This window comes from Schistocerca gregaria, unplaced genomic scaffold (assembly GCF_023897955.1).
Source record: "Schistocerca gregaria isolate iqSchGreg1 unplaced genomic scaffold, iqSchGreg1.2 ptg000178l, whole genome shotgun sequence".
In the NCBI taxonomy this organism is placed as follows: Eukaryota; Metazoa; Arthropoda; class Insecta; order Orthoptera; family Acrididae; genus Schistocerca; species Schistocerca gregaria.
In genome coordinates, this window is record NW_026061728.1 from 13,109,781 (window position 1) to 13,181,869 (window position 72,089).

A 72,089-nucleotide genomic window follows, 5' to 3' on the forward strand; every position below is an offset into this window, starting at 1 on the left:
TGTGGACTATCAGAGTGCTGATGAAACACAGAAATTGCATCGGGATTGAATACAACAGTCACCATGAGAACGTTCCTCCATGGGAGTAATGTCTCAAACAGTCTATGCTTTGATCGTTCCCTGGAAGATCAGTAGTAGTTTCCGATGCTCATCTTGAGGCATTCTGTAATCTGTGGACTATCAGAGTGTTAATGAAACACAGAAATTGCATCGGGATTGAATACAACAGTCACCATGCGCACTTTCCTCCATGGGAGTAATGTCTCCAACAGTCTACGCTTTGATCATTCCCTGGAAGACCAGTAGTAGTTTCCGATGCACATCTGGAGGCAGTTTGTTATCTGTGGACTATCAGAGTGTTGATGAAACACAGAAATTGCATCGGGATTGAATACAACAGTCACCATGCGCACTTTCCTCCATGGTGATAATTCTCAAACAGTCTACGCTTAGATCGTTCCCTTGAAGACCAGTAGTAGTTTCCGATGCACATCTGGAAGCATTCTGTAATCCGTGCTCAATCTGAGTGTTGATGAACCACAGAAATTGCATCGGAATTGAATATAACAGTCACCATGCGCACTTTCCTCCAAATTAGCAGTGTCTTAAACAGTCTACGCTTTGATCGTTCCCTGGAAGACCAGTAGTAGTTTCCGATGCACATATGGAGGCATTCTGTAATCTGTGGACCTTCAAAAGTGTTGATGAAACACAATAATTGCATCTGGATTGAATACCCAGTTACCATGAGCACTTTCCTCCACGGGAGTAATGTCTCAAACAGTCTACGCTTTGATCGTTCCCTGGAAGACCAGTAGTAGTTTCCGATGCACATCTGGTGGCATTCTGTAATCTGTAGACTATCAGAGTGTTGATGAAACACAGAAATTGCAACGGGATTGAATACAACAGTCACCAAGTGAACTTTCATCCGTGGGAGTAATGTCTCAAACAGTCTACGCTTTGATCGTTCCCTGGAAGACCAGTAGTAGTTTCCGAAGCACATCTGGAGGAATTCTGTAATCTGTGGTGAATCAGACTGTTGTTGAAACACAGAAATTGCATCGGGATTGAATACAACAGTCACCATGCGCACCTTTCACAATGGGAGTAATGTCTCAAAGTCTTTACGCTTTGATCGTCCCCTGGAAGACCAGTAGTAGTTTCCGATGCACATCTGATGGCATTCTGTAATCTGTCGACTATTTGAGTGTTGATGAAACACAGAAATTGCATCGGGATTGAATACAACGGTCACCATGCGCACTTTCATCCATGGGAGTAATGTCTCAAACAGTCTACGCTTTGATCGTTCCCTGGAAGACCTGCAGTAGTTTCCGATGCACATCTGGAGGCATTCTGTAATCTGTGGTCTATCAGACTGTTGATAAAACACAGAAATTGCATCGGGATTGACTACAGTCCCTAAGTGCACTTTCCTCCGTCTGAGTAATGTCTCAAACAGTCTACGCTTTGATCGTTCCCTGGAAGACCAGTAGTAGATCCGATGCACATCTGGAGGCATTCTGTAATCAGTGGACTGTCAGAGTGTTGATGAAACACAGAAATTGCATCGGGATTTTATACAACAGTCACCATGCGCACTTTCCTCCACGGGAGGTATGTCTCAAACTGACTACGCTTTGATCGTTCCCTGGAAGACCAGTAGTAGTTTCCGATGCACATCTGGAGGCATTCTGTAATCTGTGGACTATCTCAGTGTTGATGAAACACAAAAATTGCGTCGGGATTTAATACAACAGTCACCATGCGCACTTTCCTCCATGGAAGTAATGTCTCAAACAGACTACGCTTTGATCGTTCCCTCGAAGACCAGTAGTAGTTTCCGATGCACATCTGGTGGCATTCTGTAATCTGTGGACCATCAGAGTGTTGATGAAACACAAAAATTGCATCGGAATTGAATACAACAGGCACCATGCGCACTTTCCTCCATGGTAGTAATGTCTCTAACAGTCAACGATTTGATCTTTCCCTGGAAGACCAGTAGTAGTTTCCTATGCACATCTGCAGGCGTTCTGCAATCTGTGGACTATCAGAGTGCTGATGAAACACAGAAATTGCATCGGGATTGAATACAACAGTCACCATGAGAACGTTCCTCCATGGGAGTAATGTCTCAAACAGTCTATGCTTTGATCGTTCCCTGGAAGACCAGCAGTGGTTTCCGATGCTCATCTTGAGGCATTCTGTAATCTGTGGACTATCAGAGTGTTAATGAAACACAGAAATTGCATCGGGATTGAATACAACAGTCACCATTCGCACTTTCCTTTATGGGAGTAATGACTCAAACAGTCTACGTTTTGATCGTTCCCTGGAAGACCAGTAGTAGTTTCCGATGCACATCTGAAGACAATCTGTAATCTGTGGACTATCAGAGTGTTGATGAAACACAGAAATTGCATCGGGATTGAATACAACAGTCACCATGCGCACTTTCCTCCATGGGAGTAATGTCTCCAACAGTCTACGTTTTGATCGTTCCCTGGAAGACCAGAAGTAGTTTTCGATGCACATCTGGAGGCATTCTGTAATCTCTGGACCTTCAAAGTGTGGATTGAAACACAGAAATTGCCTCGGGATTGAATACAACAGTCACCATGCGCACTTTCCTCCATGGGAGTAATGTCTCCAACAGTCTACGCTTTGATCGTTCCTTGGAAGACCAGTAGTAGTTTCCGATGCACATCTGGAAGCATTCTGTAATCCGTGGTCTATCTGAGTGTTGATGAACCACAGAAATTGCATCGGAATTGAATATAACAGTCACCATGCGCACTTTCCTCCAAATTAGCAGTGTCTTAAACAGTCTACGCTTTGATCGTTCCCTGGAAGACCAGTAGTAGTTTCCGATGCACATATGGAGGCATTCTGTAATCTGTGGACCTTCAAAAGTGTTGATGAAACACAAAAATTGCATCTGGATTGAATACCCAGTCACCATGAGCACTTTCCTCCACGGGAGTAATGTCTCAAACAGTCTACGCTTTGTTCGTTCCCTGGAAGACCAGTAGTAGTTTCCGATGCACATCTGGTGGCAATCTGTAATCTGTAGACTATCAGAGTGTTGATGAAACACAGAAATTGCATCGGACTTGAATACAACAGTCACCAAGTGAACTTTCATCCGTGGGAGTAATGTCTCAAACAGTCTACGCTTTGATCGTTCCCTCGAAGACCAGTAGTAGTTTCCGAAGCATATCTGGAGGCAATCTGTAATCTGTGGACTATCAGAGTGTTGATGAAACACAGATATTGCAGCGGGATTGAATACAACAGACACCATGCCCTCATTCCTCCATGGGGTAACTCTCAAACAGTCTACGCTTTGATCGTCCCCTGGAAGACCAGTAGTAGTTTCCGATGCACATCTGGTGGCATTCTGTAATCTGTCGACTATTTGAGTGTTGATGAAACACAGAAATTGCATCGGGATTGAATACAACAGTCACCATGCGCACTTTCTTCCATGGGAGTAATGTCTCTAACTGTCTACGCTTTGATCGTTTCCTGGAAGACCAGTAGTAGTTTCCGATGCACATCTCTAGGCTTTCTGTAATCTGTGGACTATCAGAGTGTTGATGAAACACAGAAATTGCATCGAGATTGAGTACAACATTCACCATGCGCACTTTCCTCCATGGGAATAATGTCTCAAGAAGTCTACGCTTTGATCGTTAGCTGGAAGCCAGTAGTAGTTTCTGATGCATATCTGGAGGCATTCTGTAATCTGTGGACTATCATAGTGTTGATGAAACACAGAAATTGCATCGGGATTGAGTACAACATTCACCATGCGCACTTTCCTCCATGGGAATAATGTCTCAAACAGTCTACGCTTTGATCGTTAGCTGGAAGCCAGTAGTAGTTTCTGATGCATATCTGGAGGCAATCTGTAATCTGTGGACTATCATAGTGTTGATGAAACACAGATATTGCAGCGGGATTGAATACAACAGACACCATGCCCTCTTTCCTCCATGGGGTAATTCTCAAACAGTCTACGCTTTGATCGTTCCCTGGAAGACCAGTAGTAGTTTCCGATGCACATCTGGTGGCATTCTGTAATCTGTAGACTATCAGAGTGTTGATGAAACACAGAAATTGCATCGGGATTGAATACAACAGTCACCAATTGAACTTTCCACCGTGGGAGTAATGTCTCAAACAGTCTACGCTTTGATCGTTCCCTGGAAGACCAGTAGTAGCTTCCGAAGCACATCTGGAGGAATTCTGTAATCTGTGGAGAATCAGACTGTTGTTGAAACACAGAAATTGCATCGGGATTGAATACAACAGTCACCATGCGCACCTTTCACAATGGGAGAAATGTCTCAAAGTCTTTACGCTTTGATCGTCCCCTGGAAGACCAGTAGTAGTTTCCGATGCACATCTGGTGGCATTCTGTAATCTGTCGACTATTTGAGTGTTGATGAAACACAGAAATTGCATCGGGATTGAATACAACAGTCACCATGCGCACTTTCCTCCATGGGAGTAATGTCTCTAACAGTCTACGCTTTGATCGTTCCCTGGAAGACCAGTAGTAGTTTCCGATGCACATATGGAGGCATTCTGTAATCTGTGGACCTTCAAAAGTGTTGATGAAACACAATAATTGCATCTGGATTGAATACCCAGTCACCATGAGCACTTTCCTCCACGGGAGTAATGTCTCAAACAGTCTACGCTTTGATCGTTCCCTGGAAGACCAGTAGTAGTTTCCGATGCACATCTGGTGGCATTCTGTAATCTGTAGACTATCAGAGTGTTGATGAAACACAGAAATTGCAACGGGATTGAATACAACAGTCACCAAGTGAACTTTCATCCGTGGGAGTAATGTCTCAAACAGTCTACGCTTTGATCGTTCCCTGGAAGACCAGTAGTAGTTTCCGAAGCACATCTGGAGGAATTCTGTAATCTGTGGAGAATCAGACTGTTGTTGAAACACAGAAATTGCATCGGGATTGAATACAACAGTCACCATGCGCACCTTTCACAATGGGAGTAATGTCTCAAAGTCTTTACGCTTTGATCGTCCCCTGGAAGACCAGTAGTAGTTTCCGATGCACATCTGATGGCATTCTGTAATCTGTCGACTATTTGAGTGTTGATGAAACACAGAAATTGCATCGGGATTGAATACAACGGTCACCATGCGCACTTTCCTCCATGGGAGTAATGTCTCAAACAGTCTACGCTTTGATCGTTCCCTGGAAGACCAGCAGTAGTTTCCGATGCACATCTGGAGGCATTCTGTAATCTGTGGTCTATCAGACTGTTGATAAAACACAGAAATTGCATCGGGATTGACTACAGTCCCGAAGTGCACTTTCCTCCGTCTGAGTAATGTCTCAAACAGTCTACGCTTTGATCGTTCCCTGGAAGACCAGTAGTAGATCCGATGCACATCTGGAGGCATTCTGTAATCAGTGGACTGTCAGAGTGTTGATGAAACACAGAAATTGCATCGGGATTGTATACAACAGTCACCATGCGCACTTTCCTCCACGGGAGGTATGTCTCAAACTGACTACGCTTTGATCGTTCCCTGGAAGACCAGTAGTAGTTTCCGATGCACATCTGGAGGCATTCTGTAATCTGTGGACTATCTGAGTGTTGATGAAACACAAAAATTGCGTCGGGATTTAATACAACAGTCACCATGCGCACATTCCTCCATGGAAGTTATGTCTCAAACAGTCTACGCTTTGATCGTTCCCTCGAAGACCAGTAGTAGTTTCCGATGCCCATCTGGTGGCATTCTGCAATCTGTGGACTATCAGAGTGATGATGAAACACAGAAATTGCATCGGGATTGAATACAACGGTCACCGTACGCACTTTCCTCCATGGGAGTAATGTCTCAAACAGTCTACGCTTTGATCGTTCCCTGGAAGACCAGCAGTAGTTTCCGATGCACATCTGGAGGCATTCTGTAATCTGTGGTCTATCAGACTGTTGATAAAACACAGAAATTGCATCGGGATTGACTACAGTCCCGAAGTGCACTTTCCTCCGTCTGAGTAATGTCTCCAACAGTCTACGCTTTGATCGTTCCCTGGAAGACCAGTAGTAGTTCCGATGCACATCTGGAGGCATTCTGTAACCAGTGGACTGTCAGAGTGTTGATGAAACACAGAAATTGCATCGGGATTGTATACAACAGTCACCATGCGCACTTTCCTCCACGGGAGGTATGTCTCAAACTGACTACGCTTTGATCGTTCCCTGGAAGACCAGTAGTAGTTTCCGATGCACATCTGGTGGCATTCTGTAATCTGTGGACCATCAGAGTGTTGAAGAAACACAAAAATTGCATCGGAATTGAATACAACAGGCACCATGCGCACTTTCCTCCATGGTAGTAATGTCTCTAACAGTCAACGATTTGATCTTTCCCTGGAAGACCAGTAGTAGTTTCCTATGCTCATCTGAAGGCGTTCTGCAATCTGTGGACTATCAGAGTGCTGATGAAACACAGAAATTGCATCGGGATTGAATACAACAGTCACCATGAGAACGTTCCTCCATGGGAGTAATGTCTCAAACAGTCAATGCTTTGATCGTTCCCTGGAAGACCAGTAGTGGTTTCCGATGCTCATCTTGAGGCATTCTGTAATCTGTGGACTATCAGAGTGTTAATGAAACACAGAAATTGCATCGGGATTGAATACAACAGTCACCATTCGCACTTTCCTTTATGGGAGTAATGACTCAAACAGTCTACGTTTTGATCGTTCCCTGGAAGACCAGTAGTAGTTTCCGATGCACATCTGAAGACAATCTGTAATCTGTGGACTATCAGAGTGTTGATGAAACACAGAAATTGCATCGGGATTGAATACAACAGTCACCATGCGCACTTTCCTCCATGGGAGTAATGTCTCCAACAGTCTACGTTTTGATCGTTCCCTGGAAGACCAGAAGTAGTTTTCGATGCACATCTGGAGGCATTCTGTAATCTCTGGACCTTCAAAGTGTGGATTGAAACACAGAAATTGCCTCGGGATTGAATACAACAGTCACCATGCGCACTTTCCTCCATGGGAGTAATGTCTCCAACAGTCTACGCTTTGATCGTTCCTTGGAAGACCAGTAGTAGTTTCCGATGCACATCTGGAAGCATTCTGTAATCCGTGGTCTATCTGAGTGTTGATGAACCACAGAAATTGCATCGGAATTGAATATAACAGTCACCATGCGCACTTTCCTCCAAATTAGCAGTGTCTTAAACAGTCTACGCTTTGATCGTTCCCTGGAAGACCAGTAGTAGTTTCCGATGCACATATGGAGGCATTCTGTAATCTGTGGACCTTCAAAAGTGTTGATGAAACACAATAATTGCACCTGGATTGAATACCCAGTCACCATGAGCACTTTCCTCCACGGGAGTAATGTCTCAAACAGTCTACGCTTTGTTCGTTCCCTGGAAGACCAGTAGTAGTTTCCGATGCACATCTGGTGGCAATCTGTAATCTGTAGACTATCAGAGTGTTGATGAAACACAGAAATTGCATCGGACTTGAATACAACAGTCACCAAGTGAACTTTCATCCGTGGGAGTAATGTCTCAAACAGTCTACGGTTTGATCGTTCCCTGGAAGACCAGTAGTAGTTTCCGAAGCATATCTGGAGGCAATCTGTAATCTGTGGACTATCAGAGTGTTGATGAAACACAGATATTGCAGCGGGATTGAATACAACAGGCACCATGCCCTCTTTCATCCATGGGGTAACTCTCAAAGAGTCTACGCTTTGATCGTCCCCTGGAAGACCAGTAGTAGTTTCCGATGCACATCTGGTGGCATTCTGTAATCTGTCGACTATTTGAGTGTTGATGAAACACAGAAATTGCATCGGGATTGAATACAACAGTCACCATGCGCACTTTCTTCCATGGGAGTAATGTCTCTAACTGTCTACGCTTTGATCGTTCCCTGGAAGACCAGTAGTAGTTTCCGATGCACATCTCGAGGCTTTCTGTAATCTGTGGACTATCAGAGTGTTGATGAAACACAGAAATTGCATCGAGATTGAGTACAACATTCACCATGCGCACTTTCCTCCATGGGAATAATGTCTCAAGAAGTCTACGCTTTGATCGTTAGCTGGAAGCCAGTAGTAGTTTCTGATGCATATCTGGAGGCATTCTGTAATCTGTGGACTATCATAGTGTTGATGAATTACAGAAATTGCATCGGGATTGAAAACAACAGTCACCATGCGCACTTTCCTCCATAAAAGTAATGTCTCAAACAGTCTACGCTTTGATCGTTCCCTGGAAGACCAGTAGTAGTTTCCGAAGCACATCTGGAGGCAATCTGTAATCTGTGGACTATCAGAGTGTTGATGAAACACAGATATTGCAGCGGGATTGAATACAACAGACACCATGCCCTCTTTCCTCCATGGGGTAACTCTCAAACAGTCTACGCTTTGATCGTTCCCTGGAAGACCAGTAGTAGTTTCCGATGCACATCTGGTGGCATTCTGTAATCTGTAGACTATCAGAGTGTTGATGAAACACAGAAATTGCATCGGGATTGAATACAACAGTCACCAATTGATCTTTCATCCGTGGGAGTAATGTCTCAAACAGTCTACGCTTTGATCGTTCCCTGGAAGACCAGTAGTTGTTTCCGATGCACATCTCGAATCTTTCTGTAATCTGTGGACTATCAGTGTGTTGGTGAAACACAGAAATTGCATCGGGATTGAGTACAACATTCACCATGCGCACTTTCCTCCATGGGAATAATGTCTCAAACAGTCTACGCTTTGATCGTTAGCTGGAAGCCAGTAGTAGTTTCTGATGCATATCTGGAGGCATTCTGTAATCTGTGGACTATCATAGTGTTGATCAAACACAGAAATTGAATCGGGATTGAATACAACAGTCACCATGCGCACTTTCCTCCATAAAAGTAATGTCTCAAACAGTCTACGCTTTGATCGTTCCCTGGAAGACCAGTAGTAGTTTCCGAAGCACATCTGGAGGCAATCTGTAATCTGTGGACTATCAGAGTGTTGATGAAACACAGATATTGCAGCGGGATTGAATACAACAGACACCATGCCCTCTTTCCTCCATGGGGTAATTCTCAAACAGTCTACGCTTTCATCGTTCCCTGGAAGACCAGTAGTAGTTTCCGATGCACATCTGGTGGCATTCTGTAATCTGTAGACTATCAGAGTGTTGATGAAACACAGAAATTGCATCGGGATTGAATACAACAGTCACCAATTGAACTTTCCACCGTGGGAGTAATGTCTCAAACAGTCTACGCTTTGATCGTTCCCTGGAAGACCAGTAGTAGTTTCCGAAGCACATCTGGAGGAATTCTGTAATCTGTGGAGAATCAGACTGTTGTTGAAACACAGAAATTGCATCGGGATTGAATACAACAGTCACCATGCGCACCTTTCACAATGGGAGAAATGTCTCAAAGTCTTTACGCTTTGATCGTCCCCTGGAAGACCAGTAGTAGTTTCCGATGCACATCTGGTGGCATTCTGTAATCTGTCGACTATTTGAGTGTTGATGAAACACAGATATTGCATCGGGATTGAATACAACAGTCACCATGCGCACTTTCCTCCATGGGAGTAATGTCTCTAACAGTCTACGCTTTGATCGTTCCCTGGAAGACCAGTAGTAGTTTCCGATGCACATCTCGAGGCTTTCTGTAATCTGTGGACTATCAGAGTGTTGATGAAACACAGAAATTGCATCGGGATTGAATACAACAGTCACCATGCGCACTTTCCTCCATGGGAGTAATGTCTCTAACAGTCTACGCTTTGATCGTTCCCTGGAAGACCAGTAGTAGTTTCCGATGCACATCTCGAGGCTTTCTGTAATCTGTGGACTATCAGAGTGTTGATGAAACACAGAAATTGCATCGGGATTGAGGACAACATTCACCATGCGCACTTTCCTCCATGGGAATAATGTCTCAAGAAGTCTACGCTTTGATCGTTCGCTGGAAAACCAGTAGTAGTTTCCGAAGCACATCTGGAGGCAATCTGTTGTCTGTGGACTATCATAGTGTTGATGAAACACAGAAATTGCATCGGGATTGAAAACAACAGTCACCATGCGCACTTTCCTCCATAAAAGTAATGTCTCAAACAGTCTACGCTTTGATCGTTCCCTGGAAGACCAGTAGTAGTTTCCGAAGCACATCTGGAGGCAATCTGTAATCTGTGGACTATCAGAGTGTTGATGAAACACAGATATTGCAGCGGGATTGAATACAACAGACACCATGCCCTCTTTCCTCCATGGGGTAACTCTCAAACTGTCTACGCTTTGATCGTTCCCTGGAAGACCAGTAGTAGTTTCCGATGCACATCTGGTGGCATTCTGTAATCTGTAGACTATCAGAGTGTTGATGAAACACAGAAATTGCATCGGGATTGAATACAACAGTCACCAATTGAACTTTCCTCCGTGGGAGTAATGTCTCAAACAGTCTACGCTTTGATCGTTCCCTGGAAGACCAGTAGTAGTTTCCGAAGCACATCTGGAGGAATTCTGTAATCTGTGGAGAATCAGACTGTTGTTGAAACACAGAAATTGCATCGGGATTGAATACAACAGTCACCATGCGCACCTTTCACAATGGGAGTAATGTCTCAAAGTCTTTACGCTTTGATCGTCCCCTGGAAGACCAGTAAAAGTATCCGATGCACATCTGGTGGCATTCTGTAATCTGTCGACTATTTGAGTGTTGATGAAACACAGAAATTGCATCGGGATTGAATACAACAGTCACCATGCGCACTTTCCTATATGGGAGTAATGTCTCTAACAGTCTACGCTTTGATCGTTCCCTGGAAGACCAGTAGTTGTTTCCGATGCACATCTCGAGGCTTTCTGTAATCTGTGGACTATCAGAGTGTTGACGAAACACAGATATTGCATCGGGTTTCAATACAACAGTCACCATGCGCACTTTCCTCCAAGGGAGCAGTGTCTCAAACAGTCTATGCTTTGATCGTTCCCTGGAAGACCAGTAGTAGTTTCCGATGCACATATGGAGGCATTCTGTAATCTGTGGACCTTCAAAGTGTTGCTGAAACACAATAATTGCATCTGGAATGAATACCCAGTCACCATGCGCACTTTCCTCCACGGGAGTAATGTCTCAAACAGTATACGCTTTGATCGTTCACTGGAGGACCAGTAGTAGTTTACGATGCACATCTGGTGGCATTCTGTAATCTGTAGACTATCAGAGTGTTGACGAAACACAGAAATTGCATCGGGATTGAATACAACAGTCACCATGCGCACCTTTCACAATGGGAGTAATGTCTCAAACAGTCTTCGCTTTGATCGTTCCCTGGAAGACCAGTAGTAGTTTCCGAAGCACATCTGGAGGAATTCTGTAATCTGTGGACAATCAGAGTGTTGATGAAACACAGAAATTGCATCGGGATTGAATACAACAGTCACCATGCGCACTTTCCTCCATGGGAGTAATGTCTCAAACTGTCTACGATTTGATCGTTCCCTGGAAGACCAGTAGTAGTTTCCGCAGCCCTTTTGGAGGCATTCTGTAATCTGTCGACTATCAGAGTGTTGATGAAATACAGAAATTGAATCGGTATTGATTACAACAGCCACCATGCGCACTTTCCTCCATGGGGGTAATTCTCAAACAGTCTATGCTTTGATCGTTCCCTGGAAGGCCAGTAGCAGTTTCCGATGCACATCTGGAGGCATTCTGTAATCTGTGTACCTTCATAGTGTGTATTGAAACACAGAAATTGCCTCGGGATTGAATACAAAAGTCATCATGCACACTTTCCACCATTGGAGTAATGTCTCAAACAGTCTACGCTTTGATCGTTCCCTGGAAGACCAGTAGTAGTTACCGATGCTCATCTCGAGGCATTCTGTAATCTGTGGACTATCAGAGTGTTGATGAAACACATAAATTGCATCGGGATTATATAGAACAGTCATCATGCGCAGTTTCCTCCATGGCAGTAATGTCTGTAACAGTCTACGCTTTGTTCAATCCCTGGAAGACCAGTAGTAGTTTCCGATGCACATATGGAGGCATTCTGTAATCTGTGAACTATCTGAGTGTTGATGAAACACAGAAATTGCGTTGGGATTGAATACAACAGTCACCATGCGCCCTTTTCTCCATGGAAGTAATGTCTCAAACAGTCTACGCTTTGATCGTTCCCTTGAGGACCAGTAGTAGTTTTCGATGCTCATCTAGAGGCAATCTGTAATCTGTGGACTATCAGAGTGTTGATGAAACACAGAAATGGCATCGGGATTCAATACAACAGTCACCATGCGCACTTTCCTCCATGCGAACAGTGTCTCAAACAGTCTACGCTTTGATCGTTCCCTGGAAGACCAGTAGTAGTTTCCGATGCACATCTGGTGGCATTCTGTAATCTGTGGACTATCAGAGTGTTGATGAAACACAGAAATTGCATCGGGATTGAATACAACAGTCACCATGCGCACTTTCCTCCATGGGGGTAATTCTCAAACAGTCTACGCTTTGATCGTTCCCTGGAAGGCCAGTAGTAGTTTCCGATGCACATCTGGAGGCATTCTGTAAACTTTGGACCTTCAAACTGTGTATTGAAACACAGAAATTGCTTCGGGATTGAATACAAAAGTCACCATGCGCACTTTCCTCCATGGGAGTAATGTCTGTAACAGTCTACGCTTTTATCGTTCTCTGGAAGACCAGTAGTAGTTTCCGATGCACATCTCGAGGCTTTCTGTAAACTGTGGACTATCAGAGTGTTGATGAATCACATAAATTGCATCGGGATTAAATACAACAGTCACCATGCGCACTTTCCCCAATGGGAGTAATGTCTCAAACAGTCTACGATTTGATCGTTCCCTGGAAGACCAGCAGTAGTTTCCGATGCACATCTGGAGGCATTCTGTAATCTGTGGTCTATCAGACTGTTGATAAAACACAGAAATTGCATCGGGATTGACTACAGTCCCCAAGTGCACTTTCCTCCGTCTGAGTAATGTCTCAAACAGTCTACGCTTTGTTCGTTCCCTGGAAGACCAGTAGTAGTTCCGATGCACATGTGGAGGCATTCTGTAATCAGTGGACTGTCAGAGTGTTGATGAAACACAGAAATTGCATCGGGATTGAATACAACAGTCACCATGCGCACTTTCCTCCACGGGAGGTGTGTCTCTAACTGACTACGCTTTGATCGTTCCCTGGAAGACCAGTAGTAGTTTCCGATGCACATCTGGTGGCATTCTGTAATCTGTGGACTATCAGAGTGTTGATGAAACACAAAAATTGCATCGGAATTGAATACAACAGGCACCATGCGCACTTTCCTCCATGGAAGTAATGTCTCTAACAGTCTACGATTTGATCGTTCCCTGGAAGACCAGTAGTAGTTTCCTATGCACATCTGCAGGCGTTCTGTAATCTGTGGACTATCGGAGTGCTGATGAAACACAAAAATTGCATCGGGATTGAATACAACAGTCACCATGAGAACGTTCCTCCATGGGAGTAATGTCTCAAACAGTCTATGCTTTGATCGTTCCCTGGAAGACCAGTAGTAGTTTCCGATGCTCATCTTGAGGTATTCTGTAATCTGTGGACTATCAGAGTGTTAATGAAACACAGAAATTGCATCGGGACTGAATACAACAGTCACTATTCGCACTTCCCTTTATGGGAGTAATGACTCAAACAGTCTACGTTTTGATCGTTCCCTGGAAGACCAGTAGTAGTTTCCGATGCACATCTGAAGACAATCTGTAATCTGTGGACTATCAGAGTGTTGATGTAACACAGAAATTGCATCGGGATTGAATACAACAGTCACCATGCGCACTTTCCTCCATGGGAGTAATGTCTCATACAGTCTACGATTTGATCGTTCCCTGGAAGAGCAGTAGTAGTTTACGATGCACATCTGGAGACATTCTGCAATCTGTGGACTATCAGAGTGTTGATGAAACACAGAAATTGCATCGGGATTGAATACAACGGTCACCATGCGCACTTTCCTCCATGGGAGTAATGTCTCAAACAGTCTACGCTTTGATCGTTCCCTGGAAGACCAGCAGTAGTTTCCGATGCACATCTGGAGGCATTCTGTAATCTGTGGTCTATCAGACTGTTGATAAAACACAGAAATTGCATCGGGATTGACTACTGTCCCCAAGTGCACTTTCCTCTGTCTGAGTAATGTCTCAAACAGTCTACGATTTGATCGTTCCCTGGAAGAGCAGTAGTAGTTTACGATGCACATCTGGAGACATTCTGCAATCTGTGGACTATCAGAGTGTTGATGAAACACAGAAATTGCATCGGGATTGAATACAACAGTCACCATGCGCACTTTCCTCCATGGGGATAATTCTCAAACAGTCTACGATTTGATCGTTCCCTGGATGGCCAGTAGTAGTTTCCAATGCACATCTGGAGGCATTCTGTAATCTGTGGACTATCTGAGTGTTGATGAAACACAGAAATTGCGTCGGGATTTAATAGAACAGTCACCATGCGCACTTTCCTCCATGGAAGTAATGTCTCAAACAGTCTACGCTATGATCGTTCCCTCGAAGACCAGTAGTAGTTTCCGATGCCCATCTGGTGGCATTCTGCAATCTGTGGACTATCAGAGTGTTGATGAAACACAGAAATTGCATCGGGATTGAATACAACAGTCACCATGCGCACTTTCCTCCATGGGGATAATTCTCAAACAGTCTACGCTTTGATCGTTCCCTGGAAGGCCAGTAGTAGTTTCCGATGCACATCTGGAGGCATTCTGTAATCTGTGGACTATCTGAGTGTTAATGAAACACAGAAATTGCGTCGGGATTTAATAGAACAGTCACCATGCGCACTTTCCTCCATGGAAGTAATGTCTCAAACAGTCTACGCTTTGATCATTCCCTCGAAGACCAGTAGTAGTTTCCGATGCCCATCTGGTGGCATTCTGCAATCTGTGGACTATCAGAGTGTTGATGAAACACAGAAATTGCATCGGGATTGAATACAACGGTCACCATGCGCACTTTCCTCAATGGGATTAATGTCTCAAACAGTCTACGCTTTGATCGTTCCCTGGAAGACCAGCAGTAGTTTCCGATGCACATCTGGAGGCATCCTGTAATCTGTGGTCTATCAGACTTTTGATAAAACACAGAAATTGCATCGGGATTGACTACAGTCCCCAAGTGCACTTTCCTCCGTCTGAGTAATGTCTCAAACAGTCTACGCTTTGTTCGTTCCCTGGAAGACCAGTAGTAGTTCCGATGCACATGTGGAGGCATTCTGTAATCAGTGGACTGTCAGAGTGTTGATGAAACACAGAAATTGCATCGGGATTGAATACAACAGTCACCATGCGCACTTTCCTCCACGGGAGGTGTGTCTCAAACTGACTACGCTTTGATCGTTCCCTGGAAGACCAGTAGTAGTTTCCGATGCACATCTGGTGGCATTCTGTAATCTGTGGACTATCAGAGTGTTGATGAAACACAAAAATTGCATCGGAATTGAATACAACAGGCACCATGCGCACTTTCCTCCATGGAACTAATGTCTCTAACAGTCTACGATTTGATCGTTCCCTGGAAGACCAGTAGTAGTTTCCTATGCACATCTGCAGGCGTTCTGTAATCTGTGGACTATCGCAGTGCTGATGAAACACAGAAATTGCATCGGGATTGAATACAACAGTCACCATGAGAACGTTCCTCCATGGGAGTAATATCTCAAACCGTCTATGCCTTGATCGTTCCCTGGAAGACCAGTAGTAGTCTCCGATGCTCATCTTGAGGTATTCTGTAATCTGTGGACTATCAGAGTGTTAATGAAACACAGAAATTGCATCGGGACTGAATACAACAGTCACTAATCGCACTTCCCTTTATGGGAGTAATGACTCAAACAGTCTACGTTTTGATCGTTCCCTGGAAGACCAGTAGTAGTTTCCGATGCACATCTGAAGACAATCTGTAATCTGTGGACTATCAGAGTGTTGATGTAACACAGAAATTGCATCGGGATTGAATACAACAGTCACCATGCGCATTTCCTCCATGGGAGTAATGTCTCATACAGTCTACGATTTGATCGTTCCCTGGAAGAGCAGTAGTAGTTTACGATGCACATCTGGAGACATTCTGCAATCTGTGGACTATCAGAGTGTTGATGAAACACAGAAATTGCATCGGGATTGAATACAACGGTCACCATGCGCACTTTCCTCCATGGGAGTAATGTCTCAAACAGTCTACGCTTTGATCGTACCCTGGAAGACCAGCAGTAGTTTCCGATGCACATCTGGAGGCATTCTGTAATCTGTGGTCTATCAGACTGTTGATAAAACACAGAAATTGCATCGGGATTGACTACTGTCCCCAAGTGCACTTTCCTCTGTCTGAGTAATGTCTCAAACAGTCTACGCTTTGATCGCTCCCTGGAAGACCAGTAGTAGTTCCGATGCACATCTGGAGGCATTCTGTAATCAGTGGACTGTCAGAGTGTTGATGAAACACAGAAATTGCATCGGGATTGAATACAACAGTCACCATGCGCACTTTCCTCCATGGGAGTAATGTCTCATACAGTCTACGTTTTGATCGTTCCCTGGAAGAGCAGTATTAGTTTACGATGCACATCTGGAGTCATTCTGTAATCTGTGGACTATCAGACTGTTGATGAAACACAGAAATTGCATCGGGATTGAGTACAACAGTCACCATGCCCACTTTCCTCCATTTGAATAATGTCTCAATCAGTCTACGCTTTGATCGTTAGCTGGAAGCCAGTAGTAGTTTCTGATGCATATCTGGAGGCATTCTGTAATCTGTGGACTATCATAGTGTTGATGAAACACAGAAGTTGCATCAGGATTGAATACAACAGTCACCATGCGCACTTTCCTCCATAAAAGTAATGTCTCAAACAGTCTACGCATTGATCGTTCCCTGGAAGACCAGTAGTAGTTTCCGAAGCACATCTGGAGGCAATCTGAAATCTGTGGACTATCAGAGTGATGATGAAACACAGATATTGCAGCGGGATTGAATACAACAGACACCATTCCCTCTTTCCTCCATGGGGTAATTCTCAAACAGTCTACGCTTTGATCGTTCCCTGGAAGACCTGTAGTAGTTTCCGATGCACATCTGGAGGCATTCTGTAATCTCTGGACCTTCAAAGTGTGGATTGAAACAGAGAAATTGCCTCGGGATTGAATACAACAGTCACCATGCGCACTTTCCTCCATGGGAGTAATGTCTCCAACAGTCTACGCTTTGATCGTTCCCTGGAAGACCAGTAGTAGTTTCCGATGCACATCTGGAGGCAATCTGTTATCTGTGGACTATCAGAGTGTTGATGAAACACAGAAATTGCATCGGGATTGAATACAACAGTCACCATGCACACTTTCCTCCATGGGGATAATTCTCAAACAGTCTACGCTTTGATCGTTCCCTGGAAGGCCAGTAGTAGTTTCCGATGCACATCTGGAGGCATTCTGTAATCTGTGGACTATCTGAGTGTTGATGAAACACAGAAATTGCGTCGGGATTTAATAGAACAGTCACCATGCGCACTTTCCTCCATGGAAGTAATGCCTCAAACAGTCTACGCTTTGATCGTTCCCTCGAAGACCAGTAGTAGCTTCCGATGACCATCTGGTGGCATTCTGCAATGTGTGGACTATCAGAGTGTTGATGAAACACAGAAATTGCATCGGGATTGAATACAACGGTCACCATGCGCACTTTCCTCCTTGGGAGTAATGTCTCAAACAGTCTACGCTTTGATCGTTCCCTGGAAGACCAGCAGTAGTTTCCGATGCACATCTGGAGGCATTCTGTAATCTGTGGTCTATCAGACTGTTGATGAAACACAGAAATTGCATCGGGATTGATTATAACGGTTAGCATTCGCACTTTCCTCCATTGTAGTAATGTCTCTAACAGTCTACGATTTGATTATTCCCTGGAAGACCAGTAGTAGTTTCCGATGCACATCTGGAAGCATTCTGTAATCTGTGGACTATCTGAGTGTTGATGAACCACAGAAATTGCATCGGAATTGAATATAACAGTCACCATGCGCACTTTCCTCCATGGAAGTAATGTCTCTAACAGTCTACGATTTGATCGTTCCCTGGAAGACCAGTAGTAGTTTCCTATGCACATCTGCAGGCGTTCTGTAATCTGTGGACTATCGGAGTGCTGATGAAACACAGAAATTGCATCGGGATTGAATACAACAGTCACCATGAGAACGTTCCTCCATGGGAGTAATGTCTCAAACAGTCTATGCTTTGATCGTTCCCTGGAAGACCAGTAGTAGTCTCCGATGCTCATCTTGAGGTATTCTGTAATCTGTGGACTATCAGAGTGTTAATGAAACACAGAAATTGCATCGGGACTGAATACAACAGTCACTAATCGCACTTCCCTTTATGGGAGTAATGACTCAAACAGTCTACGTTTTGATCGTTCCCTGGAAGACCAGTAGTAGTTTCCGATGCACATCTGAAGACAATCTGTAATCTGTGGACTATCAGAGTGTTGATGTAACACAGGAATTGCATCGGGATTGAATACAACAGTCACCATGCGCACTTTCCTCCATGGGAGTAATGTCTCATACAGTCTACGATTTGATCGTTCCCTGGAAGAGCAGTAGTAGTTTACGATGCACATCTGGAGACATTCTGCAATCTGTGGACTATCAGAGTGTTGATGAAACACAGAAATTGCATCGGGATTGAATACAACGGTCACCATGCGCACTTTCCTCCATGGGAGTAATGTCTCAAACAGTCTACGCTTTGATCGTACCCTGGAAGACCAGCAGTAGTTTCCGATGCACATCTGGAGGCATTCTGTAATCTGTGGTCTATCAGACTGTTGATAAAACACAGAAATTGCATCGGGATTGACTACTGTCCCCAAGTGCACTTTCCTCTGTCTGAGTAATGTCTCAAACAGTCTACGCTTTGATCGTTCCCTGGAAGACCAGTAGTAGTTCCGATGCACATCTGGAGGCATTCTGTAATCAGTGGACTGTCAGAGTGTTGATGAAACACAGAAATTGCATCGGGATTGAATACAACAGTCACCATGCGCACTTTCCTCCATGGGAGTAATGTCTCATACAGTCTACGTTTTGATCGTTCCCTGGAAGAGCAGTATTAGTTTACGATGCACATCTGGAGTCATTCTGTAATCTGTGGACTATCAGACTGTTGATGAAACACAGAAATTGCATCGGGATTGAGTACAACAGTCACCATGCCCACTTTCCTCCATTTGAATAATGTCTCAATCAGTCTACGCTTTGATCGTTAGCTGGAAGCCAGTAGTAGTTTCTGATGCATATCTGGAGGCATTCTGTAATCTGTGGACTATCATAGTGTTGATGAAACACAGAAGTTGCATCAGGATTGAATACAACAGTCACCATGTGCACTTTCCTCCATAAAAGTAATGTCTCAAACAGTCTACGCATTGATCGTTCCCTGGAAGACCAGTAGTAGTTTTCGCAGCACATCTGGAGGCAATCTGAAATCTGTGGACTATCAGAGTGATGATGAAACACAGATATTGCAGCGGGATTGAATACAACAGACACCATTCCCTCTTTCCTCCATGGGGTAATTCTCAAACAGTCTACGCTTTGATCGTTCCCTGGAAGACCTGTAGTAGTTTCCGATGCACATCTGGAGGCATTCTGTAATCTCTGGACCTTCAAAGTGTGGATTGAAACAGAGAAATTGCCTCGGGATTGAATACAACAGTCACCATGCGCACTTTCCTCCATGGGAGTAATGTCTCCAACAGTCTACGCTTTGATCGTTCCCTGGAAGACCAGTAGTAGTTTCCGATGCACATCTGGAGGCAATCTGTTATCTGTGGACTATCAGAGTGTTGATGAAACACAGAAATTGCATCGGGATTGAATACAACAGTCACCATGCGCACTTTCCTCCATGGGGATAATTCTCAAACAGTCTACGTTTTGATCGTTCCCTGGAAGGCCAGTAGTAGTTTCCGATGCACATCTGGAGGCATTCTGTAATCTGTGGACTATCTGAGTGTTGATGAAACACAGAAATTGCGTCGGGATTTAATACAACAGTCACCATGCGCACTTTCCTCCATGGAAGTAATGCCTCAAACAGTCTACGCGTTGATCGTTCCCTCGAAGACCAGTAGTAGCTTCCGATGACCATCTGGTGGCATTCTGCAATGTGTGGACTATCAGAGTGTTGATGAAACACAGAAATTGCATCGGGATTGAATACAACGGTCACCATGCGCACTTTCCTCCTTGGGAGTAATGTCTCAAACAGTCTACGCTTTGAACGCTCCCTGGAAGACCAGCAGTAGTTTCCGATGCACATCTGGAGGCATTCTGTAATCTGTGGTCTATCAGACTGTTGATGAAACACAGAAATTGCATCGGGATTGATTATAACGGTTAGCATTCGCACTTTCCTCCATTGTAGTAATGTCTCTAACAGTCTACGATTTGATTATTCCCTGGAAGACCAGTAGTAGTTTCCGATGCACATCTGGAAGCATTCTGTAATCTGTGGACTATCTGAGTGTTGATGAACCACAGAAATTGCATCGGAATTGAATATAACAGTCACCATGCGCACTTTCCTCCAAGGGAGCAGTGTCTCAAACAGTCTACGCTTTGATCGTTCCCTGGAAGACCAGTAGTAGTTTCCGATGCACATATGGAGACATTCTGTAATCTGTGGACCTTCAAAGTGTTGATGAATCACAATAATTGCATCTGGATTGAATACCCAGTCACCATGCGCACTTTCCTCCACGGGAGTAATGTCGCAAACAGTCTACGCTTTGATCGTTCCCTGGAAGACCAGTAGTAGTTGCCGATGCACATACGGAGGAATTCTGTAATCTGTGAACTATCTGAGTGTTGATGAAACACAGAAATTGCGTCGGGATTGAATACAACAGTCACCATGCGCCCTTTTCTCCATGGAAGTAATGTCTCAAACAGTCTACGCTTTCATCGTTCCCTTGAAGACCAGTAGTAGTTTCCGATGCTCATCTGGAGGCAATCTGTAATCTGTGGACTATCAGAGTGTTGATGGAACACAGAAATGGCATCGGGATTCAATACAACAGTCACCATGCACACTTTCCTCCATGCGAACAGTGTCTCAAACAGTCTACGCTTTGATCGTTCCCTGGAAGACCAGTAGTAGTTTCCGATGCACATCTGGTGGCATTCTGTAATCTGTGGACTATCAGAGTGTTGATGAAACACAGAAATTGCATCGGGATTAAATACAACAGTCACCATGCGCACTTTCGTCCATGGTGGTAATTCTCAAACAGTCTACGCTTTCATCGTTCCCTGGAAGGCCAGTAGTAGTTTCCGATGCACATCTGGAGGCATTCTGTAATCTGTGCACCTTCAAAGTGTGTATTGAAACACAGAAATTGCTTCGGGATAGAATACAAAAGTCACCATGCACACTTTCCACCATGGGAGTAATGTCTCAAACAGCCTATGCTTTGATCATTCCCTGGAAGACCAGTAGTAGTTTCCGATGCACATCTGGAGGCATTCTGTAATCTGTGAACTATCAGAGTGTTGATGAAACACAGAAATTGCGTCGGGATTTAATACAACAGTCACCATGCGCACTTTCCTCCATGGAAGTAATGTCTCAAACAGTCTACGTTTTGATCGTTCCCTGGAAGACCAGCAGTAGTTTCCGATGCACATCTGGAGGCATTCTGTAATCTGTGGTCTATCAGACTGTTGCGAAACACAGAAATTGCATCGGGATTGAATATAGCAGTCAGCATTCGCACTTTCCTCCATTGTAGTAATGTCTCTAACAGTCTACGATTTGATTATTCCCTGGAAGACCAGTAGTAGTTTCCGATGCACGTCTGGAAGCATTCTGTAATCTGTGGACTATCTGAGTGTTGATGAACCACAGAAATTGCATCGGAATTGAATATAACAGTCACCATGCGCAGTTCCCTCCATGGGAGCAGTGTCTCAAACAGTCTACGCTTTGATCGTTCCCTGGAAGACCAGTAGTAGTTTCCGATGCACATATGGAGGCATTCTGTATCTGTGGTCCTTCAAAGTGTTGATGAAACACAATAATTGCATCTGGATTGAATACCCAGTCACCATGCGCACTTTCCTCCACGGGAGTAATGTCTCAAACAGTCTACGCTTTGATCGTTCCCTGGGAGACCAGTAGTAGTTCCGATGCACGTCTCGTGGCATTCTGTAATCTGTGGACTATCAGAGTGTTGATGAAACACAGACATAGCAACGGGATTGAATACAACAGTCACCATGCGCACTTTCCTCTCATGGGAGTAATGTCTCAAACTTTCTACGCTTTGATCGTTCCCTGGAAGACCAGTAGTAGTTTCCGCAGCACATCTGGAGGCATTCTGTAATCTGTGGACTATCAGGGTGTTGATGAAACACAGACATTGCATCGGGATTGAATACAACAGCCACCATGCGCACTTTCCTCCATGGGGGTAATTCTCAAACAGTCTATACTTTGATCGTTCCCTGGAAGGCCAGTAGCAGTTTCCGATGCACATCTGGAGGCATTCTGTAATCTGTGTACCTTCAAAGTATGTATTGAAACACAGAAATTGCCTCGGGATTGAATACAAAAGTCACCATGCGCACTTTCCACCATGGGAGTAATGTCTCAAACAGTCTACGCTTTGATCGTTCCCTGGAAGACCAGTAGTAGTTACCGATGCACATCTGGAGGCATTCTGTAATCTGTGAACTATCTGAGTGTTGATGAAACACAGAAATTGCGTCGGGATTGAATACAATAGTCACCATGCGCCCTTTTCTCCATGGAAGTAATGTCTCAAACAGTCTACGCTTTGATCGTTCCCTTGAAGACCAGTAGTAGTTTCCGGTCCTCATCTGGAGGCAATCTGTAATCTGTGGACTATCAGAGTGTTGATGGAACACAGAAATGGCATCGGGATTCAATACAACAGTCACCATGCACACTTTCCTCCATGCGAACAGTGTCTCAAACAGTCTACGCTTTGATCGTTCCCTGGAAGACCAGTAGTAGTTTCCTATGCACATCTGGAGGCATTCTGTAATCTGTGGACTATCAGAGTGTTGATGAATCGCATAAATTGCATCGGGATTAAATACAACAGTCATCATGCGCACTCTCCTCCATGGGAGTAATGTCTCTAACAGCCTACGCTTTGATCATTCCCTGGAAGACCAGTAGTAGTTTCCGATGCACATCTGGAGGCATTCTGTAATCTGTGAACTATCTGAGTGTTGATGAAACACAGAAATAGCGTCGGGATTTAATACAACAGTCACCATGCGCACTTTCCTCCATGGAAGTAATGTCTCAAACAGTCTACGCTTTGATCGTTCCCTGGAAGACCAGCAGTAGTTTCCGATGCACATCTGGAGGCATTCTGTAATCTGTGGTCTATCAGACTGTTGATGAAACACAGAAATTGCATCGGGATTGAATATAACGGTTAGCATTCGCACTTTCCTCCATTGTAGTAATGTCTCTAACAGTCTACGATTTGATTATTCCCTGGAAGACCAGTAGTAGTTTCCGATGCACATCTGGAAGCATTCTGTAATCTGTGGACTATCTGAGTGTTGATGAACCACAGAAATTGCATCGGAAATGAATATAACAGTCACCATGCGCACTTTGCTCCAAGGGAGCAGTGTCTCAAACAGTCTACGCTTTGATCGTTCCCTGGAAGACCAGTAGTAGTTTCCGATGCACATATGGAGACATTCTGTAATCTGTGGACCTTCAAAGTGTTGATGAATCACAATAATTGCATCTGGATTGAATACCCAGTCACCATGCGCACTTTCCTCCACGGGAGTAATGTCGCAAACAGTCTACGCTTTGATCGTTCCCTGGAAGACCAGTAGTAGTTGCCGATGCACATACGGAGGAATTCTGTAATCTGTGAACTATCTGAGTGTTGATGAAACACAGAAATTGCGTCGGGATTGAATACAACAGTCACCATGCGCCCTTTCCTCCATGGAAGTAATGTCTCAAACAGTCTACGCTTTGATCGTTCCCTTGAAGACCAGTAGTAGTTTCCGGTCCTCATCTGGAGGCAATCTGTAATCTGTGGACTATCAGAGTGTTGATGGAACACAGAAATGGCACCGGGATTCAATACAACAGTCACCATGCACACTTTCCTCCATGCGAACAGTGTCTCAAACAGTCTACGCTTTGATCGTTCCCTGGAAGACCAGTAGTAGTTTCCGATGCACATCTGGAGGCATTCTGTAATCTGTGGACTATCAGAGTGTTGATGAATCACATAAATTGCATCGGGATTAAATACAACAGTCATCATGCGCACTCTCCTCCATGGGAGTAATGTCTCTAACAGCCTACGCTTTGATCATTCCCTGGAAGACCAGTAGTAGTTTCCGATGCACATCTGGAGGCATTCTGTAATCTGTGAACTATCTGAGTGTTGATGAAACACAGAAATTGCGTCGGGATTTAATACAACAGTCACCATGCGCACTTTCCTCCATGGAAGTAATGTCTCAAACAGTCTACGCTTTGATCGTTCCCTCGAAGACCAGTAGTAGTTTCCCATGCCCATCTGGTGGCATTCTGCAATCTGTGGACTATCAGAGTGTTGATGAAACACAGAAATTGCATCGGGATTGAATACAACGTTCACCATGCGCACTTTCCTCCATGGGAGTAATGTCTCAAACAGTCTACGCTTTGATCGTTCCCTGGAAGACTAGCAGTAGTTTCCGATGCTCATCTGGAGGCATTCTGTAATCTGTGGTCTATCAGACCGTTGATGAAACACAGAAATTGCATCGGGATTGAATACAACAGTCACCATGCGCACTTTCCTCCATGGAAGTAATGTCTCTAACAGTCTATGATTTGATCGTTCCCTGGAAGACCAGTAGTAGTTTCCTGCGCACATTTGCAGGCATTCTGTAATCTGTGGACTATCAGAGTGCTGATGAAACACAGAAATTGCATCGGGACTGAATACAACAGTCACCATTCGCACTTTCCTTTATGGGGGTAATGACTCAAAGAGTCTATGTTTTGATCGTTCCCTGGAAGACGAGTAGTAGTTTCCGATCCACATCTGGAGACAGTCTGTAATCTGTGGACTATCAGAGTGTCGATGAAACACAGAAAATTCGTCGGGATTGAATACAACAGTCACCATGCGCACTTTCCTCCATGGGAGAAATGTCTCATACAGTCTACGTTTTGATCGTTCCCTGGAAGAGCAGTAGTAGTTTACGATGCACATCTGGCGGCATTCTGTAATCTGCGGACTATCAGACTGTTGATGAAACACAGAAATTACATCGGGATTGAATACAACAGGCACCATGCTCATTTTCTTCCATGGGAGTAATGTCTCAAGCAGTCTATTCTTTGATCGTACCCTGGAAGACGAGAGGTAGTTTCCGATGCACATCTGGAGGCATTCCGTAATCTGTGGACTATCAGAGTGTTGATGAAACACAGAAATTGCATCGGGATTGAATACAACAGTCACCATGCGCACTTTCTTCCTAGGGAGTATTGTCTCAGACAGTACGCTTTGATCGTTCCCAGGAAGACCTGTAGTAGTTTCCGATGCACATCTGGTGGTATTCTGTAATCTGTGGACCTTTAAAGTGTTGATGAATCACAGAAATTGCATCGGGATTGAATACAAGAGTTACCATGCGCACTTTCCTCCATGGGAGTAATGTCTGAAACAGTCTACGCTTTGATCGCTCCCAGGAAGACCAGTAGTAGTTTCCGATGCACATCTGGAGACAATCTGTAATCTGTGGACTATCAGAGTGTTGATGAAACACAGAAATTGTATCGGGATTGAATACAACAATCCCCACGCGCACTTTCCACCATGGGAAAAATGTCTCTAACAGTCTACGCTTTGATCGTTCCCTGGAAGACCAGTAGTAGTTTCAGATGCACATCTGGAGGCATTCTGTAATCTGCGGACTATCATAGAGCTGATGAAACACAGAAATTGCAACGGGATTGAATACAACAGTCACCACACGCACTTTCCACCATGGGAGAAATGTCTCTAATAGTCTACGCTTTGATCGTTCCCTGGAAGACCAGTAGTATTTTCCGATGCACATCTGGAGGCATTCTGTAATCTGTGGACTATCAGAGTATCGATGAAACACAGAAATTGCATCGGGATTAAATTCAACAGTCATCATGCGCACATTCCTCCATGGCAGTAATGTCTGTAACAGTCTACGCTTTGATCGTTCCCTGGAAGACCAGTAGTAGTTACCGATGCACATCTCGAGGCATTCTGTAATCTGTGTACTATCAGAGTGTTGATGAATCATATAAATTGCATCGGGATTAAATACAACAGTCATCATGCGCACTTTCCTCCATGGGAGTATTGTCTCTAACAGTCTACGCTTTGATCATTCCCTGGAAGACCAGTAGTAGTTTCCGATACCCATCTGGTGGAATTCTGCAATCTGTGGACTATCAGAGTGTTGATGAAACACAGAAATTGCATCGGGATTGACTACAGTCACCAAGTGCACTTTCCTCCATGGGAGTAATGTCTCAAACAGTCTACGCTTTGATCGTTCCCTGGAAGACCAGTAGTAGTTCCGATGCACATCTGGAGGCATTCTGTAATCTGTGGAGTATCAGAGTGTTGATAAAACACAGAAATTGCATCGGGATTGAATACAACTGTCACCATGCGCACCTTCCTCCGTGGGAGTAATGTCTCAAACAGTCTACGCTTTGATCGTTCCCTGGAAGACCAGTAGTAGTTTCCTATGCACATCTCTAGGCATTCTGTAATCTGTGGACTATCAGAGTGCTGATGAAACACAGAAATTGCATCGGGATTGAATACAAGAGTCACCATGAGAACGTTCCTCCATGGGAGTAATGTCTCAAACAGACTATGCTTTGATCGTTCCCTGGAATATCAGTAGTAGTTTCCGATGCTCATCTTGAGGCATTCTGTAATCTGTGGACTATCAGCGTGTAAATGAAACACAGATATTGCATCGGCACCGAATACAACAGTCACCATGCGCACTTTCCTTTATGAGAGTAATGTCTCTAACAGCCTACGCTTTGATCATTCCCTGGAAGACCAGTAGTAGTTTCCGATGCACATCTGGAGGCATTCTGTAATCTGTGAACTATCTGAGTGTTGATGAAACACAGAAATAGCGTCGGGATTTAATACAACAGTCACCATGCGCACTTTCCTCCATGGAAGTAATGTCTCAAACAGTCTACGCTTTGATCGTTCCCTGGAAGACCAGCAGTAGTTTCCGATGCACATCTGGAGGCATTCTGTAATCTGTGGTCTATCAGACTGTTGATGAAACACAGAAATTGCATCGGGATTGAATATAACGGTTAGCATTCGCACTTTCCTCCATTGTAGTAATGTCTCTAACAGTCTACGATTTGATTATTCCCTGGAAGACCAGTAGTAGTTTCCGATGCACATCTGGAAGCATTCTGTAATCTGTGGACTATCTGAGTGTTGATGAACCACAGAAATTGCATCGGAAATGAATATAACAGTCACCATGCGCACTTTGCTCCAAGGGAGCAGTGTCTCAAACAGTCTACGCTTTGATCGTTCCCTGGAAGACCAGTAGTAGTTTCCGATGCACATATGGAGACATTCTGTAATCTGTGGACCTTCAAAGTGTTGATGAATCACAATAATTGCATCTGGATTGAATACCCAGTCACCATGCGCACTTTCCTCCACGGGAGTAATGTCGCAAACAGTCTACGCTTTGATCGTTCCCTGGAAGACCAGTAGTAGTTGCCGATGCACATACGGAGGAATTCTGTAATCTGTGAACTATCTGAGTGTTGATGAAACACAGAAATTGCGTCGGGATTGAATACAACAGTCACCATGCGCCCTTTCCTCCATGGAAGTAATGTCTCAAACAGTCTACGCTTTGATCGTTCCCTTGAAGACCAGTAGTAGTTTCCGGTCCTCATCTGGAGGCAATCTGTAATCTGTGGACTATCAGAGTGTTGATGGAACACAGAAATGGCACCGGGATTCAATACAACAGTCACCATGCACACTTTCCTCCATGCGAACAGTGTCTCAAACAGTCTACGCTTTGATCGTTCCCTGGAAGACCAGTAGTAGTTTCCGATGCACATCTGGAGGCATTCTGTAATCTGTGGACTATCAGAGTGTTGATGAATCACATAAATTGCATCGGGATTAAATACAACAGTCATCATGCGCACTCTCCTCCATGGGAGTAATGTCTCTAACAGCCTACGCTTTGATCATTCCCTGGAAGACCAGTAGTAGTTTCCGATGCACATCTGGAGGCATTCTGTAATCTGTGAACTATCTGAGTGTTGATGAAACACAGAAATTGCGTCGGGATTTAATACAACAGTCACCATGCGCACTTTCCTCCATGGAAGTAATGTCTCAAACAGTCTACGCTTTGATCGTTCCCTCGAAGACCAGTAGTAGTTTCCCATGCCCATCTGGTGGCATTCTGCAATCTGTGGACTATCAGAGTGTTGATGAAACACAGAAATTGCATCGGGATTGAATACAACGTTCACCATGCGCACTTTCCTCCATGGGAGTAATGTCTCAAACAGTCTACGCTTTGATCGTTCCCTGGAAGACTAGCAGTAGTTTCCGATGCTCATCTGGAGGCATTCTGTAATCTGTGGTCTATCAGACCGTTGATGAAACACAGAAATTGCATCGGGATTGAATACAACAGTCACCATGCGCACTTTCCTCCATGGAAGTAATGTCTCTAACAGTCTATGATTTGATCGTTCCCTGGAAGACCAGTAGTAGTTTCCTGCGCACATTTGCAGGCATTCTGTAATCTGTGGACTATCAGAGTGCTGATGAAACACAGAAATTGCATCGGGACTGAATACAACAGTCACCATTCGCACTTTCCTTTATGGGGGTAATGACTCAAAGAGTCTATGTTTTGATCGTTCCCTGGAAGACGAGTAGTAGTTTCCGATCCACATCTGGAGACAGTCTGTAATCTGTGGACTATCAGAGTGTCGATGAAACACAGAAAATTCGTCGGGATTGAATACAACAGTCACCATGCGCACTTTCCTCCATGGGAGAAATGTCTCATACAGTCTACGTTTTGATCGTTCCCTGGAAGAGCAGTAGTAGTTTACGATGCACATCTGGCGGCATTCTGTAATCTGCGGACTATCAGACTGTTGATGAAACACAGAAATTACATCGGGATTGAATACAACAGGCACCATGCTCATTTTCTTCCATGGGAGTAATGTCTCAAGCAGTCTATTCTTTGATCGTACCCTGGAAGACGAGAGGTAGTTTCCGATGCACATCTGGAGGCATTCCGTAATCTGTGGACTATCAGAGTGTTGATGAAACACAGAAATTGCATCGGGATTGAATACAACAGTCACCATGCGCACTTTCTTCCTAGGGAGTATTGTCTCAGACAGTACGCTTTGATCGTTCCCAGGAAGACCTGTAGTAGTTTCCGATGCACATCTGGTGGTATTCTGTAATCTGTGGACCTTTAAAGTGTTGATGAATCACAGAAATTGCATCGGGATTGAATACAAGAGTTACCATGCGCACTTTCCTCCATGGGAGTAATGTCTGAAACAGTCTACGCTTTGATCGCTCCCAGGAAGACCAGTAGTAGTTTCCGATGCACATCTGGAGACAATCTGTAATCTGTGGACTATCAGAGTGTTGATGAAACACAGAAATTGTATCGGGATTGAATACAACAATCCCCACGCGCACTTTCCACCATGGGAAAAATGTCTCTAACAGTCTACGCTTTGATCGTTCCCTGGAAGACCAGTAGTAGTTTCAGATGCACATCTGGAGGCATTCTGTAATCTGCGGACTATCATAGAGCTGATGAAACACAGAAATTGCAACGGGATTGAATACAACAGTCACCACACGCACTTTCCACCATGGGAGAAATGTCTCTAATAGTCTACGCTTTGATCGTTCCCTGGAAGACCAGTAGTATTTTCCGATGCACATCTGGAGGCATTCTGTAATCTGTGGACTATCAGAGTATCGATGAAACACAGAAATTGCATCGGGATTAAATTCAACAGTCATCATGCGCACATTCCTCCATGGCAGTAATGTCTGTAACAGTCTACGCTTTGATCGTTCCCTGGAAGACCAGTAGTAGTTACCGATGCACATCTCGAGGCATTCTGTAATCTGTGTACTATCAGAGTGTTGATGAATCATATAAATTGCATCGGGATTAAATACAACAGTCATCATGCGCACTTTCCTCCATGGGAGTATTGTCTCTAACAGTCTACGCTTTGATCATTCCCTGGAAGACCAGTAGTAGTTTCCGATACCCATCTGGTGGAATTCTGCAATCTGTGGACTATCAGAGTGTTGATGAAACACAGAAATTGCATCGGGATTGACTACAGTCACCAAGTGCACTTTCCTCCATGGGAGTAATGTCTCAAACAGTCTACGCTTTGATCGTTCCCTGGAAGACCAGTAGTAGTTCCGATGCACATCTGGAGGCATTCTGTAATCTGTGGAGTATCAGAGTGTTGATAAAACACAGAAATTGCATCGGGATTGAATACAACTGTCACCATGCGCACCTTCCTCCGTGGGAGTAATGTCTCAAACAGTCTACGCTTTGATCGTTCCCTGGAAGACCAGTAGTAGTTTCCTATGCACATCTCTAGGCATTCTGTAATCTGTGGACTATCAGAGTGCTGATGAAACACAGAAATTGCATCGGGATTGAATACAAGAGTCACCATGAGAACGTTCCTCCATGGGAGTAATGTCTCAAACAGACTATGCTTTGATCGTTCCCTGGAATATCAGTAGTAGTTTCCGATGCTCATCTTGAGGCATTCTGTAATCTGTGGACTATCAGCGTGTAAATGAAACACAGATATTGCATCGGCACCGAATACAACAGTCACCATGCGCACTTTCCTTTATGAGAGTAATGTCTCAAACAGTCTATGCTTTGATCGTTCCCTGGAAGACCAGTAGTAGTCTCCGATGCACATCTGGAGACATTCTGTAATCTGTGGACTATCAGAGTGTTGATGAAACACAGAAATTGCATCGGGATTGAATACAACAATCACCATGCGAACTTTCCTCCTAGGGGGTATTGTCTCAGACAGTCTACGCTTTGATCGTTCCCAGGAAGACCAGTAGTAGTTTCAGATGCTCATCTGGAGGCATTCTGTAATCTGTGGACTATCAGAGTGTTGATGAAACTCAGAAAATGTATCAGGATTGAGTAAAACAGTAACCATGTGCACTTTCCTCCATGTGAGTAATTCTAATACAGGCTACGCTTTGATCGTTCCCTGGAAGACCAGTAGTAGTTTCCGATGCACATCTGGAGGCATTCTGCAATCTGTGGACTCTCAGACTGTTGATGAAACACAGAAATTGCATCAGGATTGAATACAAAACTCACCATTCGCACTTTCCTCCAAGGGAGTAATGTGTCAAACAGTCTATTTTTTGATCGTTCCCTGGAAGACCAGTAGTAGTTTCCGATGCACATCTGGAGGCATTCTGTAATCTGTGGACTATCAGAGTTCTGATGAAACACAGAAATTGCATCGGGATTGAATACAACAGTCCCCACGCTCACTTTCCACCATGGGAGAAATGTCTCTAACAGTCTACGCTTTGATCGTTCCCTGGAAGACCAGTAGTAGTTTCAGATGCACATCTGGAGGCATTCTGTAATCTGTGGACTATCATAGTGCTGATGAAATACAGAAATTGCATCGGGATTGAATACAACAGTCACCACGCGCACTTTCCACCATGGGAGAAATGTCTCTAACAGTCTACGCTTTGATCGTTTTCTGGAAGACCAGTAGTAGTTTCCGATGCACATCTGGAGGCATTCTGTAATCTGTGGCCTATCAGAGTGTTGATGAAACACAGAAATTGTATCTTGATTCAATACAACAGTCACCATGCGCACTTTCCTCCATGGGAGTAATGTCTCAAACAGTCTACGGTTTGATTGTTCCCTGGAAGACCGGTAGTAGTTTCCGATGCACATCTGGAGGCATTCAGTAATCTGTGGACTATCAGAGTGTTGATGAAACACAGAAATTGCATCGGGATTGAATACAACAGTCACCATGCGCACTTTCCTCCATGGGAGTAATGTCTCAAACAGTCTACTCTTTGATCGTTCTCTGGAAGACCAGTAGTAGTTTCCGAAGCAAGTCTGGAGGCATTCTGCAATCTGTGGACTATCAGAGTGTTGATGAAACACAGAAATTGCATCGGGATTGAATACAACAGTCACCATGCGCGCTTTCCTCCATGGGGGTAATTCTCAAACAGTCTACGCTTTTATCGTTCCGTGGAAGACCAGTAGTGGTTTCCGATGCACGTCTGGAGGCATTCTGTAATTTGTGGACCTTCAAAGTGTGTATCAAAACACAGAAATTGCATCGGGATTGAATACAACAGTCACCATGTGCACTTTCCTCCATGGGAGTAATGTCTCAAACAGTCTATGCTTTGATCGTTCCCTGGAAGACCAGTAGTAGTTTACGATGCACATCTCGAGGCATTCTGTAGTCTGTGGACTATCACACTGTTGATGAAACACAGATATTGCATCGGGATTGAATACAACAGGCACCATGCGCACTTTCCTCCATGGGAGTAATGTTTCAAACAGGCTATTCTTTGATCGTTCCCTGGAAGACCAGTAGTAGTTCCCGATGCAAATCTGGAGGCAGTCTGTAATCTGTGGACTATCAGAGTATTGATGAAACACAGAAATTGCATCGGGACTGAATACAACAGTCACCATGCGCACTTTCCTCCATGGGAGTAATGTCTCAAACAGTCTACTCTTTGATCGTTCTCTGGAAGACCAGTAGTAGTTTCCGAAGCAAGTCTGGAGGCATTCTGTTATCTGTGGACTATCAGAGTGTTGATGAAACACAGAAATTGCATCGGGATTGAATACAACAGTCACCATGCGCACTTTCCTCCATGGGGGTAATTCTCAAACAGTCTACGCTTTTATCGTTCCGTGGAAGACCAGTAGTAGTTTCCGATGCACGTCTGGAGGCATTCTGTAATCTGTGGACCTTCAAAGTGTGTATCAAAACACAGAAATTGCATCGGGATTGAATACAACAGTCACCATGCGCACTTTCCTCCATGGGAGTAATGTCTCAAACAGTCTACGTTTTGATCGTTCCCTGGAAGACCAGTAGTAGTTAACGATGCACATCTGGAGACAATCTGTAATCTGTGGACTATCAGAGTGTTGATGAAACACAGAAATTGCATCGGGATTGAATACAACAGTCACCACGCGCACTTTCCACCATGGGAGAAATGTCTCTAACAGTCTACGCTTTGATCGTTCCCTGGAAGACCAGTAGTAGTTTCCGATGCACATCTGGAGGCATTCTGTAATCTGTGGACTATCAGAGAGTTGATGAAACACAGAAATTGCTTCGGGATTGAATACAAAAGTCACCATGCGCACTTTCCTCAATGGGAGTTATGTCTATAACAGTCTACGCTTTGATAATTCCCTGGAAGACCAGTACAAGTTTCCAATGCACATCTGGAGGCATTCTGTAATCTGTGGACTAACTTAGTGTTGATCAAACAAAAAAATTAAATCGGGATTTAATACAACAGTCACCATGCGCACTTTCCTTCTGGGAAAATTGTCTCAAACATTCTACGCTTTGATCGTTCCCTTGAAGGCCAGTACTAGTTTCCGATGCACATCTGGAGGTATTCTGTAATCTGTGGCCTATCAGAGTGTTGATGAAACACAGAAATTGCATCGGGATTGAATACAACAGTCACCATGCGCACTTTCCTCCATGGGAGTAATGTCTCAAACAGTCTACTCTTTGATCGTTCTCTGGAAGACCAGTAGTAGTTTCCGAAGCAAGTGTGGAGGCATTCTGCAATCTGTGGACTATCAGAGTGTTGATGAAACACAGAAATTGCATCGGGATTGAATACAACAGTCACCACGCGCACTTTCCACCATGGGAGAAATGTCTCTAACAGTCTACGCTTTGATCGTTCCCTGGAAGACCAGTAGTAGTTTCCGATGCACATCTGGAGGCATTCTGTAATCTGTGGACCATCAGAGAGTTGATGAAACACAGAAATTGCTTCGGGATTGAATACAAAAGTCACCATGCGCACTTTCCTCAATGGGAGTTATGTCTATAACAGTCTACGCTTTGATAATTCCCTGGAAGACCAGTACAAGTTTCCAATGCACATCTGGAAGCATTCTGTAATCTGTGGACTAACTTAGTGTTGATCAAACAAAAAAATTAAATCGGGATTTAATACAACAGTCACCATGCGCACTTTCCTTCTGGGAAAATTGTCTCAAACATTCTACGCTTTGATCGTTCCCTTGAAGGCCAGTACTAGTTTCCGATGCACATCTGGAGGTATTCTGTAATCTGTGGCCTATCAGAGTGTTGATGAAACACAGAAATTGCATCGGGATTGAATACAACAGTCACCATGCGCACTTTCCTCCATGGGAGTAATGTCTCAAACAGTCTACTCTTTGATCGTTCTCTGGAAGACCAGTAGTAGTTTCCGAAGCAAGTCTGGAGGCATTCTGCAATCTGTGGACTATCAGAGTGTTGATGAAACACAGAAATTGCATCGGGATTGAATACAACAGTCACCATGCGCACTTTCCTCCATGGGGGTAATTCTCAAACAGTCTACGCTTTTATCGTTCCGTGGAAGACCAGTAGTGGTTTCCGATGCACGTCTGGAGGCATTCTGTAATTTGTGGACCTTCAAAGTGTGTATCCAAACACAGAAATTGCATCGGGATTGAATACAACAGTCACCATGTGCACTTTCCTCCATGGGAGTAATGTCTCAAACAGTCTATGCTTTGATCGTTCCCTGGAAGACCAGTAGTAGTTTCCGATTCACATCTGAAGGCATTCTGTAATCTCTGGACTTTCAAAGTGTGGATTGTAACACAGAAATTGCATCGGGATTAAATATAACAGTCATCATGCGCACTTTCCTCCGTGGGAGTAATGTCTCTAACAGTCTACGCTTTGATCATTCCCTGGAAGACCAGTAGTAGTTTCCGATGCACATCTGGAGGCATTCTGTAATCTGTGGACTATCTGAGTGTTGATGAAACACAGAAAATGCATCGGGATTGAGTAAAACAGTCACCATGTGCACTTTCCTCCATGTGAGTAATTTTCACACAGGCTAAGCTTTGATCGTTCCCTGGAAGACCAGTAGTAGTTTCCGATGCACATCTGGAGGCATTCTGTAATCTGTGGACTATCAGACTGTTGATGACACACAGAAATTGCCTCGGGTTTGAATACAACAGTCACCATGCGCACTTTCCTCCATGGAAGTAATGTCTCAAAAAGTCTACGCTTTGATCGTTCCCTTGAGCACTAGTAGTAGTTTCCGATGCACATCTGGAGGCATTCTGTAACCTGTGGACTATCAGAGTGTTGATGAACCACAGAAATGGCATCGGGATTCAATTCAACAGTCCCCATGCGCACTTTCCTCCATGGGAGTATTGTCTCAGACAGTCTACACTTTGGTCGTTCCCAGGAAGACCAGTAGTAGTTTCCGATGCACATCTGGATTCATTCTGTAATCTGTGGACTATCAGTGTGGTGATGAAACACAGAAAATGCATCGGGATTGAGTAAAACAGTCACCATGTGCACTTTCCTCCATGTGAGTAATTTTTATACAGGCTAAGCTTTGATCGTTCCCTGGAAGACCAGTAGTAGTTTCCGATGCACATCTGGAGGCATTCTGTAATCTGTGGCCTATCAGAGTGTTGATGAAACACAGAAATTGCATCGGGATTGAATACAACAGTCACAATGCGCACTTTCCTCCTTGGAAGTAATGTCTCTGACAGTCTATGCATTGATCGTTCCCTGGAAGACCAGATGTAGTTTCCGATGCACATCTGGAGGCATTCTGTAATCTGTGGACTATCAGAGTGTTGATGAAACTCAGAAAATGCATCGGGATTGAGTAAAACAGTAACCATGTGCACTTTCCTCCATGTGAGTAATTCTAATACAGGCTACGCTTTGATCGTTCCCTGGAAGACCAGTAGTAGTTTCCGATGCACATCTGGAGGCATTCTGTAATCCGTGGACTATCAGAGTTTTGATGAAAGACAGAAATTGCATCGGGATTGAATACAACAGTCTTCATGCGCACTTTCCTCCATGGGAGTAATGTCTCAAACGGTCTACGTTTCGATCGTTCCCTGGAAGACCAGTAGTAGTTTACGATGCACATCTGGAGACAATCTGTAATCTGTGGACTATCAGAGTGTTGATGAAACACAGAAATTGCATCGGGATTGAATACAACAGTCACCACGCGCACTTTCCACCATGGGAAAAATGTCTCTAACAGTCTACGCTTTGATCGTTCCCTGGAAGACCAGTAGTAGTTTCCGATGCACATCTGGAGGCATTCTGTAATCTGTGGACTATCAGAGTGTTGATGAAACACAGAAATTGCATCGGGATTGAATAAAGCCGTCACCATGCGCACTTTCCTCCATGGAAGTAATGTCTCTAACAGTCTACGCTTTGATCGTTCCCTGGAAGACCAGTAGTAGTTTCCGATGCACATCTGGAGGCATTCTGTAATCTGTGGACTATCAGACTGTTGATGAAACACAGATATTGCATCGGGATTGAATAAAGCCGTCACCATGCGCACTTTCCTCCATGGAAGTAATGTCTCTAACAGTCTACGCTTTGATAATTCCCTGGAAGACCAGTAGCAGTTTCTAATGCACATCTGGAGGCACTCTGTAATCTGTGGACTATCTGAGTGTTGATCAAACAAAAAAATTACATCGGGATTGAATACAACAGTCACCATGCGCACTTTCCTTCATGGGAAAAATGTCTCAAACATTCTACGCTTTGATCGTTCCCTTGAAGGCCAGTAGTAGTTTCCGATGCACATCTTGAGGTATTTCGTAATCTGTATCCTTTCAGAGTGTTGGTGAAACACAGAAATTGCATCGGGATTGTATACAACAGTCACCATGCGCACTTTCCTCCATGGGAGTAATAACGCAAACAGTCTACGTTTTGATCGTTCCCTGGAAGACCAGTAGTAGTTTACGATGCACATCTGGAGACAATCTGTAATCTGTAAACTATCAGAGTGTTGATGAAACACAGAAATTGCATCGGGATTGAATACAACAGTCACCACGCGCACTTTCAACCATGGGAGAAATGTCTCTAACAGTCTACGATTTGATCGTTCCCTGGAAGACCAGTAGTAGTTTCCGATGCACATCTGAAGGCATTCTGTAATCTGAGGACTATCAGAGTGTTGATGAAACACAGAAATTGCAACGGGATTGAATAAAGACGTCACCATGCGCACTTTCCTCCATGTAAGTAATGTCTCTAACAGTCTACGCTTTGATAATTCCGTGGAAGACCAGTAGCAGTTTCTAATGCACATCTGGAGGCATTCTGTAATCTGTGGACTATCTGAGTGTTGATCAAACAAAATAATTACATCGGGATTGAATACAACAGTCACCATGCGCACTTTCCTTCATGGGAGTATTGTCCCAAACAGTCCACGCTTTGATCGTCCCCTGGAGGACCAGTAGTAGTTTCCGATTAACATCTGGAGGCATTTTGTAATCTATGGACTATCAGAGTGTTGATGAAACATAGAAATTGGATCGGGATTGAATACAACAATCACCATGAGCACATTCCTCCATAAAAGTAATGTCTCAAACAGTCTACGCTTTGATCGTTCCCTTGAAGGCCAGTAGTAGTTTCCGATGCACATCTGGAGGCATTCTGTAATCTGTGGACTATACGAGTGTTGATGAAACACAGAAATTGCATCGGGACAGAATACAACAGTCACCATGCGCACTTTCCTCCATGGGAGTAATGTCTCAAACAGTCTACTCTTTGATCGTTCTCTGGAAGACCAGTAGTAGTTTCCGAAGCAAGTCTGGAGGCATTCTGTTATCTGTGGACTATCAGAGTGTTGATGAAACACAGAAATTGCATCGGGATTGAATACAACAGTCACCATGCGCACTTTCCTCCATGGGGGTAATTCTCAAACAGTCTACGCTTTTATCGTTCCGTGGAAGACCAGTAGTACTTTCCGATGCACGTCTGGAGGCATTCTGTAATCTGTGGACCTTCAAAGTGTGTATCAAAACACAGAAATTGCATTGGGATTGAATACAACTGTCACCATGCGCACTTTCCTCCATGGGAGTAACGTCTCAAACAGTCTAGGTTTTGATCGTTCCCTGGAAGACCAGTAGTAGTTAACGATGCACATCTGGAGACAATCTGTAATCTGTGGACTATCAGAGTGTTGATGAAACACAGAAATTGCATCGGGATTGAATACAACAGTCACCACGCGCACTTTCCACCATGGGAGAAATGTCTCTAACAGTCTACGCTTTGATCGTTCCCTGGAAGACCAGTAGTACTTTCCGATGCACATCTGGAGGCATTCTGTAATCTGTGGACTATCAGAGTGTTGATGAAACACAGAAATTGCATCGGGATTGAATAAAGCCGTCACCATGCGCACTTTCCTCCATGGGAGTAATGTTTCTAACAGTCTAGGCTTTGATAATTCCCTGGAAGACCAGTAGCAGTTTCTAATGCACATCTGGAGGCATTCTGTAATCTGTGGACTATCTGAGTGTTGATCAAACAAAAAAATTACATCGGGATTGAATACAACAGTCACCATGCGCACTTTCCTTCATGGGAAAAATGTCTCAAACATTCTACGCTTTCATCGTTCCCTTGAAGGCCAGTAGTAGTTTCCGATGCACATCTGGAGGCATTCAGTAATCTGTGGACTATCAGAGTGTAGATGAAACACAGAAATTGCATCGGGACTGAATACAACAGTCACCATGCGCACTTTCCTCCATGGGAGTAATGTCTCAAACAGTCTACTCTTTGATCGTTCTCTGGAAGACCAGTAGTAGTTTCCGAAGCAAGTCTGGAAGCATTCTGTAATCTGTGTACAATCAGAGTGTTGATGAAACACAGAAATTGCATCGGGATTGAATACAAAAGTCACCATGCGCACTTTCCTCCATGGGGGTAATGTCTCAAACAGTCTGCGTTTTGGTCGTTCCCTGGAAGACCAGTAGTAGTTTCCGATGCACATCTGGAGGCATTCTGTAATCTGTGGGCTATCAGAGTGCTGATGAAACACAGAAATTGCATCGGGATTGAATACAGCCGTCACCATGCGCACTTTCCTCTATGGAAGTAATGTCTCTAACAGTCTATGCTTTGATCGTTCCCTGGAAGACCAGTAGTAGTTTCCGATGCACATCTGGAGGCATTCTGTAATCTGTGGGCTATCAGAGTGTTGATGAAGCACAGAAATTGCATCGGGATTGAATACAACAGTCACCATGCGCACCTTCCTCCATGGGAGTACTGTCTCATACAGTCTACACTTTGGTCGTTCCCAGGAAGACCAGTAGTAGTTTCCGATGCATATCTGGAGGCATTCTGTAATCTGTGGACTATCATAGTGCTGATCAAATACAGAAATTGCATCGGGATTGAATACAACAGTCACCACGCGCACTTTCCACCATGGGAGAAATGTCTCTAACAGTCTACGCTTTGATCGTTCCCTGGAAGACCAGTAGTAGTTTCCGATGCACATGTGGAGGCATTCTGTAATCTGAGGACTATCAGAGTGTTGATGAAACACAGAAATTGCAACGGGATTGAATAAAGACGTCACCATGCGCACTTTCCTCCATGGAAGTAATGTCTCTAACAGTCTACGCTTTGATAATTCCCTGGAAGACCAGTAGCAGTTCCTAATGCACATCTGGAGGCATTCTGTAATTTGTGGACTATCTGAGTGTTGATCAAACAAAAAAATTACATCGGGATTGAATACAACAGTCACCATGCGCACTTTCCTTCATGGGAGTATTGTCCCAAACAGTCCACGCTTTGATCGTCCCCTGGAGGACCAGTAGTAGTTTCCGATTAACATCTGGAGGCATTTTGTAATCTATGGACTATCAGAGTGTTGATGAAACATAGAAATTGCATCGGGATTGAATACAACAATCACCATGAGCACATTCCTCCATAAAAGTAATGTCTCAAACAGTCTACGCTTTGATCGTTCCCTTGAAGGCCAGTAGTAGTTTCCGATGCACATCTGGAGGCATTCTGTAATCTGTGGACTATCAGAGTGTTGATGAAACACAGAAATTGCATCGGGATTGAATACAACAGTCACCATGCGCACTTTCCTCCATGGGGGTAATTCTCAAACAGTCTACGCTTTTATCGTTCCGTGGAAGACCAGTAGTAGTTTCCGATGCACGTCTGGAGGCATTCTGTAATCTGTGGACCTTCAAAGTGTGTATCAAAACACAGAAATTGCATCGGGATTGAATACAACAGTCACCATGCGCACTTTCCTCCATGGGAGTAATGTCTCAAACAGTCTACGTTTTGATCGTTCCCTGGAAGACCAGTAGTAGTTAACGATGCACATCTGGAGACAATCTGTAATCTGTGGACTATCAGAGTGTTGATGAAACACAGAAATTGCATCGGGATTGAATACAACAGTCACCACGCGCACTTTCCACCATGGGAGAAATGTCTCTAACAGTCTACGCTTTGATCGTTCCCTGGAAGACCAGTAGTAGTTTCCGATGCACATCTGGAGGCATTCTGTAATCTGTGGACTATCAGAGTGTTGATGAAACACAGAAATTGCATCGGGATTGAATAAAGCCGTCACCATGCGCACTTTCCTCCATGGGAGTAATGTTTCTAACAGTCTAGGCTTTGATAATTCCCTGGAAGACCAGTAGCAGTTTCTAATGCACATCTGGAGGCATTCTGTAATCTGTGGACTATCTGAGTGTTGATCAAACAAAAAAATTACATCGGGATTGAATACAACAGTCACCATGCGCACTTTCCTCTATGGAAGTAATGTCTCTAACAGTCTATGCTTTGATCGTTCCCTGGAAGACCAGTAGTAGTTTCCGATGCACATCTGGAGGCATTCTGTAATCTGTGGGCTATCAGAGTGTTGATGAAGCACAGAAATTGCATCGGGATTGAATACAACAGTCACCATGCGCACCTTCCTCCATGGGAGTACTGTCTCATACAGTCTACACTTTGGTCGTTCCCAGGAAGACCAGTAGTAGTTTCCGATGCACATCTGGAGGCATTCTGTAATCTGTGGACTATCATAGTTCTGATCAAATACAGAAATTGCATCGGGATTGAATACAACAGTCACCACGCGCACTTTCCACCATGGGAGAAATGTCTCTAACAGTCTACGCTTTGATCGTTCCCTGGAAGACCAGTAGTAATTTCCGATGCACATCTGGAGGCATTCTGTAATCTGAGGACTATCAGAGTGTTGATGAAACACAGAAATTGCAACGGGATTGAATAAAGACGTCACCATGCGCACTTTCCTCCATGGAAGTAATGTCTCTAACAGTCTACGCTTTGATAATTCCCTGGAAGACCAGTAGCAGTTCCTAATGCACATCTGGAGGCATTCTGTAATCTGTGGACTATCTGAGTGTTGATCAAACAAAAAAATTACATCGGGATTGAATACAACAGTCACCATGCGCACTTTCCTTCATGGGAGTATTGTCCCAAACAGTCCACGCTTTGATCGTCCCCTGGAGGACCAGTAGTAGTTTCCGATTAACATCTGGAGGCATTTTGTAATCTATGGACTATCAGAGTGTTGATGAAACATAGAAATTGCATCGGGATTGAATACAACAATCACCATGAGCACATTCCTCCATAAAAGCAATGTCTCAAACAGTCTACGCTTTGATCGTTCCCTTGAAGGCCAGTAGTAGTTTCCGATGCACATCTGGAGGCATTCTGTAATCTGTGGACTATCAGAGTGTTGATGAAACACAGAAATTGCATCGGGATTGAATACAACAGTCACCATGCGCACTTTCCTCCATGGGGGTAATTCTCAAACAGTCTACGCTTTTATCGTTCCGTGGAAGACCAGTAGTAGTTTCCGATGCACGTCTGGAGGCATTCTGTAATCTGTGGACCTTCAAAGTGTGTATCAAAACACAGAAATTGCATCGGGATTGAATACAACAGTCACCATGCGCACTTTCCTCCATGGGAGTAATGTCTCAAACAGTCTACGTTTTGATCGTTCCCTGGAAGACCAGTAGTAGTTAACGATGCACATCTGGAGACAATCTGTAATCTGTGGACTATCAGAGTGTTGATGAAACACAGAAATTGCATCGGGATTGAATACAACAGTCACCACGCGCACTTTCCACCATGGGAGAAATGTCTCTAACAGTCTACGCTTTGATCGTTCCCTGGAAGACCAGTAGTAGTTTCCGATGCACATCTGGAGGCATTCTGTAATCTGTGGACTATCAGAGTGTTGATGAAACACAGAAATTGCATCGGGATTGAATAAAGCCGTCACCATGCGCACTTTCCTCCATGGGAGTAATGTTTCTAACAGTCTAGGCTTTGATAATTCCCTGGAAGACCAGTAGCAGTTTCTAATGCACATCTGGAGGCATTCTGTAATCTGTGGACTATCTGAGTGTTGATCAAACAAAAAAATTACATCGGGATTGAATACAACAGTCACCATGCGCACTTTCCTCTATGGAAGTAATGTCTCTAACAGTCTATGCTTTGATCGTTCCCTGGAAGACCAGTAGTAGTTTCCGATGCACATCTGGAGGCATTCTGTAATCTGTGGGCTATCAGAGTGTTGATGAAGCACAGAAATTGCATCGGGATTGAATACAACAGTCACCATGCGCACCTTCCTCCATGGGAGTACTGTCTCATACAGTCTACACTTTGGTCGTTCCCAGGAAGACCAGTAGTAGTTTCCGATGCACATCTGGAGGCATTCTGTAATCTGTGGACTATCATAGTTCTGATCAAATACAGAAATTGCATCGGGATTGAATACAACAGTCACCACGCGCACTTTCCACCATGGGAGAAATGTCTCTAACAGTCTACGCTTTGATCGTTCCCTGGAAGACCAGTAGTAATTTCCGATGCACATCTGGAGGCATTCTGTAATCTGAGGACTATCAGAGTGTTGATGAAACACAGAAATTGCAACGGGATTGAATAAAGACGTCACCATGCGCACTTTCCTCCATGGAAGTAATGTCTCTAACAGTCTACGCTTTGATAATTCCCTGGAAGACCAGTAGCAGTTCCTAATGCACATCTGGAGGCATTCTGTAATCTGTGGACTATCTGAGTGTTGATCAAACAAAAAAATTACATCGGGATTGAATACAACAGTCACCATGCGCACTTTCCTTCATGGGAGTATTGTCCCAAACAGTCCACGCTTTGATCGTCCCCTGGAGGACCAGTAGTAGTTTCCGATTAACATCTGGAGGCATTTTGTAATCTATGGACTATCAGAGTGTTGATGAAACATAGAAATTGCATCGGGATTGAATACAACAATCACCATGAGCACATTCCTCCATAAAAGCAATGTCTCAAACAGTCTACGCTTTGATCGTTCCCTTGAAGGCCAGTAGTAGTTTCCGATGCACATCTGGAGGCATTCTGTAATCTGTGGACTATCAGAGTGTTGATGAAACACAGAAATTGCATCGGGATTGAATACAACAGTCACCATGCGCCCTTTCCTCCATGGGGGTAATTCTCAAACAGTCTACGCTTTTATCGTTCCGTGGAAGACCAGTAGTAGTTTCCGATGCACGTCTGGAGGCATTCTGTAATCTGTGGACCTTCAAAGTGTGTATCAAAACACAGAAATTGCATCGGGATTGAATACAACAGTCACCATGCGCACTTTCCTCCATGGGAGTAATGTCTCAAACAGTCTACGTTTTGATCGTTCCCTGGAAGACCAGTAGTAGTTAACGATGCACATCTGGAGACAATCTGTAATCTGTGGACTATCATAGTGCTGATGAAACACAGAAATTGCATCGGGATTGAATACAACAGTCACCACGCGCACTTTCCACCATCGGAGAAATGTCTCTAACAGTCTGCGTTTTGGTCGTTCCCTGGAAGACCAGTAGTAGTTTCCGATGCACATCTGGAGGCATTCTGTAATCTGTGGGCTATCAGAGTGTTGATGAAACACAGAAATTGCATCGGGATTGAATACAACAGTCACCATGCGCACCTTCATCCATGGGAGTATTGTCTCATACAGTCTACACTTTGGTCGTTCCCAGGAAGACCAGTAGTAGTTTCCGATGCACATCTGGAGGCATTCTGTAATCTGTGGACTATCATAGTGCTGATGAAACACAGAAATTGCATCGGGATTGAATACAACAGTCACCACGCGCACTTTCCACCATGGGAGAAATGTCTCTAACAGTCTACGCTTTGATCGTTCCCTGGAAGACCAGTAGTAGTTTCCGTTGCACATCTGGAGGCATTCTGTAATCTGTGGACTATCAGAGTGTTGATGAAACACAGAAATTGCATCGGGATTGAATAAAGCCGTCACCATGCGCACTTTCCTCCATGGGAGTAATGTTTCTAACAGTCTAGGCTTTGATAATTCCCTGGAAGACCAGTAGCAGTTTCAAATGCACATCTGGAGGCATTCTGTAATCTGTGGACTATCTGAGTGTTGATCAAACAAAAAAATTACATCGGGATTGAATACAACAGTCACCATGCGCACTTTCCTTCATGGGAAAAATGTCTCAAACATTCTACGCTTTGATCGTTCCCTTGAAGGCCAGTAGTAGTTTCCGATGCACATCTGGAGGCATTCAGTAATCTGTGGACTATCAGAGTGTAGATGAAACACAGAAATTGCATCGGGACTGAATACAACAGTCACCATGCGCACTTTCCTCCATGGGAGTAATGTCTCAAACAGTCTACTCTTTGATCGTTCTCTGGAAGACCAGTAGTAGTTTCCGAAGCAAGTCTGGAGGCATTCTGTAATCTGTGGACAATCAGAGTGTTGATGAAACACAGAAACTGCATCGGGATTGAATACAAAAGTCACCATGCGCACTTTCCTCCATGGGGGTAATGTCTCAAACAGTCTGCGTTTTGGTCGTTCCCTGGAAGACCAGTAGTAGTTTCCGATGCACATCTGGAGGCATTCTGTAATCTGTGGGCTATCAGAGTGTTGATGAAACACAGAAATTGCATCGGGATTGAATACAGCCGTCACCATGCGCACTTTCCTCTATGGAAGTAATGTCTCTAACAGTCTATGCTTTGATCGTTCCCTGGAAGACCAGTAGTAGTTTCCGATGCACATCTGGAGGCATTCTGTAATCTGTGGGCTATCAGAGTGTTGATGAAACACAGAAATTGCATCGGGATTGAATACAACAGTCACCATGCACACCTTCCTCCATGGGAGTACTGTCTCATACAGTCTACACTTTGGTCGTTCCCAGGAAGACCAGTAGTAGTTTCCGATGCACATCTGGAGGCATTCTGTAATCTGTGGACTATCATAGTGCTGATGAAACACAGAAATTGCATCGGGATTGAATACAACAGTCACCACGCGCACTTTCCACCATGGGAGAAATGACTCTAACAGTCTACGCTTTGATCGTTCCCTGGAAGACCAGTAGTAGTTTCCGATGCACATCTGGAGGCATTCTGTAATCTGAGGACTATCAGAGTGTTGATGAAACACAGAAATTGCAACGGGATTGAATAAAGACGTCACCATGCGCACTTTCCTCCATGGAAGTAATGTCTCTAACAGTCTACGCTTTGATAATTCCCTGGAAGACCAGTAGCAGTTTCTAATGCACATCTGGAGGCATTTTGTAATCTATGGACTATCAGAGTGTTGATGAAACATAGAAATTGCATCGGGATTGAATACAACAATCACCATGAGCACATTCCTCCATAAAAGTAATGTCTCAAACAGTCTACGCTTTGATCGTTCCCTTGAAGGCCAGTAGTAGTTTCCGATGCACATCTGGAGGCATTCTGTAATCTGTGGACTATCAGAGTGTTGATGAAACACAGAAATTGCATCGGGACTGAATACAACAGTCACCATGCGCACTTTCCTCCATGGGAGTAATGTCTCAAACAGTCTACTCTTTGATCGTTCTCTGGAAGACCAGTAGTAGTTTCTGAAGCAAGTCTGGAGGCATTCTGTTATCTGTGGACCATCAGAGTGTTGATGAAACACAGAAATTGCATCGGGATTGAATACAACAGTCACCATGCGCACTTTCCTCCATGGGGGTAATTCTCAAACAGTCTACGCTTTTATTGTTCCGTGGAAGACCAGTAGTAGTTTCCGATGCACGTCTGGAGGCATTCTGTAATCTGTGGACCTTCAAAGTGTGTATCAAAACACAGAAATTGCATCGGGATTGAATACAACAGTCACCATGCGCACTTTCCTCCATGGGAGTAATGTCTCAAACAGTCTACGTTTTGATCGTTCCCTGGAAGACCAGTAGTAGTTAACGATGCACATCCGGAGACAATCTGTAATCTGTGGACTATCAGAGTGTTGATGAAACACAGAAATTGCATCGGGATTGAATACAACAGTCACCACGCGCACTTTCCACCATGGGAGAAATGTCTCTAACAGTCTACGCTTTGATCGTTCCCTGGAAGAACAGTAGTAGTTTCCGATGCACATCTGGAGGCATTCTGTAATCTGTGGACTATCAGAGTGTTGATGAAACACAGAAATTGCATCGGGATTGAATAAAGCCGTCACCATGCGCACTTACCTCCATGGAAGTAATGTCTCTAACAGTCTACGCTTTGATAATTCCCTGGAAGACCAGTAGCAGTTTCTAATGCACATCTGGAGGCATTCTGTAATCTGTGGACTATCTGAGTGTTGATCAAACAAAAAAATTACATCGGGATTGAATACAACAGTCACCATGCGCACTTTCCTTCATGGGAAAAATGTCTCAAACATTCTACGTTTTGATCGTTCCATTGAAGGCCAGTAGTAGTTTCCGATGCACATCTGGAGGCATTCTGTAATCTGTGGACTATCACAGTGTTGATGAAACACAGAAATTGCATCGGGACTGAATACAACAGTCACCATGCGCACTTTCCTCCATGGGAGTAATGTCTCAAACAGTCTACTCTTTGATCGTTCTCTGGAAGACCAGTAGTAGTTTCCGAAGCAAGTCTGGAGTCATTCTGTTATCTGTGGACTATCAGAGTGTAGATGAAACACAGAAATTGCAGCGGGACTTAATACAACAGTCACCATGCGCACTTTCCTCCATGGGAGTAATGTCTCAAACAGTCTACTCTTTGATCGTTCTCTGGAAGACCAGTAGTAGTTTCCGAAGCAAGTCTGGAGGCATTCTGTAATCTGTGGACAATCAGAGTGTTGATGAAACACAGAAATTGCATCGGGATTGAATACAAAAGTCACCATGCGCACTTTCCTCCATGGGGGTAATGTCTCAAACAGTCTGCGTTTTGGTCGTTCCCTGGAAGACCAGTAGTAGTTTCCGATGCACATCTGGAGGCATTCTGTAATCTGTGGGCTATCAGAGTGTTGATGAAACACAGAAATTGCATGGGGATTGAATACAACAGTCACCATGCGCACCTTCCTCCATGGGAGTATTGTCTCATACAGTCTACAATTTGGTCGTTCCCAGGAAGACCAGTAGTAGTTTCCGATGCACATCTGGAGGCATTCTGTAATCTGTGGACTATCATAGTGCTGATGAAACACAGAAATTGCATCGGGATTGAATACAACAGTCACCACGCGCACTTTCCACCATGGGAGAAATGTCTCTAACAGTCTACGCTTTGATCGTTCCCTGGAAGACCAGTAGTAGTTTCCGTTGCACATCTGGAGGCATTCTGTAATCTGTGGACTATCAGAGTGTTGATGAAACACAGAAATTGCATCGGGATTGAATAAAGCCGTCACCATGCGCACTTTCCTCCATGGGAGTAATGTCTCTAACAGTCTACGCTTTGATAATTCCCTGGAAGACCAGTAGCAGTTTCTAATGCACATCTGGAGTCATTCTGTAATCTGTGGACTATCTGAGTGTTGATCAAACAAAAAAATTACATCGGGATTGAATACAACAGTCACCATGCGCACTTTCCTTCATGGGAAAAATGTCTCAAACATTCTACGCTTTGATCGTTCCCTTGAAGGCCAGGAGTAGTTTCCGATGCACATCTGGAGGCATTCAGTAATCTGTGGACTATCAGAGTGTTGATGAAACACAGAAATTGCATCGGGACTGAATACAACAGTCACCATGCGCACTTTCCTCCATGGGAGTAATGTCTCAAACAGTCTACTCTTCGATCGTTCTCTGGAAGACCAGTAGTAGTTTCCGAAGCAAGTCTGGAGGAATTCTATAATCTGTGGACAATCAGAGTGTTGATGAAGCACAGAAATTGCATCGGGATTGAATACAACAGTCACCATGCGCACTTTCCTCCATGGGGGTAATGTCTCAAACAGTCTGCGTTTTGATCGTTCCCTGGAAGTCCAGTAGTAGTTTCCGATGCACATCTGGAGGCATTCTGTAATCTGTGGGCTATCAGAGTGCTGATGAAACACAGAAATTGCATCGGGATTGAATACAGCCGTCACCATGCGCACTTTCCTCCATGGAAGTAATGTCTCTAACAGTCTATGCTTTGATCGTTCCCTGGAAGACCAGTAGTAGTTTCCGATGCACATCTGGAGGCATTCTGTAATCTGTGGGCTATCAGAGTGTTGATGAAACACAGAAATCGCATCGGGATTGAATACAACAGTCACCATGCGCACCTTCCTCCATGGGAGTATTGTCTCATACAGTCTACACTTTGGTCGTTCCCAGGAAGACCAGTAGCAGTTTCTAATGCACATCTGGAGGCATTCTGTAATCTGTGGAGTATCTGAGTGTTGATCAAACAAAAAAATTACATCGGGATTGAATACAACAGTCACCATGCGCACTTTCCTTCATGGGAAAAATGTCTGAAACATTCTACGTTTTGATCGTTCCATTGAAGGCCATTAGTAGTTTCCGATGCACATCTGGAGGCATCCTGTATTCTGTGGACTATCAGAGTGTTGATGAAACACAGAAATTGCATCGGGACTGAATACAACAGTCACCATGCGCACTTTCCTCCATGGGAGTAATGTCACAAACAGTCTACTCTTTGATCGTTCTCTGGAAGACCAGTAGTAGTTTCCGAAGCAAGTCTGGAGGCATTCTGTTATCTGTGGACTATCAGCGTGTTGATGAAACACAGAAATTGCATCGGGATTGAATACAACAGTCACCATGCGCACTTTCCTCCATGGGGGTAATTCTCAAACAGTCTACGCTTTTATCGTTCCGTGGGAGACCAGTAGTAGTTTCCGATGCACGTCTGGAGGCATTCTGTAATCTGTGGACCTTCAAAGTGTGTATCAAAATACAGAAATTGCATCGGGATTGAATACAACAGTCACCATGCGCACTTTCCTCCATGGGAGTAATGTCTCAAACAGTCTACGTTTTGATCGTTCCCTGGAAGACCGGTAGTAGTTAACGATGCACATCTGGAGACAATCTGTAATCTGTGGACTATCAGAGTGTTGATGTAACACAGAAATTGCATCGGGATTGAATACAACAGGCACCATGCGCGCTTTCCTCCATGGGAGTAATGTCTCTAACAGTCTATGTTTTGATCGTTCCCTGGAAGACCAGTAGTAGTTTCCGATGCACATCTGGAGGCATTCTGTAATCTGTGGGCTATCAGAGTTTTGATGAAACACAGATATTGCATCGGGATTGAATACAACAGTCACCATGCGCACCTTAGTCCATGGGAGTATTGTCTCATACAGTCTACACTTTGGTCGTTCCCAGGAAGACCAGTAGTACTTTCCAATGCACATCTGGAGGCATTCTGTAATCTTTGGACTATCATAGTGCTGATGAAACACAGAAATTGCATCGGGATTGAATACAACAGTCACCACGCGCACTTTCCACCATGGGAGAAATGTCTCAATTTGTCTACGCTTTGATCGTTCCCTGGAAGACCAGAAGTAGTTTACGATGCACATCTGGAGGCATTCTGTAATCTGTGGACTATCAGAGTGTTGATGGAACTCAGAAAATGCATCGGGATTGAGTAAAACAGTCACCATGTGCACTTTCCTCCATGTGAGTAATTCTAATACAGGCTACGCTTTGATCGTTCCCTGGAAGACCAGTAGTAGTTTCCGATGCACATCTGGAGGCATTCTGTAATCTGTGGACTATCAGAGTGTTGATGAAACACAGAAATTGCATCGGGATTGAATACAACAGTCACCATGCGCACTTTCCTCCGTGGAAGTAATGTCTCTAACAGTCTACGCTTTGATCGTTCCCTGGGAGACCAGTAGTAGTTTCCGATGCACATCTGGAGGCATTCTGTAATCTGTGGACTATCAGAGTGTTGATGAAACACAGAAATTGCATCGGGATTGAATAAAGCCGTCACCATGCGCACTTTCCTCCATGGAAGTAATGTTTCTAACAGTCTACGCTTTGATAATTCCCTGGAAGACCAGTAGCAGTTTCTAATGCACATCTGGAGGCATTCTGTAATCTGTGGACTATCTGAGTGTTGATCAAACAAAAAAATTACATCGGGATTGAATACAACAGTCACCATGCGCACTTTAATTCATGGGAAAAATGTCTCAAACATTCTACGCTTTGATCGTTCCCTTGAAGGCCAGTAGTAGTTTCCGATGCACATCTGGAGGTATTCTGTAATCTGTGGGCTATCAGAGTGTTGATGAAACACAGAAATTGCATCGGGATTGAATACAACAGTCACCATGCGCACTTTCCTCCATGGGAGTAATGTCTCAAACAGTCTACGTTTTGATCGTTCCCTGGAAGACCAGTAGTAGTTTACGATGCACGTCTGGAGACAAACTGTAATCTGTGGACTATCAGAGTGTTGATGAAACACAGAAATTGCATCGGGATTGAATACAACAGTCACCACGCGCACTTTCCACCATGGGAGAAATGTCTCTTACAGTCTACGCTTTGATCGTTCCCTGGGAGACCAGTAGTAGTTTCCGATGCACATCTGGAGGCATTCTGTAATCTGTGGACTATCAGAGTGTTGATGAAACACAGAAATTGTATCGGGATTGAATAAAGCCGTCACCATGCGCACTTTCCTCCATGGAAGTAATGTCTCTAACAGTCTACGCTTTGATAATTCCCTGGAAGACCAGTAGCAGTTTCTAATGCACATCTGGAGGCATTCTGTAATCTGTGGACTATCTGAGTGTTGATCAAACAAAAAAATTACATCGGGATTGAATACAACAGTCACCATGCGCACTTTCCTTCATGGGAAAAATGTCTCAAACATTCTACGCTTTGGTCGTTCCCTTGAAGGCCAGTAGTAGTTTCCGATGCACATCTGGAGGCATTCAGTAATCTGTGGACTATCAGAGTGTTGATGAATCACAGAAATTGCATCGGGACTGAATACAACAGTCACCATGCGCACTTTCCTCCATGGGAGTAATGTCTCAAACAGTCTACTCTTTGATCGTTCTCTGGAAGACCAGTAGTAGTTTCCAAAGCAAGTCTGGAGGCATTCTGTAATCTGTGGACTATCAGAGTGTTGATGAAACACAGAAATTGCATCGGGATTGAATACAACAGTCACCATGCGCACTTTCCTTCATGGGAAAAATGTCTCAAACATTCTACGCTTTGGTCGTTCCCTTGAAGGCCAGTAGTAGTTTCCGATGCACATCTGGAGGTATTCTGTAATCTGTGGCCTATCAGAGTGTTGATGAAACACAGAAATTGCATCGGGATTGTATACAACAGTCACCATGCGCACTTTCCCCCATGGGAGTAATGTCTCAAACAGTCTACGTTTTGATCGTTCCCTGGAAGAACAGTAGTAGTTTAAGATGCACATCTTTGAGACAATCTGTAATCTGTGGACTATCAGAGTGTTGATGAAACACAGAAATTGCATCGGGATTGAATACAACAGTCACCACGCGCACTTTCCACCATGGGAGAAATGTCTCTAACAGTCTACGCTTTGATCGTTCCCTGGAAGACCAGTAGTAGTTTCCGATGCACATCTGGAGACATTCTGTAATCTGTGGACTATCAGAGTGTTGATGAAACAAAGAAATTGCATCGGGATTGAATAAAGCCGTCACCATGCGCACTTTCCTCCATGGAAGTAATGTCTCTAACAGTCTACGCTTTGATAATTCCCAGGAAGGCCAGTAGTAGTTTCCGATGCACATCCGGAGGCATTCAGTAATCTGTGGACTATCAGAGTTTGATGAAACACAGAAATTGCATCGGGACTGAATACAACAGTCACCATGCGCACTTTCCTCCATGGGAGTAATGTCTCAAACAGTCTACTCTTTGATCGTTCTCTGGAAGACCAGTAGTAGTTTCCGAAGCAAGTCTGGAGGCATTCTGTTATCTGTGGACTATCAGAGTGTTGATGAAACACAGAAATTGCATCGGGATTGAATACAACAGTCACCATGCGCACTTTCCTCCATGGGGGTAATTCTCAAACAGTCTACGCTTTTATCGTTCCGTGGAAGACCAGTAGTAGTTTCCGATGCACGTCTGGAGGCATTCTGTAATCTGTGGACCTTCAAAGTGTGTATCAAAACACAGAAATTGCATCGGGATTGAATACAACAGTCACCATGCGCACTTTCCTCCATGGGAGTAATGTCTCAAACAGTCTACGTTTTGATCGTTCCCTGGAAGACCAGTAGTAGTTTACGATGCACATCTGGAGACAATCTGTAATCTGTGGACTATCAGAGTGTTGATGAAACACAGAAATTGCCTCGGGATTGAATACAACAGTCACCACGCGTACTTTCCACCATGGGAGAAATGTCTCTAACAGTCTACGCTTTGATCGTTCCCTGGAAGACCAGTAGTAGTTTCGGATGCACATCTAGAGGCATTCTGTAATCTGTGGACTATCAGAGTGTTGATGAAACACAGAAATTGCATCGGGATTGAATAAAGCTGTCACCATGCGCACTTTCCTCCATGGAAGTAATGTCTCTAACAGTCTACGCTTTGATAATTCCCTGGAAGACCAGTAGCAGTTTCTAATGCACATCTGGAGGCATTCTGTAATCTGTGAACTATCTGAGCGTTGATCAAACAAAAAAATTACATCGGGATTGAATATAACAGTCACCATGCGCACTTTCCTTCATGGGAAAAATGTCTCAAACATTCTACGCTTTGATCGTTCCCTTGAAGGCCAGTAGTAGTTTCCGATGCACATCTGGAGGCATTCAGTAATCTGTGGACTATCAGAGTGTTGATGAAACACAGAAATTGCATCGGGACTGAATACAACAGTCACCATGCGCACTTTCCTCCATGGAAGTAATGTCTCAAACAGTCTACTCTTTGATCGTTCTCTGGAAGACCAGTAGTAGATTCCGAAGCAAGTCTGGAGGCATTCTGTAATCTGTGGACTATCAGAGTGTTGATGAGACACAGAAATTGCATCGGGATTGAATACAACAGTCACCATGCGCACTTTCCTCCATGGGGGTAATGTCTCAAACAGTCTGCGTTTTGATCGTTCCCTGGAAGACCAGTAGTAGTTTACGATGCACATCTGGAGGCATTCTGTAGTCTGTGGACTATCAGAGTGTTGATGAAACAAAGAAATTGCATCGGGATTGAATACAACAGTCACCACGCGCACTTTCCACCATGGGAGAAATGTCTCTAACAGTCTACGCTTTGATCGTTCCCTGGAAGACCAGTAGTAGTTTCCAATGCACATCTATAGGCATTCTGTAATCTGTGGACTATCAGAGTGTTGATGAAACAAAGAAATTGCATCGGGATTGAATACAACAGTCACCATGCGCACTTTCCTCCATGGAAGTAATGTCTCTAACAGTCTACGCTTTGATCGTTCCCTGGAAGACCAGTAGTAGTTTCCGATGCACATCTGGAGGCATTCTGTAATCTGTGGACTATCAGAGTGTTGATGAAACACAGAAATTGCATCGGGATTGAATAAAGCCGTCACCATGCGCACTTTCCTCCATGGAAGTAATGTCTCTAACAGAATACGATTTGATAATTCCCTGGAAGACCAGTAGCAGTTTCTAATGCACATCTGGAGGCATTCGGTAATCTGTGGACTATCTGAGTGTTGATCAAACAAAAAAATTACATCGGGATTGAATACAACTGTCACCATGCGCACTTTCCTTCATGGGAAAAATGTCTCAAACATTCTACGCTTTGATCGTTCCCTTGAAGGCCAGTAGTAGTTTCCGATGCACATCTGGAGGCATTCAGTAATCTGTGGACTATCAGAGTGTTGATGAAACACAGAAATTGCATCGGGACTGAATACAACAGTCACCATGCGCACTTTCCTCCATGGAAGTAATGTCTCAAACAGTCTACTCTTTGATCGTTCTCTGGAAGACCAGTAGTAGATTCCGAAGCAAGTCTGGAGGCATTCTGTAATCTGTGGACTATCAGAGTGTTGATGAGACACAGAAATTGCATCGGGATTGAATACAACAGTCACCATGCGCACTTTCCTCCATGGGGGTAATGTCTCAAACAGTCTGCGTTTTGATCGTTCCCTGGAAGACCAGTAGTAGTTTACGATGCACATCTGGAGGCATTCTGTAGTCTGTGGACTATCAGAGTGTTGATGAAACACAGTAATTGCATCGGGATTGAATACAACAGTCACCACGCGCACTTTCCACCATGGGAGAAATGTCTCTAACAGTCTACGCTTTGATCGTTCGCTGGAAGACCAGTAGTAGTTTCCGATGCACATCTATAGGCATTCTGTAATCTGTGGATTATCAGAGTGTTGATGAAACACAGAAATTGCATCGGGATTGAATACAACAGTCACCATGCGCACTTTCCTCCATGGAAGTAATGTCTCTAACAGTCTACGATTTGATCGTTCCCTGGAAGACCAGTAGTAGTTTCCGATGCACATCTGGAGGCATTCTGTAAACTGTGGACTATCAGAGTGTTGATGAAACACAGAAATTTCATCGGGATTGAATAAAGCCGTCACCATGCGCACTTTCCTCCATGGAAGTAATGTCTCTAACAGTCTACGCTTTGATAATTCCCTGGAAGACCAGTAGTAGTTTCTAGTGCACATCTGGAGGCATTCTGTAATCTGTGGACCTTCAAAGTGTGTATCAAAACACAGAAATAGCATCGGGATTGAATACAACAGTCACCATGCGCACTTTCCTCCATGGGAGTAATGTCTCAAACAGTCTACGTTTTGATCGTTCCCTGGAAGACCAGTAGCAGTTTACGATGCACATCTGGAGACAATCTGTAATCTGTGGACTATCAGAGTGTTGATGAAACGCAGAAATTGCATCGGGACTGAATACAACAGTCACCATGCGCACTTTCCTCCATGGGAGTAATGTCTCAAACAGTCTACTCTTTGATCGTCCTCTGGAAGACCAGTAGTAGTTTCCCAAGCAAGTCTGGAGGCATTCTGAAATCTGTGGACTATCAGAGTGTTGATGAAACACAGAAATTGCATCGGGATTGAATACAACAGTCACCATGCGCACTTTCCTCCATGGGGGTAATGTCTCAAACAGTCTACGTTTTGATCGTTCCCTGGAAGACCAGTAGTAGTTTACGATGCACATCTGGAGGCATTCTGTAGTCTGTGGACTATCACACTGTTGATGAAACACAGAAATTGCATCGGGATTGAATACAACAGGCACCATGCACACTTTCCTCCATAGGAGTAATGTCTCTATCAGTCTATGCTTTGATCGTTCCCTGGAAGACCAGTAGTAGTTTCCGATTAACATCTGGAGGCATTCGGTAATCTGTGGGCTATCAGAGTGTTGATGAAACACAGAAATTGCATCGGGATTGAATACAACAGTCACCAAGCGCACTTTCCACCATGGGAGAAATGTCTCTAACAGTCTACGCTTTTATCGTTCCCTGGAAGACCAGTAGTAGTTTCCCAAGCAAGTCTGGAGGCATTCTGAAATCTGTGGACTATCAGAGTGTTGATGAAACACAGAAATTGCATCGGGACTGAATACAACAGTCACCATGCGCACTTTCCTCCATGGAAGTAATGTCTCAAACAGTCTACTCTTTGATCGTTCTCTGGAAGACCAGTAGTAGATTCCGAAGCAAGTCTGGAGGCATTCTGTAATCTGTGGACTATCTGAGTGTTGATCAATCAAAAAAATTACATCGGGATTGAATACAACAGTCACCATGCGCACTTTCCTTCATGGGAAAAATGTCTCAAACATTCTACGCTTTGATCGTTCCCTTGAAGGCCAGTAGTAGTTTCCGATGCACATCTGGAGGTATTCTGTAATCTGTGGCCTATCAGAGTGTTGATGAAACACAGAAATTGCATCGGGATTGAATACAACAGTCACCATGCGCACTTTCCTCCATGGAAGTAATGTCTCTAACAGTCTACGCTTTGATAATTCCCTGGAAGACCAGTAGCAGTTTCTAATGCACATCTTTAGGCATTCTGTAATCTGTCAACTATCTGAGTGTTTATCAAACAAAAAAATTACATCGGGATTGAATACAACAGTCACCATGTGCACTTTCCTTCATGGGAAAAATGTCTCAAACATTCTACGCTTTGGTCGTTCCCTTGAAGGCCAGTAGTAGTTTCCGATGCACATCTGAAGGCATTCAGTAATCTGTGGACTATCAGAGTGTTGATGAATCACAGAAATTGCATCGGGACTGAATACAGCAGTCACCATGCGCACTTTCCTCCATTGGGGTAATGTCTCAAACAGTCTGCGTTTTGATCGTTCCCTGGAAGACCAGTAGTAGTTTACGATGCACATCTGGAGGCATTCTGTAGTCTGTGGACTATCAGAGTGTTGATGAAACACAGAAATTGCATCGGGATTGAATACAACAGTCACCACGCGCACTTTCCACCATGGGAGAAATGTCTCTAACAGTCTACGCTTTGATCGTTCGCTGGAAGACCAGTAGTAGTTTCCGATGCACATCTATAGGCATTCTGTAATCTGTGGACTATCAGAGTGTTGATGAAACACAGAAATTGCATCGGGATTGAATACAACAGTCACCATGCGCACTTTCCTCCATGGAAGTAATGTCTCTAACAGTCTACGCTTTGATCGTTCCCTGGAAGACCAGTAGTAGTTTCCGATGCACATCTGGAGGCATTCTGTAATCTGTGGACTATCAGAGTGTTGATGAAACACAGAAATTGCATCGGGATTGAATAAAGCCGTCACCATGCGCACTTTCCTCCATGGAAGTAATGTCTCTAACAGTCTACGCTTTGATAATTCCCTGGAAGACCAGTAGCAGTTTCTAATGCACATCTGGAGGCATTCTGTAATCTGTGGACTATCTGAGTGTTGATCAAACAAAAAAATTACATCGGGATTGAATACAACAGTCACCATGCGCACTTTCCTTCATGGGAAAAATGTCTCAAACATTCTACGCTTTGATCGTTCCCTTGAAGGCCAGTAGTAGCTTCCGATGCACATCTGGAGCTATTCTGCAATCTGTGGCCTATCAGAGTGTTGATGAAACACAGAAATTGCATCGGGATTGAATACAACAGTCACCACGCGCACTTTCCACCATGGGAGAAATGTCTCTAACAGTCTACGCTTTGATCGTTCCCTGGAAGACCAGTAGTAGTTTCCGATGCACATCTGGAGGAATTCTGTAATCTGTGGACTATCAGAGTGTTGATGAAACACAGAAATTGCATCGGGACTGAATACAACAGTCACGATGCGCACTCTCCTCCATGGGAGTAATGTCTCAACCAGTCTACTCTTTGATCGTTCTCTGGAAGACCAATAGTAGTTTCCCAAGCAAGTCTGGAGGCATTCTGAAATCTGTGGACTATCAGAGTGTTGATGAAACACAGAAATTGCATCGGGATTGAATACAACAGTCACCATGCGCACTTTCCTCCATGGTGGTAATGTCTCAAACAGTCTACGTTTTGATCGTTCCCTGGAAGACCAGTAGTAGTTTACGATGCACATCTGGAAGCATTCTGTAGTCTGTGGACTATCACACTGTTGTTGAAACACAGAAATTGCATCGGGATTGAATACAACAGGCACCATGCACACTTTCCTCCATGGGAGTAATGTCTCTAACAGTCTATGCTTTGATCGTTCCCTGGAAGACCAGTAGTAGTTTCCGATTAACATCTGGAGGCATTCGGTAATCTGTGGGCTATCAGAGTGTTGATGAAACACAGAAATTGCATCGGGATTGAATACAACAGTCACCATGCGCACTTTCCTCCATGGGAGCAATGTCTCAAACAGTCTACGTTTTGATCGTTCCCTGGAAGACCAGTAGTAGTTTACGATGCACATCTGGAGACAATCTGTAATCTGTGGACTATCAGAGTGTTGATGAAACACAGAAATTGCATCGGGATTGAATACAACAGTCACCACGCGCACTTTCCACCATGGGAGAAATGTCTCTAACAGTCTACGCTTTGATCGTTCCCTGGAAGACCAGTAGTAGTTTCCCATGCACATCTGGAGGCATTCTGTAATCTGTGGACTATCAGAGTGTTGATGAAACACAGAAATTGCATCGGGATTGAATAAAGCCGTCACCATGCGCACTTTCCTCCATGGAAGTGATGTCTCTAACAGTCTACGCTTTGATAATTCCCTGGAAGACCAGTAGCAGTTTCTAATGCACATCTGGAGGCATTCTGTAATCTGTGGACTAACTGAGTGTTGATCAAACAAAAAAATTACATCGGGATTGAATACAACAGTCACCATGCGCACTTTCCTTCATGGGAAAAATGTCTCAAACATTCTACGCTTTGGTCGTTCCCTTGAAGGCCAGTAGTAGTTTCCGATGCACATCTGAAGGCATTCAGTAATCTGTGGACTATCAGAGTGTTGATGAAACACAGAAATTGCATCGGGACTGAATACAACAGTAACCATGCGCACTTTCCTCCATGGGAGTAATGTCTCAAACAGTCTACTCTTTGATCGTTCTCTGGAAGACCAGTAGTAGTTTCCCAAGCAAGTCTGGAGGCATTCTGAAATCTGTGGACTATCAGAGTGTTGATGAAACACAGAAATTGCATCGGGATTGAATACAACAGTCACCACGAGCACTTTCCACCATGGGAGAAATGTCTCTAACAGTATACGCTTTGATCGTTCCCTGGAAGACCAGTAGTAGTTTCCGATGAACATCAGGAGGAATTCTGTAATCTGTGGACTATCAGAGTGTTGATGAAACACAGAAATTGCATCGGGATTGAATAAAGCCGTCACCATGCGCACTTTCCTCCATGGAAGTAATGTCTCTAACAGTCTACGCTTTGATAATTCCCTGAAAGACCAGTAGCAGTTTCTAATGCACATCTGGAGGCATTGTGTAATCTGTGGACTATCTGAGTGTTGATCAAACAAAAAAATTACATCGGGATAGAATACAACAGTAACCATGCGCACTTTCCTTTATGGGAAAAATGTCTCAAACATTCTACGCTTTAATCGTTCCCTTGAAGGCCAGTAGTAGTTTCCAATGCACATCTGGAGGCATTCAGTAATCTGTGGACTATCAGAGTGTTGATGAAACACAGAAATTGCATCGGGACTGAATGCAACAGTCACCATGCGCACTTTCCTCCATTGGAGTAATGTCTCTAACAGTCTACTCTTTGATCGTTCTCTGGAAGACCAGTAGTAGTTTCCCAAGCAAGTCTGGAGGCATTCTGAAATCTGTGGACTATCAGAGTGTTGATGAAACACAGAAAATGCATCGGGATTGAATACAACAGTCACCATGCGCACTTTCCTCCATTGTGGTAATGTCTCAAACAGTCTACATTTTGATCGTTCCCTGGAAGACCAGTAGTGGTTTACGATGCACATCTGGAGGCATTCTGTAGTCTGTGGACTATCACACTGTTGATGAAACACAGAAATTGCATCGGGATTGAATACAACAGGCACCATGCACACTTTCCACCATGGCAGTAATGTCTCTAACAGTCTATGCTTTGATCGTTCCCTGGAAGACCAGTAGTAGTTTCCGATTAACATCTGGAGGCATTCTGTAACCTGTGGGCTATCAGAGTGTTGATGAAACACAGAAATTGCATCGGGATTGAATACAACAGTCACCATGCGCACTTTCCTCCATGGGAGTAATGTTTCAAACAGTCTACGTTTTGATCGTTCCCTGGAAGACAGTAGTAGTTTACGATGCACATCTGGAGGCATTCTGTAGTCTGTGGACTATCAGACTGTTGATGACACACAGAAATTGCATCGGGACTGAATACAACAGTTACCATGCGCACTTTCCTCCATGGGAGTAATGTCTCAAACAGTCTACTCTTTGATCGTTCTCTGGAAGACCAGTAGTAGTTTCCGAAGCAAGTCTGGAGGCATTCTGTAATCTGTGGACTATCAGAGTGTTGATGAAACACAGAAATTGCATCGGGACTGAATACAACAGTCACCATGCGCACTTTCCTCCATGGGAGTAATGTCTCAAACAGTCTACTCTTTGATCGTTCTCTGGAAGACCAGTAGTAGTTTCCCAAGCAAGTCTGGAGGCATTCTGAAATCTGTGGACTATCAGAGTGTTGACGAAACACAGAAATTGCATCGGGATTGAATACAACAGTCACCACGAGCACTTTCCACCATGGGAGAAATGTCTCTAACAGTATACGCTTTGATCGTTCCCTGGAAGACCAGTAGTAGTTTCCGATGAACATCTGGAGGAATTCTGTAATCTGTGGACTATCAGAGTGTTGATGAAACACAGAAATTGCATCGGGATTGAATAAAGCCGTCACCATGCGCACTTTCCTCCATGGAAGTAATGTCTCTAACAGTCTACGCTTTGATAATTCCCTGAAAGACCAGTAGCAGTTTCTAATGCACATCTGGAGGCATTGTGTAATCTGTGGACTATCTGAGTGTTGATCAAACAAAAAAATTACATCGGGATAGAATACAACAGTAACCATGCGCACTTTCCTTTATGGGAAAAATGTCTCAAACATTCTACGCTTTAATCGTTCCCTTGAAGGCCAGTAGTAGTTTCCAATGCACATCTGGAGGCATTCAGTAATCTGTGGACTATCAGAGTGTTGATGAAACACGGAAATTGCATCGGGACTGAATGCAACAGTCACCATGCGCACTTTCCTCCATTGGAGTAATGTCTCTAACAGTCTACTCTTTGATCGTTCTCTGGAAGACCAGTAGTAGTTTCCCAAGCAAGTCTGGAGGCATTCTGAAATCTGTGGACTATCAGAGTGTTGATGAAACACAGAAATTGCATCGGGATTGAATACAACAGTCACCATGCGCACTTTCCTCCATTGTGGTAATGTCTCAAACAGTCTACAATTTGATCGTTCCCTGGAAGACCAGTAGTGGTTTACGATGCACATCTGGAGGCATTCTGTAGTCTGTGGACTATCACACTGTTGATGAAGCACAGAAATTGCATCGGGATTGAATACAACAGGCACCATGCACACTTTCCACCATGGCAGTAATGTCTCTAACAGTCTATGCTTTGATCGTTCCCTGGAAGACCAGTAGTAGTTTCCGATTAACATCTGGAGGCATTCTGTAACCTGTGGGCTATCAGAGTGTTGATGAAACACAGAAATTGCATCGGGATTGAATACAACAGTCACCATGCGCACTTTCCTCCATGGGAGTAATGTCTCAAACAGTCTACGTTTTGATCGTTCCCTGGAAGACCAGTAGTAGTTTACGATGCACATCTGGAGGCATTCTGTAGTCTGTGGACTATCAGACTGTTGATGACACACAGAAATTGCATCGGAATTGTATACAACAGGCACCATGCGCACTTTCCTCCATGGGAGTAATGTCTCAAACAGGCTATTCTTTGATCGTTCCCTGGAAGATCAGTAGTAGTTCCCGATGCACATCTGGAGGCAGACTGTAATCTGTGGACTATCAGAGTATTGATGAAACACAGAAATTGCATCGGGATTGAATACAGCCGTCACCATGCGTACTTTCCTCCATGGAAGTAATGTCTCTAACAGTCTATGCTTTGATCTTTCCCTGGAAGACCAGAAGTAGTTTTCGATGCACATCTGGAGGCATTCTGTAATCTGTGGACTATCAGAGTGTTGATGAAACTCAGAAAATGCATCGGGATTGAGTAAAACAGTCACCATGTGCACTTTCCTCCATGTGAGTAATTCTAATACAGGCTACGCTTTGATCGTTCCCAGGAAGACCAGTAGTAGTTTACGATGCACATCTGGAGACAATCTGTAATCTGTGGACTATCAGAGTGTTGATGAAACACAGAAATTGCATCGGGATTGAATACAACAGTCACCACGCGCACTTTCCACCATGGGAGAAATGTCTCTAACAGTCTACGCTTTGATCGTTCCCTGGAAGACCAGTAGTAGTTTCCGATGCACATCTGGAGGCATTCTGTAATCTGTGGACTATCAGAGTGTTGATGAAACACAGAAATTGCATCGGGATTGAATAAAGCCTTCACCATGCGCACTTTCCTCCATGGAAGTAATGTCTCTAACAGTCTACGCTTTGAAAATTTCCTGGAAGACCAGTAGCAGTTTCTAATGCACATCTGGAGGCATTCTGTAATCTGTGGACTATCTGAGTGTTGATCAAACAAAAAAATTACATCGGGATTGAATACAACAGTCACCATGCGCACTTTCCTTCATGGGAAAAATGTCTCAAACATTCTACGCTTTGATCGTTCCCTTGAAGGCCAGTAGTAGTTTCCGATGCACATCTGGAGGTATTCTGTAATCTGTGGCCTATCAGAGTGCTGATGAAACACAGAAATTGCATCGGCATTGAATACAACAGTCACCATGCGCACTTTCCTCCATGGGAGTAATGTCTCAAACAGTCTACGTTTTGATCGTTCCCTGGAAGACCAGTAGTAGTTTACGATGCACATCTGGAGACAATCTGTAATCTGTGGACTATCAGAGTGTTGATGATACACAGAAATTGCATCGGGATTGAATACAACAGTCACCACGCGCACTTTCCACCATGGGAGAAATGTCTCTAACAGTCTACGCTTTGATCGTTCCCTGGAAGACCAGTAGTAGTTTCCGATGCACATCTGGAGGCATTCTGTAATCTGTGGACTATCAGAGTGTTGATGAAACACAGAAATTGCATCGGGATTGAATAAAGCCTTCACCATGCGCACTTTCCTCCATGGAAGTAATGTCTCTAACAGTCTACGCTTTGAAAATTTCCTGGAAGACCAGTAGCAGTTTCTAATGCACATCTGGAGGCATTCTGTAATCTGTGGACTATCTGAGTGTTGATCAAACAAAAAAATTACATCGGGATTGAATACAACAGTCACCATGCGCACTTTCCTTCATGGGAAAAATGTCTCAAACATTCTACGCTTTGATCGTTCCCTCTAAGGCCAGTAGTAGTTTCCGATGCACATCTGGAGGTATTCTGTAATCTGTGGCCTATCAGAGTGTTGATGAAACACAGAAATTGCATCGGGATTGAATACAACAGTCACCATGCGCACTTTCCTCCATGGGAGTAATGTCTCAAACAGTCTACGTTTTGATCGTTCTCTGGAAGACCAGTAGTAGTTTCCGAAGCAAGTCTGGAGGCATTCTGTAATCTGTGGACTATCAGAGTGTTGATGAAACACAGAAATTGCATCGGGATTGAATACAACAGTCACCATGCGCACTTTCCTCCATGGGGGTATTTCTCAAACAGTCTACGCTTTTATCGTTCCGTGGTACACCAGTAGTAGTTTCCGATGCACGTCTGGAGGCATTCTGTAATCTGTGGACCTTCAAAGTGTGTATCAAAACACAGAAATTGCATCGGGATTGAATACAACAGTCACCATGCCCACTTTCCTCCATGGGAGTAATGTCTCAAACAGTCTACGTTTTGATCGTTCCCTGGAAGACCAGTAGTAGTTTACGATGCACATCTGGAGACAATCTGTAATCTGTGGACTATCAGAGTGTTGATGAAACACAGAAATTGCATCGGGATTGAATACAAAAGTCACCACGCGCACTTTCCACCATGGGAGAAATGTCTCTAACAGTCTACGCTTTGATCGTTCCCTGGAAGACCAGTAGTAGTTTCCGATGCACATCTGGAGGCATTCTGTAATCTGTAAACTATCAGAGTGTTGATGAAACACAGAAATTGCATCGGGATTGAATAAAGCCGTCACCATGCGCACTTTCCTCCATGGAAGTAATGTCTCTAACAGTCTACGCTTTGATAATTCCCTGGAAGACCAGTAGCAGTTTCTAATGCACATCTGGAGGCATTCTGTAATCTGTGGACTATCTGAGTGTTGATCAAACAAAAAAATTACATCGGGATTGAATACAACAGTCACCATGCGCACTTTCCTTCATGGGAAAAATGTCTCAAACATTCTACGCTTTGGTCGTTCCCTTGAAGGCCAGTAGTAGTTTCCGATGCACATCTGGAGGCATTCAGTAATCTGTGGACTATCAGAGTGTTGATGAATCACAGAAATTGCATCGGGACTGAATACAACAGTCACCATGCGACTTTCCTCCATGGGAGTAATGTCTCAAACAGTCTACTCTTTGATCGTTCTCTGGAAGACCAGTAGTAGTTTCCGAAGCAAGTCTGGAGGCATTCTGTAATCTGTGGACTATCAGAGTGTTGATGAAACACAGAAATTGCATCGGGATTGAATACAACAGTCACCATGCGCACTTTCCTCCATGGGGGTATTTCTCAAACAGTCTACGCTTTTATCGTTCCGTGGTACACCAGTAGTAGTTTCCGATGCACGTCTGGAGGCATTCTGTAATCTGTGGACCTTCAAAGTGTGTATCAAAACACAGAAATTGCATCGGGATTGAATACAACAGTCACCATGCCCACTTTCCTCCATGGGAGTAATGTCTCAAACAGTCTACGTTTTGATCGTTCCCTGGAAGACCAGTAGCAGTTTACGATGCACATCTGGAGACAATCTGTAATCTGTGGACGTTCGGAGTGTTGATGAAACACAGAAATTTCATCGGGATTGAATACAACAGGCACCATGCGGAAATTGCTGCATGGCAGTAATGTCCCAATCGGTCTACGCATTGATAGATTCCTGGGAGACAAGTAGTAGTTTACGAACCACAAATGGAGGCTTCAAGTAATCTGTGGACGTTCAGAGTGTTAATGAAACACAGAAATTGCATCGGGATTTAATACAACAATCACCATACTAATTTTTCTCCGTGGGAGTAATGTCTCAAACTGCCTACGCTTTGATTGTTCTCTGGGAGACCACTAGTAGTTTCCGAAGCAAGTCTGGAGTCTTCCTGTAATCTGTGGACGTTCAGTGTGTTGATGAAACAAAGAAATTGCATCGGGATTGAATACAACAGACACCAAGAAGACTCTTGTCATAGAGAGTAATGTCTCAAACTCTCTACCTTTTAATCGATTCCTGGGAGAGCAGTTGTAGTTTCCGAAGCACATCTGGAGGCATTCTGTAATCTATGGACGTTCAGTGTGTTGATGAAACACAGAAATTGCATCGGGATTGAATACAACAGGCACCATGCGGACTTTTCTCCATGGGAGTAATGTCTCTATCTGTCTACGCTTTGATCGTTCCCTGGGAGACCAGTAGTAGTTTCCGAAGCCCATCTGGAGGCATCCTGTAATCTGTAGACGTTCAGAGCGTTGATGAAACACAGACATTGCAACGGGATTGAATACAACAGGCAAAATGCGGAAGTTTAACATGGGACTAATGTCCCAAACTGTCAACGGTTTGATCGAATCCTGGGAGACCAGTAGTAGTTTCCGCAGCACATCTGGAAGCTTCCTGTAATCTGTGGACGTTCTGAGTGTTGATGAAACACAGAAATTTAATCGCGATTGAATACAACAGACACCAAGAAGACTTTTGTCATAGGGAGTAATGTCTCAAACACTCTACACTTCGGTCGATTCCTGGTAGACCATTAGTAGGTTCCAAAGCACTTCTATAGGCATTCTGTAATCTGTGGACATTCAGAGTGTTGATAAAACACAGAAATTGCATCGGCATTGATTACAACAGGCACCAAGCGGACTTTTCTCTATGGGAGTATTGTCTAAAACTGTCTACGATTTGTTCGTTCAGTGGGAGACCAGTTGTAGTTACCGAAGCACATCTGAAGGCTTTCTGTAATCTGTAACGTTCAGAGTGTTGATGAAACACAGCAATTGCATCGGGATTGAATACAACAGACACCATGCGGACTTTTCTCCATGGGAGTAATGTCTCTACCTGTCTACGCTTTGATTGCTCTCTGGGAGACCACTAGTAGTTTCCGAAGCATGTCTGGAGTCTTCCTGTAATCTGTGGACGTTCAGTGTGTTGATGAAACACAGAAATTGCATCGGGATTGAATACAACAGGCACCATGCTGAAATTTCTGCATGGGAGTAATGTCCCAATCTGTCTACGCTTTGATAGATTGCTGGGAGACCAGTAGTAGTTTTCGAACCACATCTGGAGGCTTCATGTAATCTATGGACGTTCAGAGTGTTAATGAAACACAGAAATTGTATCGGGATTGAATACAACAGTCACCATGCGGACTTTTGTCCGTGGGAGTAATGTCTCAAACTGTCTACGCTTTGATTGTTCTCTGGGAGACCACTAGCAGTTTCCGAAGCACATCTGGAGTCTTCCCGTAATCTGTGGACGTTCAGTGTGTTGATGAAACACAGAAATTGCATCGGGATTGAATACAACAGCCACCATGCGGATCTTTCTCAATGGCAGTCATGTCTCAAACATTCTACACTTTGTTCGATTCCTGGGAGACCATTAGTAGGTTCCGAAGCACATCTGGAGGCATTCTGTAATCTGTGACCATTCAGAGTGTTGATGAAACACAGAAATTGCATCGGCATTGATTACAACAGGCACCATGCGGACTTTTCTCCATGGGAGTAATGTCTCTAACTGTCTACGTTTTGATCGTTCCCTGGGAGACCAGTAGTAGTTTCCGAAGCACATCTGAAGGCATCATGTAATCTGTCAACGTTCAGAGTGTTGATGAAACACAAATATCTCATCGGGATTGAATAAAACAGACACCATTCCGAATTTTCTCCATGGGAGTAATATCTCAAACTCTCTACGCAATGGTCGATTCCTGGGAGACCAGTAGTAGTTTCCGAAGCACATATGGAGGCTACATGTAATCTATGACGTCCAGAGTGTGAATGAAACACAGAAATGGCATCGGGAATGAATACAACAGGCACCATGCTTACTTCTCTACATGGGAGTAATGTCTCAAACTGTCTACGCTTTGGTCGATTCCTGGGAGAGCAGTAGTAGTTTATGCAGCATATCTGGAAGCTTCCAGTAATCAGTGGACATTCTGTGTTGATGAAACTCAGAAATTGCATCGGGATTGAATACAACAGGCACCATGCGGACATTTCTCCATGGGAGTAATGTCTCTAACTGTCTACGCTTTGATCGTCCCTGGGAGACCAGTAGTAGTTTCTGAAGCAGATCTGAAGGCTTCCTGTAATCTGTGGACGTTCAGAGTGTTGATCAAACACAGAAATTGCATCGGGATTGTATACAACAGGCACCATGCGGACTTTTCTCCATGGGAGTAATGTCTGTAACTGTCTTCGCTTTGATCGTCCCTGGGAGACCAGTAGTAGTTTCCGAAGCAAATCTGGAGTCTTCCTGTAATCTGTGGGCGTTCTGAGTGTTGATGAAACACTGAAATTACATCCGGATTGAATACAACAGGCACCATGCGGACTCTTCTCTATGGGAGTAATGTCTCAAACTGTCTATGCTTTGATCGAATCACGGGAGACCAGTAGTAGTTTCCGAAGCACATCTGGATTCCTCATGTAATCTGTGGACGTTCCGAGTGTTGATGAAACACAGAAATTGCATCGGGATTGAATACAACAGGCACCATGCGGAAATTTCTGTATGGGAGTAATGTCCCAATCAATCTACGCATTGATAGATTCCTGGGAGACAAGTAGTAGTTTACGAACCACAAATGGAGGCTTCAAGTAATCTGTGGACTTTCAGAGTGTTAATGAAACACAGAAATTGCATCGGGATTGAATACAACAGTCACCATGCTGATTTTTCTCCATGGGAGTAATGTCTCAAACTGCCTACGCTTTGATTGTTCTCTGGGAGACCACTAGTAGTTTCCGAAGCACATCTGGAGTCTTCCTGTAATCTGTGGACCTTCTGAGTGTTCATGAAACACAGAAATTTAATCGGGATTGAATACAACAGACACCAAGAAGACTTTTGTCATAGGGAGTAATGTCTCAAACACTCTACACTTTGGTCGATTCCTGGGAGACCATTAGTAGGTTCCGAAGCACATCTGGAAGCATTCTGTAATCTGTGGACATTCAGAGTGTTGATGAAACACTGAAATTGCATCGGCATTGATTACAACAGGCACCATGCGGACTTTTCGACATGGGAGTAATGTCTCAAACTGTCTACGCTTTGATCGTCCCTGGGAGACCAGTAGTAGTTTCCGAAGCACATCTAAAGGCTTCCTGTAAATCTGTTTACGTTCAGAGTGTTGTTGAAACACAGAAATTGCATCGGGATTGATTGCAACAGGCAGCATGCGGAGTTTTCTCCATGGGAGTAATGTCTCTAACTGTCTACGCTTTGATAGAATCCTGAGAGACCAGTAGTTGTTTCCGAAGCAGATCTGAAGACTTCCTGTAATCTGTGGACGTTCAGAGGGTTGATCAAACACAGAAATTGCATCGGGATTGAATACAACAGGCGCCATGCGGACTTTTCTCCATGGGAGTAATGTCTCTAACTGTCTTCGCTTTGATCGTCCCTGGGAGACCAGTAGTAGTTTCCAAAGCAAATCTGGAGACTTCCTGTAATCTGTGGACATTCTGAGTGTTGATGAAACACTGAAATCACATCAGGATTGAATACAACAGGCACCATGCGGACTCTTCTCTATGGGAGTAATGTCTCAAACTGTCTATGCTTTGATCGAATCACGGGAGACCAGTAGTAGTTCCCGAAGCACATCTGGAGGCCTCATAAAATCTGTGGACGTTCCGAGTGTTGGTGAAACACAGAAATTGCATCGGGATTGAATACAACAGGCACCATGCGGAAATTTATGCATGGGAGTAATGTCCCAATCGGTCTACGCATTGATAGATTCCTGGGAGACCAGTAGTAGTTTACGAACCACATCTGGAGGCTTCAAGTAGTCTGTGGGCGTTCAGAGTGTTAAATAAACACAGAAATTGCTTCGGGATTGAATACAACAGTCACCATGCTGATTTTTCTCCATGGGAGTAATGTCTCAAACTGTCTACGCTTTGATTGTTCTCTGGGAGACCACTAGTAGTTTCCGAAGCACATCTGGAGACTTCCTGTAATCTGTGGACGTTCAGTGTGTTGATGAAACACAGAAATTGCATCGGGATTGAATACAACAGACACCAAGAAGACTCTTGTCATAGAGAGTAATGTCTCAAACTCTCTACCTCTTAATCGATTCCTGGAAGAGCAGTAGTAGTTTCCGAAGCACATATGGAGGCATTCTGTAATCTATGGACATTGAGTGTGTTGACGAAACACAGAAATTGCATCGGGATTGAATACAACAGGCACCATGCGGACTTTTCTCCGTGGGAGTAATGTCTCTAACTGTCTACGCTTTGATCGTTCCCTGGGAGACCAGTAGTAGTTTCCGAAGCCCATCTGGAGGCATTCTGTAATCTGAGGACTATCAGAGTGTTGATGAAACACAGAAATTGCATCGGGATTGAATAAAGCCGTCACCATGCGCACTTTCCGCCATGGAAGTAATGTCTCTAACAGTCTACGCTTTGATAATTCCCTGGAAGACCAGTAGCAGTTTCTAATGCACATCTGGAGCCATTCTGTAATCTGTGGACTATCTGAGTGTTGATCAAACAAAAAAATTACATCGGGATTGAATACAACAGTAACCATGCGCACTTTCCTTTATGGGAAAAATGTCTCAAACATTCTACGCTTTCATCGTTCCCTTGAAGGCCAGTAGTAGTTTCCGATGCACATCTGGAGGCATTCAATAATCTGTGGACTATCAGAGTGTTGATGAAACAAAGAAATTGCATCGGGACTAAATACAACAGTCACCACGCGCACTTTCCTCCATGGGAGTAATGTCTCAAACAGTCTACTCTTTGATCGTTCTCTGGAAGACCAGTAGTAGTTTCCCAAGCAAGTCTGGGGGCATTCTGAAATCTGAGGACTATCAGAGTGTTGATGAAACACAGAAATTGCATCGGGATTAAATACAACAGTCACCATGCGCACTTTCCTCCATGGTGGTAATGTCTCAAACAGTCTACGTTTTGATCGTTCCCTGGAAGACCAGTAGTAGTTTACGATGCACATCTGGAGGCATTCTGTAGTCTGTGGACTATCACACTGTTGATGAAACACAGAAATTGCATCGGGATTGAATACAACAGGCACCATGCACAATTTCCTCCATGGCAGTAATGTCTCTAACAGTCTATGCTTTGATCGTTCCCTGGAAGACCAGTAGTAGTTTCCGATTAACATCTGGAGGCATTCTGTAATCTGTGAACTATCAGAGTGTTGATGAAACACAGAAATTGCATCGGGATTGAATAAAGCCTTCACCATGCGCACTTTCCTCCATGGAAGTAATGTCTCTAACAGTCTACGCTTTGAAAATTCCCTGGAAGACCAGTAGCAGTTTCTAATGCACATCTGGAGGCATTCTGTAATCTGTGGACTATCTGAGTGTTGATCAAACAAAAAAATTACATCGGGATTGAATACAACAGTCACCATGCGCACTTTCCTTCATGGGAAAAATGTCTCAAACATTCTACGCTTTGATCGTTCCCTCTAAGGCCAGTAGTAGTTTCCAATGCACATCTGGAGGTATTCTGTAATCTGTGGCCTATCAGAGTGTTGATGAAACACAGAAATTGCATCGGGATTGAATACAACAGTCACCATGCGCACTTTCCTCCATGGGAGTAATGTCTCAAACAGTCTACGTTTTGATCGTTCTCTGGAAGACCAGTAGTAGTTTACGATGCACATCTGGAGACAATCTGTTATCTGTGGACTATCAGAGTGTTGATGAAACACAGAAATTGCATCGGGATTGAATACAACAGTCACCATGCGCACTTTCCTCCATGGGAGTAATGTCTCAAACAGTCTACGTTTTGATCGTTCTCTGGAAGACCAGTAGTAGTTTCCGATGCACATCTGGAGGCATTCTGTAATCTGTAAACTATCAGAGTGTTGATGAAACACAGAAATTGCATCGGGATTGAACAAAGCCGTCACCATGCGCACTTTCCTCCATGGAAGTAATGTCTCTAACAGTCTACACTTTGATAATTCCCTGGAAGACCAGTAGCAGTTTCTAATGCACATCTGGAGGCATTCTGTAATCTGTGGACTATCTGAGTGTTGATCAAACAAAAAAATTACATCGGGATTGAATACAACAGTCACCATGCGCACTTTCCTTCATGGGAAAAATGTCTCAAACATTCTACGCTTTGGTCGTTCCCTTGAAGGCCAGTAGTAGTTTCCGATGCACATCTGGAGGCATTCAGTAATCTGTGGACTATCAGAGTG